This window comes from Lates calcarifer, linkage group LG15 (assembly GCF_001640805.2).
Source record: "Lates calcarifer isolate ASB-BC8 linkage group LG15, TLL_Latcal_v3, whole genome shotgun sequence".
NCBI lineage: Eukaryota > Metazoa > Chordata > Actinopteri > Centropomidae > Lates > Lates calcarifer.
Genome location: NC_066847.1, coordinates 14,532,838 through 14,604,926, shown reverse-complemented (window position 1 = coordinate 14,604,926; position 72,089 = coordinate 14,532,838). Strand labels below are relative to the sequence as shown.

Below are 72,089 nucleotides of genomic sequence, written 5' to 3'. Positions count from 1 at the left end.
ACCAATTGTTGATGATCTGTCTGGGCCCCATACTGTGTATCGACATGAATCTGTGAATTATAGTGTGTGTTTTCTCTCTTTAAACAGAGGGTAGAGTGAATCCCATCCTCACCTTCAGCATTGGTCCTCAGCATTCCATAAATATTTAGCTTCCACTTCATATCCCCGCTCTCTTTCTTCCTCTTAATGACTGTGCCTGTAACTCAAGGTCTTTGTGGTATTGCAGCAGAAATTCTCTTTACATAAGTCAAAGCAGCAATGTGTGGCATAAGTGTAGCCTTATGCGCATAGGCAATGAAACAGCTTGTGTTTTATGTGAGCTCTCCTGGCTCAGACAGCTGGGTGGTTGCTGGGGCTGTGTTAACCTACAGTGTCGAGGGTCCTGGTGTGCACTGTAGTGGTGTAAGTCAACCTAAGCAATCCCAGCCCAGAACAAAACAATGAACAAAATCTGGATATTCCGATACCGTAGCCTCTTAGGACATTTGCATTATTCTGCTGGGAATCACAGCTTAAAAACTGCTGTTTGGTTTGCATTTCTCTGCAAACCCCATCTTTCTGTTAACTCCTACAAATGATGTCACATATACGTACAAACCAGACCACTGGAATACTGAAGCAAGCATTTATGCCTCTCTGGTCATTTTTCTGATGAGACCTCTGCTGTCCTGCTGCATTGCTTCGTCTCTTGGTTCAAGTGTACTTGTATGGTTCCCTGGCTTGGACTTTTATTGGCTTTTCCCGTGCCTCAAAGAACTTGGCCCAGCCTGGTTCTCCCCGGCACTTTCCCACTAATGAAGTGCACATTCTGCTGGAGCGCTTGGCCGAGTTCAGCTCCTTGGCCACCCCTTAATGGGAATTTCCCCTTCTTCCATGCATCCCTGCCTGCCTCGCTCACTGACATTGCCACTCTGGTGTGTGTGACTCATGTCCCGAACAGCCAGCCATCAGCCAGGGGACGTTTGATTCATAAACCTTCTTACACTTGTTTGCCACTGTTGGACTGGTTGGCTGACTGTCTGGGCAACTGGCTGCCTGACTTGTTAAAGGGCTGACTTATTGCAGAAGTAGGTGGCTCAAAATGGGATAAAGGCTTAGATGCTGAGACACTGACTGACGTTGAGCAGTAAACTGTGAGAAAAAAGTGTTTATGCGGTCAACTTACAGTGAGTTGGTTTAAGTCAAGAAAATACTCATCTATACCGACACATTCGGGGGGTGGGGTGGGGGTGGGGGTGTATACTTTCAGGTACTGACGCTGAAGCTGCAGACAAGCTGCCATTTAATTTTTCCAAACTGGATCTCTGAATTCTGAAAATAAAACAGGCTTTGATGGATGAAGTGATTTCAAACATGACTGCTTGCTTCCACATGTTTTACAGCTTCTAAAATTAAGACAGACCACCAGTGACAGCACCTGCTGCTCCATAACTGCAAACAAAATTAAACTGCACCAATTGCTTTTTTATTCCTCGAGCCTCTCAGCATCTGATATTTTGGAGTATCTTAATCACTGGAAAAACAAACCTTGTATGTTTTTGTTGCACAGCTCAATGAGGATGAGATAGTCTACATCCTCAAATCAACCTTGAAGGCCCTGCGCTATCTGAATTTTATGAGGAAAATCCACCGGGAGATGAAAGCTGGGAATATACTCTGTGACAGGGAAGGTCATGCGAAACTGGCTGATTCTGGCCTGGCTGAACATTTGACGGTGAGCCTTGATTCCACTGGGCCTTCCACTCTCTAAAAGTCAACATAATAAAATCAGGTCTCCCTTGGAGAATATGGCATATGATAATCATTTCTGTCTACAGTGGTTTCACCAATATTAAATTAACCTTTGTGATGCAAAACGGCTCAGAGCAGTAGATTTTGGAAGTGTTTATTTCCTCACAGTCCTTGCTTACATTTTTATGTCCAAAGAATGCTGTTGGGCAGGCAGCTCTTGCAAAACTTTTACAGCCCCTTATGAGCTTTAATCTTGTCAGAATCTAGGTCTACCTTAAGAAAGTGCTCCACAGCTGCCAGAGACATATGCTGGGGATAGAGGACAAGAAGCTAGAGTCATCAGACTTTGCATTTAATTCCCATCATGAGTGGCTGTCATGTTTCCAACAGAAATTTGTGGTTTGGGTGCTTGCTGCTTACTGAGGACATTTTACTTTTCCCACACTGGCATATCTTCATTGCACTCATCTTATTCCTCTTGTATCTCCACAGAGATTGAGTTCTTCTGAGGAGGGTCAGAGAGCAAGTCTCAACTCCCTGTGGGTGGTTAGCCATTGGAGAACTCTTTGTGGGCGATGAACTGTGCTGTGCTTAGGGCAGCAAATATACAGTCCCATGACACAACAAGTTTAATGAGGAAACTTGCAAAATATGGAAATGATAGATACACAAAACAATACACATACACACACACGGACACAAAGCTGTGTGTACCAGTCCAAGGTAAATGCACTCAGAGTGGAGAGTGGTGTAGAGGTTAGCAATGCTTCAAGCCCCACACTGGCAGGTTTCCACCCCGCTTAAGTGGCCTCGTGCAAGACACTGAATTCCTACCATTGCCAGGAGTAGTGATCTGAGGTTGATTCTGCCCTGTTACCTCCCTGTGGGTGAGGCCAGGTGATAACAGAATTTCTACTTAGGGAGCAGTAAGAATGGCAACAGCATTGCTATTTTTAGAGATAAAAAATAATGAGAGAGAAAGAGACAGAGGGAGAAAGCACAAATTAATTAATCTTCATCAGCTCTCCTTTCATTGACTTAAAGGGCTCTGTATCCTCTAAAGACTTTCCAACCAGAGCTGATGACCAGTGCTTGGAGGTCTGTCCTCTTGTTTAGAACTGCACAGCTGCAAACAGGCCGGGCCTGCCGTTGCTGCCAGCTGGGTGGTCTGTGGTCTATAGCGTATAAACGCCCCATTACTTACCTGACTGCATTGTTTTACATTTTGGACTCTAAGCCATTTTTGCTAAGCGCTTGATGATTTAAAGAGATCCATAAAAACTGTAGGACCGTGACCCTCAAGAACCTGTATTGGCTGGGACTAAGCTGGAACAAGTTGGAGCAATAGGGAGGGTGTTAGGGTTCAATTTAGTATGACTGGAATATATATATTCAGAAATACATATATATACAGAAATAATTTGAAAAGAAAAAGAGCAATGGGTGACAGGCAGCTTGAAATATTTTTTTGGTTTGATTTACAGCCAACGGATCTGTAAAGTTCATCATGCATTTGAGGGGAGAGAAAAGGAGTGGTTAGCAGCGTGTAATAGTGATGCGTTTTACAGGGTCATCCTTGTCCTTGTCCAAGCTCCACTGACCTATTTGGAGGCTTTCGTCTCACCCTGAAACACTGAAAGTCCTGTTTGATCCTGTTCCCTGTCCTTCCTAAGATGTCATGTCTCTGCTTCTTTTAGCTGACAAGAGATGTCATCCAAGAGCTTGAGCAATGGCAGATATATGTTTTCTGGACACAACTGTAGAGAAATGAAGGGAGCCCCATTAATGTGTCCCAAGGTGTGTGTTTTATGTCTTTACTTTTTACTCTTTGGTGGCGGGGAAAGGCAAATGAAACAGCACTTTTTTTCCCCTTAAAACCAGCTCATATGATCTTTCAGGAGGATTACCAAGTGGCGGGTGGAGGAGAATGCTGCTGTACTAACCATAAGTCAACAAACAGCATGGCTCTATAAAACCTTCACTTGGAAAAAAAAAAAAAAAAAAACATGTGCCAGTGCTTGGCCTTCAATAGAGTATGACATTTTTCATTCATGTGTGAGGTTTTGAGTTTTAAATGGTCAGTGACGATATGACCTACAGATTTTATAAGCCTGGTTATCCTTAAAGAATGCAGCAATGAGCGTGAGCAATCACATCCCCATCAGGAAAGCCAGCATGGGAAAAACTGTCTCACAAAGATACCATGAATAAGTTGAAGTGATAAACAAATGACGGTGATGGAGTTTAAATGTGGCCCTTCTTCATGTGGTCTGGGCAGTTGTACTTGGGGCTTACTGTTCTCTTATATCCATATGCAATCACTGAAACACTCTCAGCATGAGCTTTTTTTTATTAGATCACATAAAGTAAACAGTCCCAGTGAGTGTTTTTGATAAATGCAATTTGCTGCTATGCTCCTTTCCAGGCTGCATCTTGTGTTCAGCCTGTTGTAAGTTAATTTGCCAGATCAACTGAAAAAACAGAGAAATCTAATGGAAAACACTGCCCTGGCATCCACACTGCATACCGGTGGTTGTCTTAAGAATGGGAGCCCTTTAATGTGGTGATTGCATGGTTTCAGTTTGAAACTTAGTTTCCGTAAAAAGAATGCGCTTTTCCGTTGTGTTTTTTTCCTTATTTTACCCTTATTTCCTTTCATTTGTTGCTCATGTTATCAGCTTTGTGTTTTTTTCCCAAGGCACTTACACAAAATCATCACTTATGTGATATGAACTCTTCCTCAACTCACCTTTTTTTAAAAACCACATTTTGATAGTTTCTTTTCAAACCCTGGACAAGGGTGAGAGTAGTAACTCTAGTGGCTGCAGCTGGTTTCATTGCATAGTCGAACGTAATGTTTTTTTTTTTTTGTTTGTTTTTTTTAATCCATCTGTACACATGTGCATGTACTGTGTGTGTGTGCCTTCATTGGGAAAGTGCTGCTAGGGTACCAGACCTTTCATAAATCCAGCAAACTTCCATGAAAAGAGGGAGGGGAGCTTTGGGATTCTGGGCAAAAGTAAGCAGTTCTGGAAAAATCAAAGGCATGTGGCACCTGAGGGAGGTGTACTCCCAGCCATAGTTTTCATTTATGGTTAGCTACGGCTGGTTAGGAACTGGACTTGACACTATTGCAGCAGTGGCGTGCTTCCTCTGTGTTCTTCCCCACTGTGCTGTGGGCATTTCAAACCACTGGCTCGTTCCTACAATGAAATGTTAGGTTTTTCTTTCAAAAGACTTCTCTATGTTCTGAACTGCTTCTCACCTTTTTAGGAAGTTTCAATTGTTTCATTCCAGAGCACACCAGAGGGCTGTGATGGCTGCAGTTTTGGCTGCTGGTTTCCTGTAGGCCTCCATTTCTGGCAGAGCTTTCTCCTCTGATACAGCCGACATCTGCTACGGAGGGAAAAAAAAAAACACATCCAGCAGTCAGCCAAACAAAAAGCTAGCCTTTCCAAGAAAAAAACAAAACCCAAAAAACAAAACAAAATTAGAATGGCACTCAGCGGATACCTCCACTAAGGCCAAAATGTCAACCAAAAAAAAACAAAAAACAAAAAACAAAAAACAAAACTCCTGTCTTGCAATATGGAGGGAAGTCATAAAAAAATTCCTGGATCTGTCACTTTGACCAGATCCCCATCAAAATTTAGTGGGTTCTTCGTTAGTCCATGTCCCATTCATTCGCCAAGTTTGCCACCAAATTGGTGTAATCCTCCTGACAAACAGACAAACAAATAAACAAACAGGAGGTAACAAATCAAAACAAAAGAAACACACATTTACAAGGCTTCAGGCTAAGCCATTCTGATAAACAGAAAAAGGAAGTTGCATTGACCCACTGTTGATTTACAAAAAGCATAACCTGCTATGTCTAATTCAGTTTAACCACCGCAGTCTTTCTTAATATAACCCTCAGGCACCCCGATACCAAAATCACAAGTTGTATTATGATGGATCTGCTGAATATCCAGTTTGCACTGTGCAATGTGAAACGATCTTGTTATTATATTTTCTTTACCTAGTATTAAGATACACATGCTGACATTCACAGGCATATGCACACCTAAGTGCACACAAACAAATGTTACATCTCATCATATTAACCAACCTCCTACAATTGACATGGACACAGAAAGTAGGCTCCCTTATTTTCTCTGGAGCGGGTCGGGGACTTGTGGTGTAGGTCTAAATGTGGGTTATTGTTACTCGAGAGTATGTGCTGGAATATTGGGCATATCGATTGCTTTTTGCTGCAGGCTCTCTTGGCCAGGCCGCAAAAAACTCTCACTGCATGCTGCCAGTAGGCCCATTTCTGCTACACTTATTTTTAATACAAGTATTACATGACTTTGCTCTCTCAAGGTTTCAGAGGGGAGGAAATAGCAGATTGAATGTAAACAAGATTAGCTTCCCTCTTGCGCGGCACAGCCAGCTGCTGCTTCCACGCTTGGCCGTAAATCTACTGAGCGGCCTGCACTATGTGCTGGAAAGAGAGATGTCAACCCTTATTCTGTCACTGTCTGGCTGGAGGTTGGGATGAGCTGCTCATCATTCAGCAACAATATGGATGACAGATCTGGAATCTTCAACACTCTGAAACTCAGATTTAATGTTGAAACTTTTAACTGGTGCAACATAATAATTCATTGTTAAGATAATGTTAGCTGCTATCTGTGTTGGCACTGCTACATGTATCTCCTGTATCATCTCTGTCATGTTGTACCTTGTCCTTCTCTCCTTTGGTCCTGGGGTTTACTGACACGGGCCTTGGTTCCCTCTGCTCCCTCCACCATCAAAAAACTAAATATAGCAGATTTGTTGCTCTTTCAGAATATATTCCACCTGCCAAAATACACAGGCCCTGCTTTCTTAACCTTGTGCAGTGATCTGTGTATTTGGAGTGGAAATGCAGTGAAAGGAGAAGCCGTGGCGCTCAACATGGCTGGCTTAAAGGCAAGGTAATGACACTGTCTACTTATGTTTTTGGAAGCTGTGAAACCACAGCAGGGAACTCCCCATAACTGCTTCACTGTAACTCCATGCAATTTCTCACATCACAGAGATACTGATATTGATTGCTGCTGGAATGCTTACCCTTCATTCTATGCTGTACTTACATAAGCAGTCCTCACACAGGCTCCTTGCTCATGCTGCAGGCTCTCGACTGTGATGGAAGCTTCTGGCTTCGCTCAACTGAAGGAGAATTACAGCAAAAATATTTTCTTTTAGAAAGTTGACATCAATAACATGGAAGTGGTACAGTTCATTGAGCTCATGCCCATTTACCCTCATTTTTCTTTACAAGACCCCTGTACATGATCCATTTATTATAATATGCATTATGAAGTCATCTCTACATCAAGAGGGGTAATGGTTTATTTAATATTTTTTGGATTTGCTGGTATTTCGGGTGAGGAACTACAGCAACATATCACTCTGCTTATATAAATGAACAATGGTAAATTCTTATTAGATGCTTGTTTTAGAGCCATTTCAAATATATCCAAACTCAAACGTACACTGAACACTTTATGCATGTTTTTTTGGTGAACAGTGTCTTGAAGCAAATGAAAAGTAATCAGCCAGATATTACTGTAAGAACTGCTTTTTCTCCCTTACATGATACCCTAGCAGCACTGAGTAATATAGTACATGACTGTAAGCAGAAATCAAACAACATCTCTTGCTTGGAGTACAATCAAATGAAAACGTCTAACAGAATCTGGTTGATATTTTTAAGAAATGACTGCACTGCTCCTTTCCAGATGCAACAACTTGTTCTGAGAACTGTAATCAGCTATCAGACTGTTTGTGCTCTGTGTCTTTACAGCATGCAAGCAGACTCTGGTGGGATTCATCAATGTAAGAATGTGACTGACTTCACAAAGCTTTCAGAAATGAACACGTCATATTTTACTTCAACACTTTAATGTTACGCACACAAATAATGTCATCATAGCATCTGTTGTTGATTCTTTGCCTATCTGCCTTATTTTGTTCACATTAGAACACTGCTGTTAGGTAACCTATGCAGGGATGCAAACACACTGAATTGTGCTGAATTATCATATTATCATTCTGACTTTATAATAATTACTTTAAAGTTATAAGAGTCCCAGCCTACTCCATGTCTCTCTCCCCTACCATGTGTTTCTTTCTCTTTCCTAGATATCTGAATGGTGTTTTGCCTCTTGTGTTTTTGCGTAGTTTGTACTCTTTTGAGGTCTTCATGGTGGAGAGAAGGTCATGCGGTTCAGGTCCTGTCTTTGGACCTGAGAGTTGCCTGACATCCATAAGATTCAACATTCTTCATTAATGTTTACAATCTATGATACTGTCATCGTGATTATGGACTGTTCTGAAAGAGAGATCCCTCCACTTCCATCTTTCATTTTTTTCCCTAATAAAGGGAATATTGGTTAGTATATATAAATAAAATTTGACTTAACTAAAACATGCAGAAACCACAGCTGAGCTGTTTAAGCCAAGCAAGGAACATGGCTTTAAAAATGGCAACATTGGTTTGTCAGTTCACCACAGACCACCACAGACCATCATTTGATCGACATTTGTGGTTTTTAGCTAAACGTCTTCACAGCTACTTTATGGCTGATCCTGAAATTTGATTTAGACATTCAAGATCCCCTTAGGTTGAACTGTAGTAATGATCCTCCGACTATTCATTTAGCGCCACAATTAATTTAAAATTTAAAATTTTCAGTTTTTCAATATCTTAGTTTAGCATGCTAACATGCTAAGCTAACATAGTGAGTATGGTAGATATTGTACCTGCTTAACTTTGATATGTTAACATTTCATTTCAGTCATTGTGAGCATGTTAGCATGCTTCTGTTCACATAAAGCTCAAAGCAAAGCAAAGTTGTTGTTACAGTTTTTTATATTTCTGTATGTGTCAGTAAATTAGTGAGAATATATATGGCCATAGATTCGTGTAGATTTACAGTGCAGCAGCCTGATATACTGGTCATGTGGATTTGTACTTTGTTCTGTTTTCACCTGAGTTGGGTTGCAGTTTGATTGCAGCTCTTAAAACACAGCACATGAACAGCATCTGCTCAGTTAAAGTCTGGGTGACTGCATAGAAAGTGCCCTCACTGACTTTATTGAAACTCTGGCATCTGCGCACCACAAATTGTCTGTCTAGTTTGCCCTTCTCTGCACGTCACATAACATGAAAAGCAGTAAAGTGGTTGTTAAGAAAATCAGCAGATGGACACACAACAAGACATTCATGCATTTATAGTTAGATGTACTTGTGTTCCACTGCAACAACCACATGAATAGTAATACATTACTAGTCACCAGAAGATGTAGAACATTTTTAAATCCTGCTTCACACTCTATGATCAAGTGCCACTAAGTCTGCAAGTGCGCTGGTTTTCATTCAGACCAGCTGATTTCAATGATTAGTTTCTCTTCTTTCCTCCTCTCTAATCAGTGAAATCAGCTGATAAAGCCTTTGGTTGAAACGAAATCCCGCATGACAACCTCTATGCACATGTTTGCCTTTCCTGCACTGTAGTTACGTAAACAAATGGTGTGTGTAAAAAATGTTCTTTCTCAAGGGAACATTGATTGCAATTGTTGCTGATTATTGGGGCATTTTCACATTTATTTGTGAGTTTAGGCAGCTGAGGCAGACATGCAAACACAGAGGTATGACGGGGTATCAGATGGCTTTAATGTGTGCCTACTGTGTAGTGGATTTAAATTTGGATGAAAATATTATACATTCGTAACTGAATACTAAAATGAACACAAACGCAATCAAAGTAAGTACCCAGAAAGAATTTGCGTAATAGAATTAATCATAGCAAGGGCAGTGGCAGTACCCAGCACTCAGCCCCCCCCCGGAAAGACTCCGGTCACCCTCTTTCATTCCCAGGCTCTGGATCTGGGTGTCCCGCCGGGAATTCAAGTAGCACATCGGGTCGGCCACTCAATACCCCCTGTTTAAAGGGATTCATTGCAGACTAATTGGGATAACATGGCTGGAAATGTTGACCTTGGTATTTCTAAACAAGGTTTCAATTAACTTGTAATAAGGCCAAGCAGCCAGGCCCTAGACGGATCCTCCACCAGCAGGAGGAAATGCGAAACATGCCCCAGTTGATGGTTGGATTTTCTTAACTTTGATTAATCACTCGGAGAGTAAGCAAGTGGGACTGGTAAAATAATTAGACGGGAAAACACCCCACTCTTGCCGCAGTAGCATTTAGAACAAAGGTTGAGTTACTGGAAGATATGTCAGAATGTCTTCTGTTCCTCCTTTTAAGTGCTTGCTTCAGAAAATTTAAATAAATAATGAAAAGCGATACCTCCCTACCTTCCAAACACAGAGACGTTGTTAGACGGCCTAATTAACAAGACTTCAGTTTTTCATTTCTCTTATTTGCATAATGAAATTATGTTCATTTGAAGTGGGTGACTAAAGAATTTGTATTTTTATTTGTCTTTTTATGTCTAAACCATGTTTCTCCCACTGAGGATAACTTTATTTAAACCACAATTATGTTTCTTTGAATACAAGACTATAGTGTTTCACCATTCCTGTGTAACACAATCAGAGAAAATACAGCTGGTGCCCTCTGTTGTCCAAGGTGTGACTGTAATGGAGTTCAGTCTGAATAGAACTGCAGATATGTTTGATCTGTTTTTAATAATGACGTGTCCCCAACAATCTGCCATTAATTTCTTAAACAAAAGCCTCCTTAAACCACATGCTAAACTGGCTCTGACTTACAGAACTGATACTTTGAGGAAGTTTATTATTTCACATTATATTGTGTACAGGCGCTTAGATCTCAGTGCCAGTAGGTTCCAGCAGGTCTACAAACAGGCTGCCAGAGTTTTAGATTTGGTGCAGGAACTGAACTGAGCCACCTGATGAGAGACAGAGTTCTGTTTAAAGATGGGTCTTTTCCCGCTGCTGAATCAGCACTTCTGCTCTGCGCATCAGGTCATTTGGAGCAACAGGACACTAGCTGACCTGTGTTGAATTATTGTTAATTAAAGGCAACGGAGGAGCACATATCTGTGGGCTGCTCGGGCGACAGGAAGACACAAAGATGAGGAGATGAACTCGGCAGATTAAACTGAAACCCAATGAAAGTGGACAGCAAATTCTCCTTCCCTTTTATGTTGCTGCAGTATCATCAGGTTGACAGTTTTGTGTGTTTGGCTTCCTCTTCTTCTTTTCTGCCTTCCTCCTCCTCAACTTCCTCCCTAATTCTTCTTTCCCGCTATTTCGAATGATCATGAGTCCAAAGAATGTCTTTCTGCAAGTGTTTAACACACTGGTCTTTGAAGCACGGTCCAAGTGGCTGCTTTGTCTGTGCTTTATTGTTCTAAATGCTAGCTGTATTAAATCACCTCCCAGTCCCCGGCCTGTGTGCTTCATCTTCTCCAAAACTCCATCTACATTCTCCAGGAGGAAGTCCTGTTCTGCACTGCTGAGGCTGTCAAGGGACTTGGCATATTTACATAGGTTTTTAATGCAATTCTAATAGCACCGTGACACTTAAAATACTGATTTTTGTTGCTTTTGGAGCAGTTTCCCGCAGCATATATCATCACACTGGAGACAGGAGCTGACTGAAAGAGAGTGGGTTGCTTCTTTGTCACTTCTAATAACTGGTAACATACTTTCTCCTTCTTTTCTCCTGTTTAATCTAAGCCCAAACACATGTTGCCAAGTGGGAGATGATGGAAAAGAGCTGTAGATGACCTGCTGAAAGATACAAACTACACTGACAGAAAGAAATTCTAACTTTAAACAAGAATCTGGAGTTGAATCTTTGAGTTTCAAGAGTTAAAAACAAGAACTGATTTAGATCCAACTCGCAAAACAAAACCATGTTTAAGGGAATTCACGCCGGGTCAAATAGGATAATGTCTCTTGCATGAAACACACTCATACCTCTGTTTAACAGTGCAATTAACTTTACATTCGTGGAAAGCACAGTGGCTCATGTTTGCTTTTTATTCCCAAACATTTGCGTTTAATTCTTTTTACAGACAGTCTTATTAAAGACTGTGAAATGATGGAAGGACTACAGAGGACATGCAGTAAACTGGGCAGAGGAAACACACCTTTCTTTTACAGCCGGGGCATAAACAGTAGTTTATGGTTGGAGTTTTACTGTCATATTGCATAAGCAGGCCCCCTTTAGAAAGAAGGTTAAGCTCTGGCTGAGGGAGATACTTTTTTGAAAGATTTGGATCTTACTTGGATCTAACTCCTACACATAAATGAATTAGATGTAGGGTAAAGTTGCTTGAAGGCACTGATCAACAAGGATTAGCCCACTCCACACTCCCTTATTCCTTTGATTTTATATAGCAGAGATAAAACTGAAGATTAGTCCACTCCACTTCCCCTAATTCTTTTATTTTTTCATTGCATGAATTTAACTCTCACTACATTTTGTTTATTATGGATGGAAAACAATAAAGCTGCCATCCACCGCTATCTAGTCTGTAAAAAGAGCTCCCCTCCAACTGCCAGTGGCCTGAGGAAAGATGAGCTGCTCTTATCAGCTCCCTCTGTGTGCAGCCTTCACCTCTGCCTTATAAAGACAGGTATCTGCCTTTTGTCAAATAGCTACCCTAATTTTATGGCTTTACCACCCTTTGTGTGCGTCTCCTCACCTGTGATAGCGTTCAAAGGTGCATCCACCCAAAGATAACAGTTTACAGTAGTTAATTGGTGATTAAACGAGTAGATGTCCTTGTAAAATGTCGCTACCTGTGTTGTAGTGTTTTAGATTTTTAAAAGATGTTAAGAGTTTCATTGGGTTTTAAAGAGAACATTTGTTTGTTTTAAAGGCATTTACAGGCTTGTTGGCTATGACACAAAAACCTGTAAAAGTAAATGGCATGATATGATATATTGAGCCTCTTCAGAGTGCACAGCATCAATAAACATGTGGATATTACTGTATTTAAAACCTCTATGGATATCTTCAAGAAACTGTTGACTGCCTAACATTTAGGGGACTTAGATGAAAAGGACTGATATCACTTAAGTATCTGTCCATTAACGGCAGTAGATGGTTAGCTTAGCACCATGAGTGAAAACATCAGGAAACAGCTAGCCTGGCTCTGTCCACCGGTAACAAAATCTGTTTACCAGCCTCTTTAAAGCTCACTAATTAGCATGTTATAGCTTGTTGTTTAATTGTCACTTTGGCATTTTATGGAGACTTATGTGCAGAGAAGTTACTGCTCTCAACCACACAACCCCCTGTAAAACAATGAACTGTAGTTTTTAGACTTTGGCTTTTTTATGGATTAAACAAATGAGATATAACCTGTAAATTAGTGAATTTTAGTGGTGCTGGTTGTTACTGTCTGACTGAGCCAGGATAGCTGTTTCCCTGTTTCCAGCTAAGCTTCTGGCTCAATATTCAATGGAGAGAAATGAAAGCGGTATCAACATTAATATTCTCATCCAGACAGCAAATTAGTGAATTTCCCCAAATGTCAAACCGTTCCTTTAAAACTCTTTCTCCATTGTGAAGAATGAGTTTCTAGGTTAAGGTCAGAGAGCCTTGACTTCTGTTCCACTTTCTCTCAAGCGGTCAGCAGTGACATGATACTAATCTCCTCAACCACACTAGGTCCCTGTCATGCTGTCATTTTCAGAAGCAGTCAGATTTTACACCAGGAACATGTCTGCCAATGTGAGATTTGCAGTCACCCCAGCCTCAGCCAGAGCTCTAAACCCATGTAATTACATTTTAAGTAGCATTGGCTGGTTGAAATACCTCGAGTAATTAGTTTTGTTTTTCCACTCTTCCTATAATCTTCTCCTTTTGTGTGAGGGTTTGGACCATGAGCTGGAGAGGGAAACAGAACAAGTCAGTAGGTAATATGGAATGAATTAAAAACAATCTGACGTAGCTGGATGTAAGAATAGAGTGACCCCCTCCGTCCCTGCTCATTCACACACACACACACACGCACACACACAGACCACCTGAAATGTGTTTTGGTGGTTGTTTCCTTTGATTAGGAGTGTTATGGGAGTGCTGTACAAATATAAAAGCTGTCCAGACGGTTTTATGGTGTTTATTTGTGGTACCACCTGTGTTTCCATACAGAAGAATGAGCTCGTGATGGTGATGAGGAACATAGGCTGTAAAGGAAGTACAGTCTGTGCTTTGCTGCAAGTTGTTCTGGCTAGCTAAGAGCCAAGAACATGCCTATAAAGTGAATCTTAATCTGTTCCTGCTTCGAAGAGACGGGCAAAACTTCAGCTTGGCCTCACTTTTAATTTGTTAAAAATCCCCAAGGCACAGTTGTCACTGTGTTTTCAAAAGGTCCCTGGGACACCCCTGCCACCCCACTGCCCCTGCCTGTGTTCCTTTTTGCCTCTTTCTCACTCCTCATCTCTCCCTCTCTCCCTTCTTTGTCAAATATTTATAGCTGATGGCAGATAAGATTATTTCAGTGTCGGACCTCTCAGTGCCAGCTGCTGCAGACCTTTGCTCACAATAAAGCCTAAGATGCGTTCCAGGCAGGGGGAAGATTGTTTTATTTGGAGCTCATCCTAGGCCTCTATTGATAGGAGGGTTAGGTGCAGAAAAGCAGGACACCATTTGCTTTCTTGGCTCAGTGCATCATCACAGACTCTTATCTTGAAATGTTGAAATGTTTCATACTCAAGGTTTTTTAGTTTTGAGCGCAGATAGGGGCAGTGACAGTGGGCCTCTATGCAAAGTTGATGATGTTTTCAGGGTGAAAAACACAAAGTTACGTCATGAGGAAGTGCTGTCAGCACTTGCCTGTTTGCCAGTTCACAGGTCTTACACATTGTAACCATGTACGTGTTTGACTTTTTTCTTCACTCCTAGATATTTAGACTTATGTGTGATGATTTGTAGAGTGTATGTACAGGCTGACCACAGTATATTAAAGAACATTCAAAGAAAGGCATGAATCATATTTGAACTTGGATGCCTCACATTTTTTGCTATTTGTTATAAATTATTTACTGTGACTGTAAACATCATTAAATGGGCGGACAGTTGTCTATTTTGAAGTTTCATGAAACAGGAAATCTTATTATGGGTTTAGACATGAAGCTGGACACTTTTTGAATATTTTCATTTTATACATGTACATTTGTCAGAATGAATCCATGTCAGTGTCTCTTTATGTAAGACATAAATCAGCATGATGAAATGCCAGGGCTAATCCAGCTGAACACACTACAACCTGTCATAGCTGGACCGAGAGTGGCCTCCTAGCCAGTCAGCTCATGAGTGGAAAATTAATCTTGTTTAATAGAATAGAACGCCATCTGGGCTTTGCAGTCAAAATTGTTACAATATGTGAAAAATCATCCCAAAAAAGTTTTATTAACCTCAAGCAACCCCGGAATTTCTGTGGCTGCACGAACAGTTTGGAAGCACATACTGCGGCAGATGCACAGAAAAGAAAATGATAGTGGTATTTTATCAAGATGTCTTTCAGCTGTGAGCAAATGCAATAAAACTTGAGCATTAAAAAACCTTGTGCATCTTCACTGTGTACAGCACAGTCAGCACAGTCAGTTAGCTTCTAATCATATCTCATAATTTTATCGCACATCATCTTTAGTTGTCCTTAACCAGAGTTCATTCAGATAATAACTGTATGTATCTGCAAGTTCAGAAGCAATATGAAGCAATACTCGGGTGTTGGTGTTGTCAGTCTTATCATCTGTACAGGACTGTCTGCCCGATGAGATGGCATATGGATGTACACAAAGGAGTTCAAGACAGAGTTCATTTTGTTTTACCAACGACAGAAAATCCACTGGACAGACTTTGTCCCATGTTCTCAATATTATCTGCTGCACATCAGTCTCTCATGTTGACATGTTTAAAGGGGAAACAGCACCAGCGGTGCCCTCTAATGGTGAATATGCATAAAAACAAATAAACATGAGGCGTTATCAGAGCTACTGTCTTTATATTTCTTGGAATGACTTTGAACCTCTTTTTCACTCTGGCTTCCTGATTAAATGTCTCTTGTGCTGTCTATCTCTTCAAAATAAAGTCTTTATCTGTTTCCTCTCAGTCTATTGCTTTACCAGCTTTATCATTAGGGCTAATCATTAGATTAGACTAATGAAAGAAGGATCGTAATACACCCAGCTGCACCTGCAACACTTCATTGGTACCCATAAATACTGTATGTTGTGCCTGTTATATATAATACTATTAGGAAATTTCTAATTGTATCAATCAAAAATCATCTTAAATATACTTACATATAGTTTAATTGTTGTTTTAAGGACTAGAAGAATTTATACAGTTATTTATTTACGTTTATTTTATGTATTATTTATTCTCATATTTATTTTTTTTCTATTCATTGTTCTTGCACTGTGAGAAAGATTTGAAAGAAATTAACTGATTAAGTAGTTTTTGGTAAAAAGCAACAATTATATTTTGGATTTATTCATTCTAAAATTTTTAACAACCAAAAAGAAAAACAAGAAATTTCAAGATTTGAGAAGATGTGTTGATTTTGTCCAAGGAGGTGCCAAAAGGGTGCCATAAGGGGAAAAATAATCCTTTGTATTAAATGAGTCATCTCATCTCTATCCAAAAGTCTTGTTAAATATAAATCCATAAAATATGCCTGTATCTACATAGACAACACAGATCTTTCAGTTATTGTACTGTGTCAATAGCAACACAATGTATATGTCTCCTTTCTGCCTGAGAATTGCTCTGTGTGTATACTTTTATGTTGGTGGAGTTTATAACATCCAAACAGCTTCTCTTCCAGACTGGAGCCAACCGTTTACTCTCACTGTCTGCAGTCTGTTGACTCTACCTATACTTCTCCAGGCATATGAGTGTGAAGGGAGCTTTATATGTGTACATCTGCCTGCTTATGTGCACACGTACATGTGGGTAGGTGATATGTATTTGTGTTGTATTTGTGTGTGTGTATATATATATATATGTGTGACAGTGACGGATATGTGCATTTCCTTAGACAAATGAGTGATGACTTCATTGGCTTATGGTATGATGGCTGTCATTATGACCTTTCAAAGAGCGCCGCGGCAGAGCAGTGCAGCAGATCCTCTGAGTGAGCAGATGCCTGTGATAAGATAATGATAAGGCTGGTATCTGGCCTCTACATCAATGTGTTGACGATGGCATATCACAGTCACCATCTAGTATGTGTCCTTTGTGGCCAATGGTCCAATGCTGATGACAGAACAGCTAACAGGTCAATTAAAGCAATGAGGCCTGCAGGCAAAGTGAGTGGTGGACAAAGAGGATTCAGAATATAAAGTGCACCTGTTTAACTACTCTGTGATGTAGCTGAAGCTATATAACATTGATTGTGATGCGATAAGGACAGGTTGTTGTGTCAATAAATTGCTCCCTAATCCTTTGTGTGGTAATGACTGTTGCACCAAAAGAGGTTTTTCACTTTTTGCCGTGCACGTTCACATCCATCCATTATTTATTATTCCAAAATCAGTCCTTTATATAAATTATACTCTCAAAAAGAGTCTTATGCCACTTTGTTTACCTTATGGCTCTATGTAAATATGTACTGCTACTCTGTGTCATATGTTCTTCTTATGCTGCTCTCATTTCTGCCTGTGCCATCAGCGACACTCATAGTGACTACCCAGTACAAAGGTAAAGTTTATTGGTGCCATTCTCCATCTTCTGGAAGCCACAGGCTGCTACATAATGAAGGCATTACTTATGATTTTTTTAATCAATCGCAGGGTCCTGATAGCTGGCTACCAACCCTCTTTGGAAATCTCTTATTATCTTTATTATTTTTTAAGATAAGGAGAAGAGTGCTGCTGGGCTCAAAGGGTAGGAGCAGAGCTCTGACTGTCACTCAAAAAATTACCATTGTCTTATTAGCTGTATTGCAAGACAGCTTTATCTAATAACTGACACAATGTTTTTTGTTGTTTATTAATGATATGTTTTAATTTAAAAAGCAGAGAATGATATGCCCCTACAAAATCTTTGTTTAACCTGATGTTCAAGACATTAGTTCTTACTGCCAGGCCCCTTTATGTCCATGTGGTCTTGTTGCAACAGTTTTGTTGTTTCATATGAAACGCCCAACATTATCTCAGCAGCCATATTAGCAGATCTAGAAGGGTTTGCTTAGACACGGTGGGGCATTATGAACTAAATGCTAACGTCAGTATGCTAACATATGCACAATGACAACACTAACATGCTTGTATTTGGCAAGTAATACTGATCATATTCATCATTTTAGTTTAGCATGCTAGTATGCTAACAATTAGACACAAAGTACAACTGAGATTGATTTGGATGTCATTAGTTTTACACATATTTGGTCAAGTATTAGAGTGGAGTTCATATTAATATTTTCATGTTGCCATGACATTTTAAGGGACTAAATTCACTTGTAATAGTATGGGGCAAGTTCATTCAGCATCATACAGTATTAGTAATAGCCACCATTTCATTTTTTACATGGTGAAGCTTGAGCCCAGCTTGTCCCTGTTCAGCTAACAACTTCAGTTGCTCAGTTGTCGCAGTGTCAGTTCACCCTGAGCCTTCATTGAGCCTCTGTTTGTGTTCTGGCTAGACATCGTCTATAATGAGCGCTGATTAGTTAACTTGTTTAAATGCCTCTGCTATTTCAGTCTCCGCTGCTCAGCCATCCATCCATCCAGGCCAAGCCCCGCCACCCTCACCCACATGAGTGACATTCTTCAGAGGTGTCTGAGCCAGAGTTAGATGCTACTACTGGGCCAAATGAAGCAGTCATGGAGTTCAGGTTTAACATGTAGCACGCATTTTATGTAGCAAATGAAAATGTGTATTTGATGCAGCAATTGCATTTTTTTCTAAATCTTAATGCTTGTTTGGTTTGTCTTGTAATCTGAAAACCATCTACATGTATTTCATGAATGCTCAATTTGTCTTGTCTTCTCTCTGTCTCTCCTTGTCCTCCCAATTCCCTCTCTATTCTAACAGTCTACAGATGTGAGGAGGTGATGCTGGGGCTCTACAGTCACCATGCTGCCTAACCCTCCTGAGCCACCTACACCGAGTGGACCTCACCCTCTCCCTGTTTTTCTTTCCACTGGGGAGGTGAATAAATGTTAGAAGGGCAGGGAGGGGGGCCTGTCTTGGCCTCTTCAGTCTGGGTCTGTTATGCTGAGTGGTGTTTATTTGTCAATGTTCACCCCGTCTTTCCTTTCCACCCAGCGGAACCAAAAATGTTAGCTACAGAGTGGGCAGAGAATGGTCTCAGGTCCCTGTGATGAAAATCTATTTTTGAAATGAGTGAACTGCTGTTCACCCAGAACTTGAGAAATGGGTCATGTGCAGGCTGTCTGGACTGAAGTTGAGGTTGTGACCTTCCAGCAGACTTTTTGAAAACATTTCCAATCTACAGATGCTTTTCTAGCCCTTGCAGAGTGTGTTATAGCATCCTAAAGGTGTCTAATATCCACTGACAACAACACTAAATCAGATGATTCCAATATGCAGCAATCTGAGGTCAAGTTTGCAACATTACAAGTAGCAGACAAACCTTATCTTCTGTGTTTCTCCCAGATCCAGCTTTTCTTGTCTTTTGAGCGGGGCAAGTTTCTGAACTCCGAGTGTGTGTATATGTGTGTGCACTCTTTCTTGAGTGTTTGCCTATGTGCATGCTCTCAGATACACAGAACTCTGCTGTAAGCACTGTAGCTTTGGTGTTTGTATGCAGAATAAATAGGTTTTTATCTGATGGATGGAGGTACGTGTTGGCTAGTGCAGTGAGGTGAGGGGGTGGGGGGTAGGGAGTGGGGGCGCCTCCAGAGAGGCTTTAAGCAGGCCAAAGATAAAGACTCAGAAGTGATGGGCTCTCTGTGATGCCCTTTTGTGGGAGGAAATTTAATGGAAGTGGCTACATTGGTAGCAGATGGAGCAGTTTCCTGGATCTCAGTCACGGTAGAAATACTAGACTGCCCCACATGCACACAAACACTTTAACGTGCACACACCCCACCTCTTAAAATTTGTTCACTAGATTTACAGTATGATAGAGACAGGGGGATCGAACGGTGAAGTGTTTATTTGCGTTAGACTTCAGGCACCGAGGGTGCATGTTTTTCTGCACTTTTTTCTGTCTTCTCCTTGTCTCTTTCTCTGTTTCATTTATGCACGTGTCTCTCATACCCTCCTGTTTCTTCTCTGTTTTTTCTTTTTGGCAGCCTGTCTTCAGGATTCTTACAGTCCTCTGGACGCTAGAGATTCATGCTGATAAATTTGGTGACTTGTTGAAGAAAGGTTATGGTGAAGCATGGACTCCTGTGTGTGCGTGTACTACCTGACCATGCTTGTGTGTGCACATGGATATGTGTGCATTGAAGGGGGGCACAAGTGTCAATCTGTATGGGGGTGTGTGGTTATGTAGGAGAGTAAGAGAGAGTTGTAATTTGTCTTCTTGTGTGTGGATGTGTGGGAGGATGTGTATGGGTATGTGCATGGGGGCCGGCTGTGTGTGGTTCAACTGAGGGCTGAGAGGTTGAGTGAGATGACAGTAATAAATTCATTCACTTTAGAGTCTGCTGATTGCATCGTCAATCAAGTTTATTGATGACGTGTTTGAGTGAAAAACCTCCTTCTTGTTGCTCTGTTCCAACCTGACACATCCTACACAACAACGGTTAACAGAGCAATGAACATCTGTCATCTTGTGATGTATTTGGCCACAAAAGAACAACTGATACCACATTGAGATATCTACTACCCCCATGGGCTCCTCTCTCTCAATCTGAATTAACTCTGAGGTCTCAAGTTGAAGGTTAACATACAGCAGAGCTTACTCTGCCAAATGCCAGGACCTGAAAATAAAGTCAGTGTTGTCACTGGAAAAAGTTTTTTTCTTTTCTAATAAAATCACATGCAAATTTGATGTGCTAAAGGCAACAACCATGGGGTTTGTGTAAGTCACGGTAGTGATAAGTGCAATGCAGTTTCCCCCCACTGTAATGCCTTTGTTTATACAACGGGAACAGTCTCTGCAACGGAATCCAGCTCTGAGTATTTTCTGATGAAGGTGATTAAGCTGAAGAAATTAATTGTGGTGTTTTTGATTGATATGAAATAACGGAACAAACCAAAACAAAGAGTGAGCAGGGAAGCTGATTTGGCCTGACAGTTTGTGTGGTGTTGTGTTGATATTTGCCCTGATGTGGAATGTGAATTCCACCATGTTCAGCACAGAAATGCAGTCTAGCCCCAGTTGATTTTGGCTAATTAAGCCAGACTCCTGAATGTTTTGATGTAAGTCAGTGATTAGAGGACTGTGAGAGGGTTTTGAAATGAAAGCCAAACAGTGCCCCTGTTCCCCCCGTGGTTATGTGTAGGTTAAGTTTGGGTTAAGCATTAGAAAAAAGCGCATTTCACAGATAAATGGCACAACTTGTTGCTCTGAAATTAAGCATGTCAATAAGCCACTAATGAATCAGAGTCTTAATAAAATTGGAGGATCCTGTTATTTGTATTAAATTCTTGTTTTTCACTACATCACATTTCTCTCTCAACAAAAGTGAGTCAGACCGAGTTTATTCTTCAGTGGTTAGAGTGATATGAGATCCTTAGTTGCAGGACCAGAATAGTAACCACATTTTTGGGAATGAAATTAAATTAGCAAATTAACTGAAGAGCACCTGCCATGTGTGTGGAAAAGTCCCATCAATGATCAAAACATGGTAGTTAGAGCAGGATTAGTGTTGTGATATATAGTACACACTTAAGGCAATTTCTTATCACATTTTTGAGGTGGGGCTCCATTTTATTGACTCCTGCTTTCAGGCATTTGACCTGCAGCCATGAACACTTCTCTCTCAGTTGTTATCTCTCCTTCTCCCTCCTGCTCCCTCATTCTTCCTCACTCCCTTAACTTGCTATCCACTTCTTTTCTTTCCCTTTACTATCCCCCGCCATTCCTTCTACTTCATCACTGGTGGGAATGTCAGACGTGTAACCCTGTTGATGACCTCTGAGGGAGGTCATAAATTTAGTGATGAGAGATAGTAGGAGCAGCACAGATAAAGAAATGAAAAGATGGTAGCTCGGTGATCTATCAAACCTTGCTCTTGTAAACACTTGCAACTGCTAATACTATGACCACTTCATTGACACATCTGAAATGGTGAAGAATTTAATTTAATTAAAAGATGAAAGGTCTCACATGATTTTAGATATTTTCTTCAGATTTTACTCTGCTCTTGTATTAATAGAGTTAAGTATTAATATACCAAATTAAACAAAGTTGGCAGTGTTTTACCTGTCTGTGAATTGCAAGGAAGGGCACCTTCAAACCTAATTAAGTCCTCTTGCTTATGTCCTTTCCACTGATCCACATGGATCTATTGCTCCACTCAGCTCAACTCAGCAGATGAACTCGCTGGGCCAAGCTTCTATTATGAATGATTTGACTGCCTGCTGTGTATTTGAGAGTGTGGATATCTTTAGAAAGTGTAAGAGTCTGAAAATGCAGACAGGCTTGTACGTAACACAGTGGCTGGACCACTCCACACCAAAGTCCAACCTTTCCAACCCCTATACATCACAACCCAGCACATTCCCTGTTTACTCCCAGATAATGCTATCAGAGCTGATAACTGCCCCTGCCCCCCCCCCCTCACTTCAACCCCTGATTTTTGAACATTAGCTGGGATTTAGAGGAGTGAAGGAAAGAGAGATACCTCCCCCACTCTCAACTGATCCCCATCCATCCCATCCTTTAACCCCTATGTCTGTCTGAGCTGGCCAGACTACAGCACAGATAGACTCCAACATTAAAGCTCATCGCCACCACACCCTGACCCAATCAGTCACTGTTGGCCAGAGAGAATCCCCAGGACACCCTCCATTTTCCCCTCCCCCGCGCTTTCTTGTTTTGATAGCTGCTGATGTCATTCCACACATTTTTTCACAAATTAGGGGGCTGAAATTATGGGGCCGCCTCGCTTCGCTTCGCTTTGCCATGTTGTGCCAGCCTGACGGGAGCTTAATCTCTAATATCAAAGTTTGGCTGTTAGCTTGAGTATTATGGGATACAGTGGCCTCTGTCCGAACCCATCCGCCTGCCTGGCTGGTATTTGAAGTGACAGAAAGTTGAGTTGAGCTGGGACTGTAGGGTTGTTGAACAGTTTTGGGGGGGGGCGAGTTAAGGGCAAGGAAGTCTCAGAGATGTCAGTTCTGGTCAGCTGCTTTTTTTTGGGGGGAAAGGGTATAATGATAGGAGATGATATGATTACCAGGGTTTAGTGGTAGCTGCAGTGATGGGGGTTAAAAGAAGCAAGGATGGGTAATGGGGGGGGGGGGTCATCTGGAAGCTTGACATTCACCATAGGGGAAAGCCCTTGGTTGCCTGGAAACCACTGGGAAACATTTGTAAATATAGTCATCCTGCATTCTAGAATGAATGAATGGGAAGCACAAACTTTAACTGTGTGGATGCAGGATAATGAGACAGAGAGCAATAAAATGTGCTGAAAAGTGACACTGGACATTTCATTTAGATATGTTCTGATTAAAAGTACTTTTGGTAACTTTTTAATTCAAGCACAAAGTATGGGTTGACCCTCTAATAAAACACATGATAAAGAGAAGTTCACTGCACATATGCAGACACGCTTCTCAGGAAGACCAATGACTCCTTGGTCCCCTGAAAGCCTGTAATTGCAGTCATCTTCGATATTGACTTTGTCATTTTTACAGCTCCTCTAGATGGTTCTCATGAGCACCCTGCCAACAGAGCCTCATTGGAGGCCATGCAGTTAATGATTTCAGACATTTACTCTCTGTGCCCTGCTACAATGTCGGTGCCAGAACTGTCTGTGTGTATTGTGAGTCTGTCCATGTGTGCGCGTGTGTATATTGGAAATGGCTGCCGCAGTTATTATCAGGGTAATCCTGAAACTGGAGACAGTATTAGAGTTGGGCATGTCATTCAAGGGTGGGATCCTGCCTGTGTATTGACTACCGTCACTTCCAATTAGACAAAACATTTCCTCAAAGCCTTGCAGATCGAGGGGACTAACACACTCCTTTTTGGATGATCACCGCAGACAAACAGGCTGTTATGAGCTAAATGAGATCTCTAGGTAATTCCGAGAATATAGCTTTGTCCTCCCTAACCTCCACTCTCCTCCCCGTTTTCCTCTTTTCCCTCCTTTCTCATCCTCACCTTTGGCCCCAGCTGTTGTTTTCCCATGAATCCTTGTGTAATAGGTGTGGATATTAGCCTGGTCGGCCCAGTGTCAGGTGACAGTGTGCTCAGCTCTGTGCTGTGCAAGACTGCAGGCCTGTCACTGCGGCCTCTCTAGACGCTGCTGATGGAGTAATTTGTTTTTGCACATTAATTCAATTCTGTCCCCAGACCAGGGTCGGACACCTGCTTTCCATTGCGGTGGAGCGGTGGGAGGAAGGCAGAGGGGATGGGGAGGGGTGGGTAAAGGGCTAGTTGGGCCACCTGCCGATGTTATTACAGTGGAGCGGTACCCAGAAGAACACACATATGCACACACCCACACACACTCCTGACAACTTTGGATAGTTATTCATATTCTTGTCTTCATGTTTCTAATAAATTAACAAAAACTGCCTTAGATGACCTTGTGTGTTCATGTTGTGCACATGTGTAATTACATAATTAATATTTGACATATTCATTAAGTTCTGTGTGATGTGTGACATCTCTAAACAGGCTGTCCAGGCTCACACATGTTTGGTTAACCTTTTAATTCTTCATACAGAGTTGTAACTCTGAGAAGTGGATGGATTTTACTGTTACGGCACGCTGAGGCTGCCTCACTCAACGTTCTGCCAGTTGTAGAAATTCCGTCTGGTGGAGGTGAGGAGAGCTCTGGCTCTAACACTGTAACAGTCAGTCTATTGTTAGACCTGCTCACCCATGTGGAGTGTGATGGACTGTGTGGGCTGGTTCAGCCCTACAGTACACTGCCCCCCAGTGCTCAACATGTCCCTGTGCCAGTAAAATATGACTGAAATCAGATCCATGGTCGCCTACCGTTCACTGATTCACTGACTGTTTGACAATCATCACTGAAACCTCGCATTTCCCTGGAGTCGCTAACACACACACCAAACCGACACCTGAGCACACAGACACATACACATGAACATTCAAAGAAATGCAGGCCGCTGTGCTTGCAAACTCACAGAAGAGACACACACACACACACACACACACATCACACACACACACACACACACACACACACACACACACACTTAGGAGTCACACAGGACTTACACATTAGCATCTATTAGATATGGATCTGCTCATCACCAGTAACCTGCAGCTAGAAATCCAATAGCCAGTTATATGATTGGAAATCTGGCAGGGTAAGCTGCCCAGCAGAGATGTGTGTGAACATGTGCATACTTTGTGCTGCAGTGGATATATCTGTGTTAAATATTATTACATTTTAAGGCCCCTGTGCATGAAATGTCCCCAGGCAAGGCAGAACAAAAGGTGTGAAATAGAAAGCTATGTTTTTAATCAGGCCCTCCAGAAGTGTAAAATGAAGACATTTATGGATCAAGTTCAAGGTTAAACTTCCACACTCATGCTGCAGTGTGTGGATTAAGTATTTCCAGGCATTTGTATGTATGAGGGAAGGCACAGATCTTTTGTATACCTGTTGTATGTGCTTGCAATCAACAGACAGTTATACAGGCAAGTAAACTGCGGTAAGCCGAGAATTATACAGACTTTTTCCCATTACAAAATACTCCACTATGTAGTGCTATTCAGTTCAGACTTTACATTAAGGGGCCCTAGCCCTATAATCAGTAGCATCAGCAAATTGTGTAGTTTCACAGTCAAGGACGCTGTGATTGAAATGTATTCAGCCTGTCTGCTTCCCCATTCACTTTGAAGCCCCTACAGTATATACCTTTCTCTTCTGAAATAAGGTAAATAGGAAACTAAAAGCTGATGTAATGTGTTGCCTACCCTGCAATCAGCCCACTTACTACTGGGACAAACCCAATCAAAGCCTGCCTGTCGGCCTGCCTGCCTGCCGCCCAGATGTAGCCTCTGTCTTAAGCCCCCGCTTGTTTAAGAAAGCCCTGTCCTGGAAGTAGGTTTTGCAAACCAAGGCTTCCCCTGGAAATGACCAATTAGGGGGTAATATGGACCTGGTTTCCTCCATGCCAGTTTGAATCGGTGTGCTGGCGCTATAATGTGATACGATCTGAGAGATACATGGATGGAAGTGGTTTGGAGTAGCATGAAATGCCCCCCTACCCCATCCTCCCTCTTTCCCCTCTCCCTCTCCACCCTCCAGGAGTAAATTGGAGTACATAATTACTGCAATACCATGTGAGCCTAATTGATTACTTTTCCCCCTCGGCCATTGGCAGCGGATTGTGTGTCTGAACAAATCTTTAGTGACCACACATCCAGTTTGGGCTGCACAGATCTGCCTAAGATGTAATTTCAGTACCTCTTTCTTTTTCAAGAACAGTCTTCCTTCACTTTAGCTACAGTGAGGCAGATGCTATATCCTGTCATCCAAATAAAGTTGAGGTCAATATGCACCATATTAAATTTGTGACCCAATTTAAGGCAATTTTTAAAGGAGAGTACATTGCGATATAATAAATCCATGAAAGATTCAAAACCAAAAGTGCAGCAGATTGAGTTACATTTCTAAGAATCAATTTAAAAGAGTGAAATGATGGTTTCTGTAACAAATCTTGTTATTAAAAACATTCATAGTCTGTTCTATCATATATCAAGGTGTACTGTGGCACATCTGCCTTTGCTCAACTTTGTATTTACTTACAAGGATGCATGTATCTGTGTATGTGAGGGAACATGAGGGGCAGAAGAAATATGGTTTTATCTCCTGCCACCAGTCCTACATGAATCCATGAATGTGTCAGGCATCTGTTCAGGCAGCTGTCTGGTCAGAACCCTGGCCACCAGGCCCCCAGCACCTGGCCTTGAGCCTAGCGCTGGGGGAATCTGGCTGGTGGCGAAGGTAATGAGGCAAATCTCCTACTTCCATCTCTCTTACACATACAGTCATGACACGAACACTGATGCATGCATGATTTCACACAAGCACAAGTCTGTGCATACTGTATATAAATATCTATATACACACACACGCATGCGCGCGCACACACCACACACCACACACACACACACACACACACACCACACACACACAAAGGCACATCAGAGACCTGTGGAGTAGCCTTAGCCCTTTTAATGGGGGGATGAACGTATAGGAGGTGTAGGATTTTATCATCCCCTAAGGTATTATAAGAAAGAATTGAAAGTTTTGATGGATTGCTGCAGCTTCTTGTAACCAGTGCAGGGTCTGAATCTGTAGCCTCAAACAGTGACTGTTGTTACCATGACAATGACATCATCAGGCTTGTGTTCTCATCCCTGAAGAAGAGGTGAAAAGAGCTCCACTTTGTGAATCTCATCAGCCCAGCTGTATGCAGTCCAACCAGCATTACCCACTCTATCCCAGACCAGAGAGGCTTTAGCTCATACCAGTTTAGCTCAACTCAGCGGTTTTCAGTCAGGCCCGTTCTTCCCAAGTCAGCACAGCCACAGCCAGATTATCTCAGCTCAAGCACAGCTCTGTCCAAAATAAACGTAGTCAGCTTAACTCTGCCTCCCAATCAAGAAATACCTGCTCATTAACTCCAGGCTGCCTGTTTTAGTTTAATGCATTCTAGTCCATCTTAACTCATCCATAAACCCAGATTATTTATCACATTTCAGGTCAGGGTTTACAGTCTTGAACCTGGCACAGCAAATGCAACCACAAACAAACATCTTCCACCCTGGTTCTCGACAACAAATTATGTTTATAAGGGTGATCCTCACAACTTGACTGCCTTTAACTGCCTGTCACTCTCAAATAGAACCAGACTCCAAGAAACAGCAAATAGTGCGAGCTGCTGCACAGTCAGAGTATTTTCACACCCTGATTGAGTTTCCATTTGAAGTCGGATCCAAGCCGCCTAATGTCCTTTAAATGTTTTTTCCTAAACACGGCAGCAGTAGTCCTCGCCTTGGAGCAACTTCAAACAGCTGTCGGCAGAACCTTGCTGTTGCACGTAGTCAGGAGAGTAAAAATCCCCCCCCGCCCCCGCCCAAAGAAGACATTGTGAGGCTTGTGGCTGCTGCAGGAGATAGGAGAGAAATTGAAGCCCAGCGTTGATGTCATTGTTCTTCCTTCATCATCTACTTAGCACAGAGTACGATGCTCTTGTCTGACCACTGCCGTTTGGATGAGGATAGGCTTTAAATCTGTGCTAAATTAAATTCTTTTGTCAGTAAAATTGTGGACAGAAAGAGGAAAGAGAAAGGCAAGAATAACAAAACACCATGAGAGATGTATAATGGCTGGTGGTAAAGGGACAAAAGGAACTTGTATTGAATTATGGGTGAGACAAATTGCGCCACTGTGTCAGGATCAGAGTAACTTTCTGGCAGTATTTTGTATGTGAGAAATTAAGTTGGAATCCTGATTCTTCTGTAGGAGACACTCACAAAAACATACACAGTAAAAAAAAGAACAAACTCAGAAATCCAGATTGTGCAGAGTTGGATTAAACGCAACAGAGACAGAATGGAGAAGGAGTTGTTATGCGGGTGAAATGGAGTTTGGCGACAGTGGTTAAAGATGATGACTTAGAGAAAAATGGACCTTGAAAGACTTTACGAGCCAGCTCAGATACGTAGACGGAACGGCCTTATTATGAACTTGTTTTGGAACATCCCACTGTAAGACAGCCAGGGGTCAGGACAGGCAGACATAGTTATATTACAGAGTCAAGGAAGAGTCACTGCTTCCTTTTCCATGGCCAATTGGACTTATGATTAATTAAGTGATTCTAAATAGCTCCCTCATCCCTGTGAATGCCATCAATGTATTATAGAGAGATGGGTGCTTATGCTCAGACAGTGCAGGCACAACTGGGAAGGTTGGTTGTTTCTTGCTCATGGTTCCACAATGCGTGCATGGGATTGATTGAGTGGACTTTTCAGTTGCAATTTAAGTGTCCTCCACTAGATGTAAGTGTTGTCCCAGCTGTTTCCAATTTCCCCTCTCTTGCTTTCCCTCTGCCCTTGGAATTTGAGGTGGAGTGAGTTATAACTTTTCAAATTGACTGTGATTGGCCTCTCTAACTGTGTTGTCCAGACGCACGGTGTCTGAGACACAGCAGATTGTCAAGTGGGTGCTGTGATTAAAAAACAATACTGCTGGAAAACAGAGGGAACAAGCAGAGATGTTGGAGTGGGGAGAAAACAGGGAATGATTGAGGGAGAAGGTGGGCCACACTTGGTGAATGATCACAAAGGAAGAGAGGACGAGTGCATAAGAAACAATGAAACAGACTAAGGGTGGGAAACATTTCATCTGTCTTCAAATCATTGTTACTTTTCCTTTGTTCTTGTCTGTTGGCCCCCAGCTGCTGGCACTGTAGGGCGTTTCCTGACAGCTATGTGTCAAGAGTTTCTATTAAATGTTAAATGTGAAGTAGAGCGTGTTTGTTTGCACCAGGTGTAAATGACCCATTTAGGCAATCAGTGTATCCCTGTAAGTATTGGATAACCGTGAGAACATTACTTCACCCACTAAGCTTCTCATTTAAGAAAACAAAAGTTACCTAATTTTTCAAAAATGCCACCCACACGCGTGCTGTCAAGTACACTGGCTCACATAGTGAAACTGTATGGTTTGGAGCACAATGACTTAATTGTTCTCTTTGTTTGGGGAACGAATTAATCGTAGACGATGAGCGACAGCGTGACAAGCAATAGAAGAAGATGGTCTTTTACTTTTGAGAGACTTGGGTGAAAGCTTTCGGTGTCTTAAGGCTTGTTAGAAAGAGCTGGAAGTCTTATTTTCCAGCAGAGCTCTGGTCTCTGATAACAAGGTGCCCTCTGGATGGCAGATTTATCAGTTTCCGGGAAATGGACAGTGACAAACTGCCCAGGGTTGACAGTGTGATTGGGTTTTGTTTGGAATTGTTGACTTTTGTAGTTTTCACAGGTGCAGTCAGTAGTTTATATCTTTACAATAGCTATTTATCTGGGTTAACCAGGGACAGAGAGACAGATTACACAATAAAGATGGACCCTCACTTTGTATCTATGGAACCATGCAAATATCAAATGTGTGATTATATGCTTAAGGAAAAGAAAATTTCCTAAGTCTGTAATGGAGGAGAGATTCTACATGCATGACAGGCTCTGTGGCAATCAGTGAGAATGCCTCCTGCAGACTCATGAACCATGTGGAGGAGTATGATGCCAAGTGGGACAGATATATTAGTCATCACAGGCTTTCCCCCTATCTGATTATTTTGGTTTGTATCATCATGCTGTAATTTTGACTGAATCTTCTGTGTGTATTGCAGGTCTTACAAAATACAATGAAACACTGATTGCAGTGAAACAAGACTACAAGTCTACAGCCATGCTATGGGGCTGATTTAAGCCAAATACTACTTTCAACATGTTCTCAATGACAATAAAACATGCTGATATTTGTCATTTTAGTTTAGCTTGTTAGCATACAAACTTTTGCTAATTAGCACACAAAGTACAGCTGAGGCTGAAGGGAATGTCATCAGTTTTGAAGTATTTGGTCATAAACCAAGGTACTGGACAGATTACATTTTGGCCAAGATGGTGGTAATATGAAAAGAAAAGTGATCACCACATTATTAGAATTAATAATTACGGTTAAATAAATGTGTGTACTAGATTTCATGACAATCAGTCCCATAGTTGTTGACTATCAAAATAACAAATGTCAAACTTGGTTTTGGTAGTGTTGGTGGTGTTGGTAGAAGACAGTCTGAGAATCACAAAAGTCTTTAGGATACATAAGTTGGGAACCACAGATGTCCATACAAAATATCTCCCTGTCCATCTAGTAGATGTTGAGATATTTGACTGGATTAATGAAAATTGTAACCTGCTGTTTATACTATGTTATACAAAGAAAGGTCAAGCAATCACCAAAGTCATTATAATTCATCTTCTGGGAACCATGGATATTTTTTAACAAATTTAATCTTTACCAGATTTCCTGGTAATCCATCCAGTAGTTGTTATGTCAGAGAGACTGAAAGACCGACATTATCAGTGTCATGATAAGTGTCAAACAATACAGTTTGAACAAAAACATGCGTTTTATCATCAGTCCACTTTCATTTAAAATAGCCTTTGAGAGAGAGGATGAATCATTCATGAGTAACATCACAGGAGACCAGTGTACCTACTGTGTTCTTCAGTCACTTAAGTCAGGTACATCTGCCCCGCACATGTCAGCTTGAATCTGCCTGCTCCGTTTTTGTGTCAGAGTCCATCCTTGGGGAGGGGGAGGGAGTTTCAGGGGTCTTGGGCTGCTTACATCAAGGTGATGGACTTTCAGACCTTCATAAGCAACACAGGACTTGTTAAAGCCACTCAGCTCTGCACTATGCTGATACTTACTAAAGCTGCGGGGCCTCTGAATGGATTACCAGCTGCACTGTTTACAGTTATGGGTTTTTCACACACAGGCGGCCACAAGAATGAAGATCCTGTTTAACGGCAGATAGTTTGGCTTATGGCAGAGCTGTTTCATTTGTATTGTACTCCTTTGTTTTATTTTGGGTTTGTGTGTTTATGTTCCAACAGTGCAAAGTGCATTTTGAGTGTGTGGCTTGCTAGTTACTGGAAGAAAAGGTTTATTTAGAGAGAGTAAAATTAGATTACATCCAACTGAGGACACTGCGGTCATGTTGCTGACTGTGCCACAAATAAAAACAGCATTAAGTTTGGGATATTTAACACTTTCATGATTCCCTAAGTTGTGTTAAGCTACAAGCATCCCTGAGGAGATATATACTGAGTGGCTGAGGGTGAATGAGACAGCAATCTGTGGATTGACACCTTGTGTGTAAGTGAATAAGTCTTTATGTGTTTATACACGCATGGTGCAAATTTTCCTGGCTTTATGTGTGTGAATGCAGCTGTGTGTTCATTTGTGCTCATTCTGAAGCATCATCAGCCCTGTGGTGCTTGTGCTCCTTGGGGTCTGAGTCACCCTTTGAGGAGCTTATGCCAAGCTGCTGAGGAAATAATGTTGATGTTCCTCCCAGAGTGATTTGGTGGCCTGCTGAACTAACACCTTCTGTACGAAGCTGATCTACAGCCTCTGGCAACTCCCACACTGTCAAGCTGCCACCATTACACAGCAATCAGCAGAGCTTTACCTCAAAGTCACGTTACCTTCATCAGGTTGGCATGAGTACAGAAACATGACTCAGAGAAACAGAGATGCATAGATAGATGCTTGGGGATGGGGATAGGATAAAAAAGAGAAAGGGGCTGTGAGAGAGGTCTAGCTTATTAGTCTAATAAATCGATGCATATATGTAAATCTCATAAAAATAAATGGATATGCACATTTTTCTCACAGACATTCAGGTGCGGTCTAGGTTGAATATTATAAAATTGCACCATTACTTTAAGTTTCTGATTCACCAGCTGTACAAATTCATTTTGAAGAGCAATGAGCTGCCACAACTCAATGAAGTAAAGTCAAAGTTAAAAATAGTAAGAAGTGACTTTTATACACATAGACCATCTCTTTTTCAAAGGATATGATGTCAACAAAAGTGCCAAATGAGCCTAGGGACCAGCACTTTATGTGTTGCTTTCCAGCACTGATATAAAAGCCAAGGTCAGAGGCATTCTGTGTGAAGAATGGCTCTTTATGCTGCTGTGCATGAAAGAGAAAAATGACGACTGACTTATTGTGGACCACAGATTTACTCTGGCATCAGGAAATATCTTCAAAAGCAGATACTTTGAAAAGAAGAGTGTCTTTACCCTTTCTTTGTTACTTTGTCCTGTTATCTTTTTTACTGTGTTATTACTCTTTCATGCATTTGATGTCAAATGGAGATTTTTTGTAATCAAGTAAGTGCATTTTAAGAGCAGAGTTTATATGTAGCATTGCAGTCCTTGCATATCCAAAACGTTGCACACTTGCCCTGATCGAAATCTGTTAGCTCTGGCCAGTTTAGATGATGCTCAAAACATGAATTCTGGTATGAAATGGTAGGTACTTGAAGTAAAACCGCTTACAACAACAAAAGCACTATAACATGAAAAAGTAACATTAGCATATAAAATTTCTGCTACACGAGTTAAGAGCATACAGGCAATCCCATATGGGATATGAGTACAGTGAGCATGTATGAAGTTTCTGCTGTTAATACCACACACTGGATACATGCCAGATGTCTTAGGTCAGCACACAACATAATCTATTTCACTCATAAGAAACTGTGTTACTGTGTGTATGGTAAGTATTGTTTATCAACCATCTGTCTCTCACCAAGTCACACACTGAAACTCTATACATCAACTCTGTACATCAACTTGATAGTAGCAATTAGCTTTGCTAAATTTTGCACTATTCAAAAATAGCCAAAAATATATAGTTACAGTGAAGTCTTTGAAATTGGCTTCCTCATCAGTTTCTGTGCAAAACTGTCCACCACCTTATTAAAATACAGGGTTCTTAACAGACTGACAGATGCTACTAGCACTCAGGAGCTGAAATAGTTCTTTCCCTCTTAGGATATCTCCTCGGAAACCCTCAGTCACTCTGGTTTGTCCTCTATCTCAGTGTGTACACACATTTCACAATGGCATCACTCAGAAACCTGCCTATAACCATTGCATTTAGCTTTCCTTGACCTTAGATGGTCATCGATAAGGAACAGTGGCTGTGGCTTTAGCCTTTTGCAGAGCTGCGTTTGTGTTAGAATAAAAGAAGAAACCCTCCCTGTCGAGTATGCACAGTATAATACACCTAAATAATGGCTGTCATGGTCTGGAGGATTTTTAGAAAGTGTGACATTCAAATTCATTTTTCTTCCTCAGTGACACACTGACATCGCTGAGTGAAAACACTATGCATCACCAAAATGTCAGCTTTCCAGGAAGAGAAATAGCTCTGTTTAAAAGTTGACAACCATCCATTTTGGGGTTTGTATAAAGTTTGGAGGGTGTTCACAGGTCCAGGGAGTCGTAACATTTTCTCAGTCTTCGTAAACAAAATGGTTACAAGATTTTTGCCTGACAGTACTGAACAGATATTTCTATATCCTGTTGACACACACACACACACTGACTTCACTATTCACTTCAATCAACATCCTCTGTTAAGGTCCCTCAGGAGGCTTTGTGGGAGGTGAAACTAAGAGTTTTTGACTGGTCAAAAACAAGACTCCAGATAAATCAAGTCAAATATAGAGAGAGAAGTGGAGATTTGGGAGGGAGAGTGAGGTTCAGAGAGGGAGAAGAGGCACAATAAGAGGGAGCAATAGAGGGAAGGAATCAAGTAAGGAGAGGGAGAGAGCGAGTAGAGGAACTGGAACGGATATCGAAAGAGGCATCTGAGGTGAAGAAAGGGAAATAAAATAGGCTAGGGTGGTGGACGGATTAAGGTAGAAACAGGTGAGTCACAACATCCCTCCTCTGACCTCCTCTGCTGAAAAAGGTTCACTGTTGCCTCTGATACAGAAACCAGCTCACTGCACACCAACTTATTCCACACAAAAAACAACGAGACTTTAAAATCAGGTCAGAACAGTAGGCAGGATGTGGGAGGGGAGTAGAAGACTATTATATACTGCATATTCCTTTGAATGGATATTAAACTGCTCCTTGATTTGCAGTCATGCTCTGAAGCATTCTGAGGTCATTTTATAATTGGACAGATACAAATTAGCCAAACAGCTCTTTCCACTGACTACAAGTTATTAGCACAACAGTCATTATACTTTTGTGTTTAAGATACACCTACCATCTACTTCTACTAGGATTCTCTTTTGTATTTAGAACAACCTAAATTCCCCGCAGCATGGATTTAACATAGCGTCAGAAAACATCCACAGGTTTTTGGTTAATTCCTGCAGATTTACACTGTTGCAGACATTCCACTTTTATTATTATTATATTTATTTTACATTTTATTTATTAGGTACAGATTTAAGGACTGAATATGTTTTTGGGGACAGTTATGTATGTATCCAGGTTATGGATACTGGAAGCAGCGTACCCCTAGAAGCTAACAGCCCATAGGACAGAAGACAAAGCACAGTTACAAGAATAAGTGTTCAGGGCACAGAGTAGGAATGACACAGACACCATTCTCCCTATTACAAATCAGTGTACTATCAAAATCTCTATGAAGCTGATTCTAAGGTAAAATAGTTGCATAATGTTGCTTTACAGCCAATCTGTTAGAATTAACAAGTCTTGCCATTTTCTCCTGACCTCTCTCTGACCTCTCTTTTGAGGTGCTTAAACCAGTGGGGAACTGATAAATATCAGCCAAGTTCAAATTTGCTTTTATAAAACACTTTCCCACTGTAATTGTTTAGTCAAACAGAACCTGAACCTCTTAACCCTGTCTGCATGCCTTGTACTTGTTAAAAGCTTTATTAATATGTGACTCATTTTCAACAGGGACAAGTATTTGTATATACACTGAGGCAAAACTGTAGCCTCTGCCACGAGTGTGCTGCTGCATCTGACCCAACACCCTTCCTCTCCTCCATTGTGTTACATCACTTCATTAGCTGGGCTATTCTCAAGATAATTTACTGCAAAGACCAAAGACTTCAGGTGTCAACTAGTATCTACTGAAGCACATTTGTTACTTTCTTTGGTCTGAAAAAATATTGTATCCACTGAGAGCTAATTAAGGCCAACATCTGCAAACAGAGTGGTCTGGATCTATAGAAAGCTGTTTATTTTTGTACGTGAGTGTTGATGAAAACCCATTATTCCTGAGCTGAAGGTATGCTCACACTTCTTTCCTTATCATAAAACTGACACATTGTACAGCCTTAAAACTTCAGTGTGATGTATATTTCCTACAGAATTCTGATGCAAAAACGATGGCAAGGGGCCAGAGAGCAGATGAATGCATCAGTGCAGTAAGTAACTAATTTATAGTATGCAGTCTGTTATTGCTGAGGAGAACAGCAACATTAGCACTTAAAACTGCTGACCAGCCATCCTACTCCTGCTGTTATATTTTATCACTGCTTTAACTTACTTTTGTTAGGCAGTTAAATTGTTTATTCATTCAATAACTCAGTGTGCAAATTGGCAACAGTATTACAATCAATGTCACATGGACATTTAACTAACTAAACAACAAGTGGTATTATTTGTCATTCTGCCTGTAAATGTTCCTGCCAGTTGAAGGATAAGTGATGTTTTTACCTCTGGTCAGAAAGTTACACTGTGCACAATTATGACATGGAAAATTACCCAGGGATATACCTGAAAATGAATGAAATAAATACTCAGTTCAAAATTCAGATTTGTGCAGATAAAAAATAAATAAATACATTTTGTTAGATAAATGAAACTATATGCTTGAAATAAGACATTCTGATTATAGCATACACTCTTCATCTAGTGTATTCAGGTTTTTTGTTTGCAACCTTGTTACTGTCTGTAGAAAAGTAGTCATACTTGCACTGGGCATGTGTATAGGGATTGAGTAATTGATTGTATTGTACTTTAACTATAGTATATTGCACTGTGAGAATAAATGCAAAATACAGTCAGGCACTGAAAAACACTGTTGTTTTTATGATGTGTACATTACAGTAAAATTACTATTCTTTGTTTCTGTTACAGTAAAACATTCCTTCATTTACAGTTTACTGTAAATTTACCACAAATTATGTAGATGAAAATTAGAGGATAAGGAAACAAATAATATACAGTATGTATATTGCAATGGTCTAAGTTATTTGTGTTTTGTCATGCACAGTCAAACAATCAATCATCCTTTTTTCTGAAATAAGTGCAGCAATAAATCAGTTGTTGAAATGTAATAAGTTGTGTTTTCATGAACCTTTCATTGAATGATTCTTCAGTGATTGATGTACACATTTGCAGTGGTGAACTGCTGACACTCATGAATTCCTTCCAGAGGCTATAAATCATATTTCATGTCAGAGAGTCTATTCAGAAATAGCCTTTTAATGAGCGTCTCATACAGTATATGAAAGTTTCGATATATACATGAATGGTTCTCATAACATTGTAGTTACACAAGATCATGTGTGGTTGCATGTTTTCATAAAGTTCTATGTGATATTCAAACAAATCAGATGTCTAAAACTAATAAATACATTTTAATTTACATGCTGATTTTAGCATAAAGGAATTACAATAATATTTCTTTATGGTGCCTAGAACAGTTTCTCGTCTTTGGCTCCTGTGTCCTGAATGCTCACTGTCTCTATCCTGTTGTTTTGTAGTGAGTGGGCACTGTGCAGCAGGGAGTGTGAGTGGGTTTTGGTGGGCAGCAGCACTGGTGATGCTACTGTATATGAAGGCAGACTGGAGGACTAATAAAACAACCTCCAGCATTGGTATTGTTGAGCATGATTGCTTCTCATCATGATCTGTTTATAATAATACCTTCTTGATGGAATTTTATCTCAGAAGATTTTACTGTATACTGTTTTAAAAACGTCATTGAATTGCTTACTTGGGCAGTAAGGAAACATTTAGTTTCAGCACTATCCACTTATCCCTTGTAATGAATGATTACCCAGCATACAGTGCTGTAAACAACATGATACTAGGAAACATTCACTGCAATATTTTGATAATTATACTCCAAGGGAAACTCTTCTATCTCAGACAGGGAATGTTTTTTTATGTAGCACACACAATGTATTTTTGTCTAAAAGAACATGTCCTCTTGTGTCATAGCATCTTATGTCAGTGTGGGATTCAAGTAGTGCCAAACATACACAGAACAGCTTCAGCAACTGCAAACACTGCATCATGTAGGAATTTTCAAGGGTGTTTGCTGGACGATATTTGTCCAGTGGGTGTTTGCCATGGACAATATGACACAATACAATGCTCACCCACCTGTGTGTGTGTGTGTATATATGTATGTGTTGCCCGCTGCCCTTTCTACTCCCCACTGAGAAGACTGAAATTGATGGAAAAGGTCCAACTCTACTGTGATGGCCTTCAGTCATGCCCCTCATTCTTTGTGTATGTGTGAGTGTGTGTATATGTATGTACAAGATAAACTGACAGAGATACATAGGGATAGAGAGAGAGTGTGTGTGGAAGAGTTAATGCTGTTTCATGACACTGGACTATACCTCAGTGGCTCATGCAGCCTCAGTGGTGAATATGTAAGAAAACAGTGGAGTGGTGAGAAATATTACCGTACCTGAAACTGGTCAAAAATTGGAGGTGAAATATTTAATTAGGGGTTAAATCTTTTCATTTGTTGTATTTAAAGTGAAATTCTTGTTTTACCCCCTGTCAGGCAAATACAGGCAAATTACATTTAAAGTCTCATGTGTCACGTGTCCAAACAAGTGACATTACCATGCCGTTGGTATAGATACTAAATCCAGTTTCCTCTCCTTCATGTGAACATTTAGCTGAGCAGAGACATCATTGCAGCAGTGAGTCATTAATCACCCACCTGATGCTATTGAAAGTATTCATTGAAACAAACCTCATAAATTGCGAAAGACAGTTACTGATCCTCTGATCTATGCAAAGTTTCCCTGGTAACAGAGCGAAAAAGATGAATTAATTATACGGTATCTATAATTTAACAGACTCTTCTAATTGTTTGCGAATAACAATCAGTAGCCTAATTAAACATCAAAGCCAAGTGATAATGAATTCATCTGCAACACTTTAGCCAGTTCTGCTCCAGCGGAGATGTGCAGGTACAGTAGACATGCAGTTAGGCACAGTGGCTATTGACTGGCTTATCCCATTTTCTCCTTGTCTGTGTGTGCCTGTGTGTCTCTGTCTATATATGCATGTATGCAGTATGTGTGTGTTTTTCTTCATGTATTACTATACTGTACATAATAGCATGAATTATCAACACATGACAAAGATGAGGAAAATCCTGAGGGGACATTTATTTCAGCCTTGTGTTTATTAGGGATTGAGTCTTGGGTTTAGGTTAAGATTTGAATTAGAGTCAGAAATATGTTCAGTGACAGTGACTTCTCTGAAAGTTCTCTACAAAATCTGCTCTCCAACAACATTATAGTTAATGTTAGGTTTAAAAAAAATGGAATGGTAAATAAACTATGGTTAAAGTCAGGGTTAGGCAACTCAAACATCAGGCTAAGGTTAAGGAAAACTTACTGTTGTGATTAAAATAAAAGGCTAAACATTACCTGCAGATCTATGACAGGACATAAATGAAACTTCTGCAGAAAAATCTGACTTGCTAAACACATATGTACCAGCCAGACCTTCACACCCTCACTCTCCACCCAGCTACATAATGGTACCCTTCTCTGTGTATTGGCATTGAATATAAATTGTGAGATGTAGACTTGCCACTGTGGATTTATTCCTGGGTACTGGGTTGTTCATTACAACTATGTCTTTAGGTGAAGGTACTTTGTGGAGTAAACAAGGCGGTGGTGCTGGGAGGAGATGTAGCTGATGATATTGCCACAAACAAAGTGATCTTCAGTGTATTGGGATGGAGGCAGACTACACCAGGACAGGTATCTCAAAATCTGAGCGAATAAAACAAAAACCATCTGAATGGTTAGATACTCTTACTTAAGCAATGCATGATTACCTGAAATTCACATCTCTGCTCTACATAATAGATGAGCCTGAAATATGAAATCTAACTGTAGACCTTACCACCTCAGTATCTCTCTGTATCTTTTGTGCTCTCTCCCAGTGACTGAGTTTGTCCTCAGAGCTGAAGTTCTTCATGAAACGAGTTAAATCTGTTGTCTGATCAGTGAAAGCAATGGTAAGACTGAAAATTAGGAGATGATTCTTTTCTTCAGGGTCATTCCTCTCTTCATATTTCTCTCTCTCTAGTAGCTGAGATTTCATAGTGCATTTCACAAAATTATGATCAAACAGTCAAAGGGAACAAATGAACAAAAGAGCACGTGTGACTTTTTTTTTTAGTGTGCTGTGGTTGGAAGCTACTCGATTACTTGGCAAATGAGAAGGAACCGTGTGTGTGTGTGTGTGTGTGAACTGTGTGTGTAGAGGGACATCTCAGTCTGTAGACAAGTATGTGCTGGCAGGTAATTGGTTTCTTTTTAAAGGATGTCCCTAATCTCCACTCCTCTCTTCAGCAGGTCACCCACTCCATCCCCACAGTTTTTCCAGTGAGTTCAGAGGACTAGCATCCAGGGCTCTCACCCCAGATCTCTTCATTATCTCTGGCCTGTCGTCAAGCACTCTCATTCCTTCAACCTAGAGCCTCTCGTACCTCTCACAAGCTAATTACCAGTACTATCATCTCATCTTCAAGAACGAGGCAGAGAGAAACGACGGAGATGGAGAGGATGAGATGAGGGGCAGAGAACAGGATTCACTTGTCAAAGTAGAGAAAATGAGTGAAAAGATGGTTGAGAAATGAGGAAGGGTGTGATGATGTGGAATGGAACAAAAGAGACAAAGGAATTCTATGAAAGGAACTGTAAATGAAAGGGAACGTCAGCCACGAAAGACAACTTGTGAGACAGCTGACAATTGATGCCGTCATTTATTTGTTTTGCCACCCACCATCCTATCTGCTTGGGTGTTTCAAGATACCGTGGCTTTACTGTACCTCTCTGATTTACACTACAGAGACAAGACACTGTACTCACATACACACACTCATAAAATGAATTCATTACAGCACTTGACAGCTTTTCATGCCAAACTGATAGTCATAAAGGGTGCATTCTCTCTTGCAATCAGTGGACAAGGAGTCCCAGCAGCCATCATGGCTAAAAGCCCACACTAAGGCTATCGAGGGGCCACTCATTATCAGTTACAGCTGCTGAGCACAATACACCCTCACCTCTAAGCCCCTAAATGATGACAAAGAAATAGAAGAGGCGGAAAATATTGTGAAAATTATCTGTTCGTGCTGAATTGAATGAATTGTGATCTGTAAAGGAGAGGTGCTATTGTGTAAGCGCTGGTGTTTGTATGGAAGAGCTAAGCTTGCATTTAACCTCAAGCCAAAATAATATGTCCTATACTGGCATCTTAGTCTTGGGGGTTAAGTTTTCAAAACATTGATGCATCGTGTAAGAGTTAACGTACACTTCTAATCTTAGTTGAGACCATATCCAGTATGTATAAGCATGGATATGTCATTTAGTTATCAAGTGCGTACTTCTCATAATGGTTGTTTTGTTGAATTCGGCCTATGACACGTGCTGGACTCTCAACTGCAGATTCCTGTCATCCACTCTTTGTGCAGCCGCTCTCTGCACTCACCTAAGAGGATCTTAACACTGTGATCTTTCTCATTCTGTGCAACACACAGAGGACATTGTAGCTAGTTTCAAATGTTTTTGAGAAGTGTGAGACTGCGATGTGGGTGACCCACAGTTCACTCTCAGGTGTTATAAAACAGCTCTGTGGGTGGACAGGCAAGGCCAGGCTGCCCAGGCTCTATAGCAGACCTGCCTTATGGTGTTACAGGGATTTTACTTGGAGAAATCCTCTTCTACAAAGCTCAACCCCAAAGGTGTCCCCAGCCTTAGTTGGCAAGACACTTCAAATGCGGATAATCTGCACCAGCCTGAGGAAATTAATTGGGTCTTAGCAATTCACAAAGTCAAATATCTGATGAAATTTGAGGAAATTGATTAATTGATTGATTAATTATGAAATCATTACAGATGCATTGTTGATTTGAAAGACTTCATTACCCAGCAGGAGTATAAATAACTAGTTAGGAGTCATAATCACATTTGTACCTCCCCCACTTTCGCTTTGTTTCTCTATTCCCTAATATTCTTATATTTCTTTTAAACTACATTGGTTCTAAGTGGAGTAGCCAGCATTACTGTTGCATGTGACATCTGTGACATTTAAAAAAAATTCTGTCAAAATTCTGTTGTATCCTTCTGTCTTATAAAACATAAGTTGTACTCATGAAATATGTAACATGTTAAACTACATTGACTGCTGTAGTAATTTGATGTTTTACAGTATTTTTCTTATGTGTTACTAAAATAAACATTACATAATAAGAACAATCAAACTGAGTATCCCATCCTCAATACACACCAAGAAAGAGGCTTCTATTGTGCGCTAGTGTTTTTTTTTGTTTTGTTTTGTTTTTTTTTTGCACAGGATAGAAATGTATATAATCAGATGGCTGTATACTTTGAGAAACAGTTCATATGGAACACGGACCAAAACACCAGTAAAAAGTGAACATTGCACACACTGCCAGCTGATGTTCAGAAGACAGAGGTCTGTGTTGTTCAGTGTTCCTGAGCCTAATTCTGAGATAATTAATTCAATAATAAACATCACTATTAACAATATTATATTATATTATATAATACCAAGCATCATATCATACTTTGAAATATTGACTCTGATTATACTGTAAACAACAAATACTTGCCTCTAGACCCACTTGACCATCAAAGAAGTTCACTCACATGTTTCAGCTTAGGACACTTTCGTAAAACTAAACTTACTTTTATAAATAGCTGAGTCAAACTTAACTTCACACAAATTTCTCCTAAACAATACTGAGTGTGTAAGTCAGTGTATGCATTCGCTGAAGCATGCCTAGTTCAACCTAATTCATAGCCTATTTGTTGATAGGAAACTGACAGAGGGCAACTGGTGGATGAGAGAGTTGCTTTTTAAAAGCAGCAAATTTATGCAGCAGCATGGATGTACCTTTGTGTCAATACTGAATGTTCATTATGTTCCCTTCCCTGTCAGTTGACTAAGACGGCACTTCTGAGAACCATATGAATCCTAAACAGGCACCAAATGGCCCCGATTTGTACAATAAAGTGAAAGATCACAGTGTCTCCACACAACTGTGGTTTATGTGATGTACCAGTCTCCAAGGCTGCAGTTAGACTTGATTCATCAAAAATAATTTTCTTAATTGTTACTGAAGGTGATTTGCAGGGCAGTTTGATCATTTTGTGCTTACCATCTTCTGTGTGAGTGAAGAAGAGTTGTCCACCACACACAACTGTTTCCAGCTCACTGATCAAAAATAAGGCCTGTGTGAGCTGTGTGAAGCAACAGGCACAGCTCAATAGTCATCTGACGTCATGGCTGAAAGGCTGGTGAATATTTTGACAGGTTTGAAATATAACAGCTGACCACTCACCTTAGATATAGGTTGGCTCCTTATCGTGCTGAGTAACAGAGAAATCAACAACATGTACATTAATCATTCTGCACATACTGTTATTGCATCGCAATCAATCCATTCTATTCATCTTGTATAATGCCAGTATATGTACAGTACACTAAGTAACTAAGGTATTACGAGCTGACAGGCAGCACAATGACCCGGCTATATTGTATGTTTTATTCTAGGAATATACAATAACATGTCATATTCACACTGGTGATATCAATCTAATGAGCTGTCTTGTCCACAGTGTTCTCCTGCTTTCTCTAGAATCTCCTAACATCCTTTCATGTGGCATAAAACCAAAGCTATACTTGCCATCCTTCATTTGAGTGTTGAATCATTCTAAATTGGAAGCCAACCAACCGAGAGTTCACCAAAGGGAGATGAATGCTCTAGAGAAATGTGATTTAAATCATTTTGGATATGGTCTGCATGCCTTTGAAACATGGAAAATCTCTCATTTTCTCCCTGTCTCAGTTTCTGACACTATGTCTCTGTTCCTATCTCCTCTAAACATTATATATTTTATGTTGTGAAGCATACAGCACAATAGAAGATGATGGACATGATCTTTATTCCTTTTATATAAGAAAAGAAAAGATAAAGCCAAAAAAAAAAAAAAAAATCATCCCAGCCAGCACTGGAGTGGGAAGCTGTTTCCTAGGGAACGTATCAGATTGTAATGACTTCTCTTCCTGTGTATTGTGGGATGGGTGAATGTGTAATATATGCAGCTACACTGATGAACTTACTTTGTGTTATGAATGGAAAGAGGCCTTTCTAAGTTTTGATGTATAGAACGACTGCTGAGATTTAATCCCTCTGGTGGACAGTCATAGATTAATGTTTCTGTACCTCCATCTGCCAATGGATAATTCCTGATGAAGGATAGAGCTGTATATTGTTTTAGGAATTGATTTGATTATCATGATCTCATGTTGTTGACATGTGAAACTTCTTAAGCCTTCATAAGTTCCCATGTGTTATAAAACATTCAAAGCTGTGGTCTTATCTCTGTATTCAACTACTGTTTTTTTCCTCTGCTGAAGGCCTCAGTATCTGGGTCATTGTATAACCTATGTTCTAAACTCCAAATTCAAGGTTGAGGCTTTTTTTAAGCTATAAAAGTCAAGCCAAAAGTCTTTGAGAGGAGATGAGACAACTGTCATCATGAAAGAGAGTTTTCACATCTTTATGCATAGAAGACAGTTCACCTTCATGTATTTCTTTTTTTTTTCTCAGGCCAGCTGAACATAGTGAATACAGAGGAGACCTCTACCTCAGCACAAGGACTTATACATCTGATTTTCTTTTTTTTTCTTTTTTTTTTAAGTGCGGACACAAAGATCAGCAGCTTGCACAAAATACAGTATATCTTAACTGTTGTGACTGGGGAAACACAGAAGAAAAAGAAAAAGACAAGAATACGTTTTAGGAAATCTAATAATGCATGCACACTCACACTCACACACACACACACACACACACACACACACAAAAACAATCAAAAAGGTCAACCCAAACAGGTGTTTTCACTTAATCTGCCTCATTAAGTTCTGCATATAAGCTGTGGTCAGTTGACATCTCCTGTTGGTTTTCTTGGACATCTATATTATAAAAGACCTTTTTTACAGCAGACATTTAGACAAGTAATTGCTGTAAAACCGCAGGTGTATCATTGATAATGACTGCATTTTATTTAGGCTGACCCTATTATGAGGCTCTTGTGCTTCCTGGGGCACTGAAATGGAACAAAGCCATAGTTAATCTTATTGATTACTCCTGTGCTTTACCTGCTCCAAGAAGTAACACAGTGCGTTGTTACAAAAGCTTTATTATTTGCAGATGGGTCCACCTGCAACCTGGCTTAATATATTGATTCAACAGTTTCAGGTTTAAAGTTTGTGAAAACTGATAATGTGTTACATCTTTTCTGTCTTTGTCAAATTATGACACAACTAGGTAGAAGCGAAGTATTGAACTATTGACATGTTTTCCTCACCTGCTCTTACATTTTTGTTAAACCACTTTTTAATGGCTAATGACCCCTAAAGAAAAAACACAGAAAAGCCAAATCAATCATTAAGAAAATGGCATTGCCAATAAGGTGGTGATAAGGCGATACACTTAAAGTAACAGAGCAATCGTCAATGGTATTAACATTACCTGTGTTTTCCTGCGTGAGACAAGTCTGCATTTTCCTGACTATTTTGAAGGCATCAATTTTAGTTTGGGGGTGAAACTGTCAAATCAGTGCTGCTGTAATATGGTCACTATTGCAGCAGATTCACAGAGAGTGAGAGAGAGAGAGAGAGACAAAGGCAGAGACAGGGAAAGAGAGAGAGAGAGCTGGAGATTGTCAGGAGAGCTCTGCCAGAGTCAGATAAGACATGCATGTATAATCCTGCTGCTGTTAACGCAGCAGCCAGTTTGTCTGCATGCCAGACAGTCAAAGTGCACAGAGCAGCCAGTCAGTGAATTGACCTGCTATACACTGCTGTTGTGTTAAAACCTTGTAACAGCAGTGAGCCTGTGTAAGTCTAATTCATGTGCAAATGGATGCAAGGCAGTGCAGACTATAACTGGGTATGAATTGTAAATGTCTCTGTATGTCTGAGCAACCACTCCAGGGTGTTTCCTTTCCTTTCATCCAGTTTATACTGTTTTAAACTTCAGCCATGACCTAGACAATGCATTGGTCCTGAAAAAGAAAATGAGGAAACATCTTGTAATATTGTATTTTGTTTGTGCCATGATCTACAAAATAATTTTTAAAAAATGTCATTACAAACAAATTTCTCTAACAGCAGCAGATGCCAGCCTGCAAGCAAACTGGCCTGATGTAGTACATGTAAGTGTGCCAGACAACCACACATACAGCCACAGCAAGGTTCTGCCAGCCCCTCGGTGAGCCAGAGCTGGCCGGGAAACAGCAAGTTGTACCAGTCAGTGTTAAGTCGAGCAAGGGGGCACAGATGGGAAGAGGCGGGCAAAGACAGGTTTTAATAGCATATTGATTCCACAGACTTCATCAAACTGCTCTCCTCCAGTGCTTGTTTTCACTCTAATTTGTTTGGAAATGAGGGATCAGAGAGTGACTCATCCAGACAGGCAGCCTTTACCATCTGGGTGCAGAGAGTTTCCGGCCTTGCGGTCCCGCCACCCTGCGTCATTTTCCATTTCCAATCCAGCCATGCCCTCCGTCCTCTAAAGGCTGAAACTCTGCACTGTGTTCATGTTGTTAGATCAATAGTCAGAGTTCTATAATTTTTGCACCTCCATCCTTCCGTTCACTTTCAACCACACAACCCACACTATAAGATTATTGTCAGTATTTATAACTTTACTCACCCCAATTCATACATTTTCCTATTTACAAAATTTGAGGAGTCTTTTATTTATGAGTAAATTAAGTTACATTTTCTGATAGAGCTGTCCATCTGTGATTGTCTGCTCATCTGCTTTATTCATTTCAGTATTATGTGAGCTCAATCAAAAGCAACCCTCTTTAAAAACTCGGTCAATAATTAGGCCCATGTCCTTTGTGCCTGAAAATTGGCCTTTCATGCTCATATTCCTGTTATCTGCATGCTTCTCTTACCCTCAGGGAAAGAGGTTTCTCTACCTGGCAATATTAAATCTTCTCAATTATATGGTTGGGTTGCTGCCGGCTGCTAGTCTTGGAGAGAGCCTATTGTTTTGATGAAAAATGTAATCAAGATAGTGTCTCTCACTCTCTGCGGTTGCCTCTTGGCACATCCCTTTGGAGGAACTGTGAGAAGAGAGCGGTGGCTGATTAATTGCCTCTCTGCCCCCACTGACAGTTCAGCACACACAAACACACATGACTTGTATGTGCTGTGTTTGTATTTGTATTATTATTATATTATTATCAAATTTAAGTATAACCCCAGAGGTAAGTATACACTATATGGCACATTTAAACCTAGAAATGAGTCGCTTGTTGAGAAAATGTTTTTTTCTTTCTTGTTTTAAACAATTTCAAACTTGTCTCTTTATCATTTCTATCCAAGGTTATGATGAAATTAGTCCCCTCTCAGCTAGTTGTTTCAATTAAGGCAGCAGCAACAGCTCTCTCAAAAGATGTGTCAGCCACATTATTTTTACTCAGCCTCTCTGAAAAATTGTTTCCCTCACTTGCATTATCAAATCCTAATCATATCTAAATTGCAGGTCTTCTTTAGCATTTTTGATTAGCACATATTCCACCTCTTGCGTCAAGTGTTCCTCAAGGTTTGAGGCGGTGTTTCCAATAAAAAATGTAAGCAGTAAAAGAAACCTTTCTGCATGGAAAATGTATGTTAAATCAGAAAGCAGGCCATTAGTAGGTGTTCTTTTTGATTTGTGGTTCCTCAAAGTCCTGAACTTTTATAGTGCAGTTTTGATTGGCCAGTATACTTCAAGAGAATTGCTTGTCAGAGGGTTGAATAGTTTCTGAACCATCTGGTTTTCACCTTGTTCTTTCCTGCACCTTACCAATGCATCTCTTGCTGAAAGAGATACAGTATATTTATCATACACTCTAGATACCATAGTATTATGATGAAATTTGCCTACGGTCATGAGCTGTGTTTCAACTGTGATTTTATTTTCTTTAATAGTACTATTTTTTTAGTTCTCTGCTTTTTGATAGCTTTGGTTGTTTCACTGTGTTGCATGTTCTGTGAAGCACTTTGTATTCTCAAGCGTTCTATAGACAAAGCTTTATTGTGATACACTCACTGAAGCAAGCATACATACAAAGGTACTGTGCATTGACACCCACAAATGCACACACAAATGTGTTTGTAACACTTTGTTTTTCTTATACTAATCATGTTGCTTTATTCCCCTCAGGACTGAGAAAGGACTTTCTGAGCAGTACCCCCCCTAGCTCCCCTCCACCTACTGTTTCTCCTCTCATACAAATGACTCTGTCAGCAACTTTTGATAGCAAATCATACTTCACTGCAGTGACTGTGCTATTTTTTGGTAGCCCATAGAGCTCTAAGTCATCGGGTGCATGGTTTTACCATCTGTAATGAGGTGGAAATGACAATAAATTGATGTTTTTCCTGTTTTTGGTTGCAAAGCTCAAAACAAATATGAGAGGGTATAAATGCGAATGGGAAATAATTATTTACTGTCATGTCCCTATAACTGCTACCGTTTGATGTATTGCATTGTGGCATTGGTAATTCTGATGCATCAGTGCTTAAGCAGTTAGGTGTTTTAGTCCAGTGGCTCCCAACCTAAGAGTCTGGGTTCCCACCTAAGACTCACAAGATAAATATGAAGGCTTGTGAGATGATTAATGGGGTAGGAAAGAACAGGAAAACACAAAGCTCTGCCACACACATTTGTATTCATGTTCTGTACTAGCTCAACATCTGAAACGTTACATATGGCCAGAAGTAGACACTGCATGCTCATGGGCGGTAACAAGTCAGAAAGGTTGAGATCCACTAGGATGCCTTTTATAAGTTTATCATGTCAAGTACAATATTTCCTTCTGAAATGTAATAGAAATGAACTATAGATGTAAAAACTTAAGTAAAGTGGAAGTATCTCAGAATTGTACTTAATGACAGTACATCATGAAGTGGCAGCATCACAGATGAATGATCATTGCATATTACATGTCTGAAACAAAGATATTACTGTTAAATAGAAAAAAAAGTTTTTGTGTTTTTATGATCATTATTAGTTCCACAAATAAACATGTGAAGTTAGTTTTAGGTCAGCTAAAAATAAAACTACAACAGATGGGACTTAATCCCACTCAGAGCAGAGGAAAAGTCTGTGTGGAGAAGATGTTGGGCAATAAGTGACTGATCGTGTGACTTCCTGTGTGATTCATTTGTAAGCAGTGAATGGCTGACCAGGGAGACAGCTGAAACCACTAGTCAATCTCCAAAAGCCTTTTCTCTGGATATCAGAGCAGCTCATTAAAGTCACAGAGCAGACATCCATCCAGCTGCAGACAGCGTGTCAATAGCCAAGGCAGAGCAGTGACAGACTGTGCCATTTTCACATCGATAATGCCTTAGATCTGTATAGACTCCCTGTGATCAACTGCCCCACATCTCGTCCTTAATGAGCCTCTGTGTGTTGTGTGTGTGTGTGTGTGGGGGGGGTCTGTCTCTGTGTGAGGGTATGTGATGTCTGTCTGTCTGACTGTGTGCATGTGGTGTGTGATCCCACATACAGTATGTGTGCTTTCAGTGTTCTGCTGATGTAAATTCTTGTACACATTCTGAATCCTTTAGAGACTAGTTAATAACCTTTTCTGGCCCATGACCCCCATTACTAAGTTCAAAATATTCTCATGACTGCAGCAATTAACGAGACTCCGAGCTGTCATGTGAATTTTAATATGGCATACTTTTGTATCCTACTTCCAAAGGCATGAAGGAAGCTTGAAAACTATCTCAAATGCTTATAAACCACGTCATCAGTTTTAGACATCTCCAGTGACCTTGTCTGCATCCAGGGACCCCAAGTAGGGTCTTGACCTCAAAGTTAAGAAAATTACAGAATAATTTCTGCTGTTAGTTCATGAAATATCAAATAGGTCTTACATTAAATAGGTTTTGTTTTTCACCTAATTGCTTGACAAAGAAGTGAGTAATTAGTCTGAGCAATGATAAGTCTGAGAAAAGCCAAAGTAGAAGACAAAAGAAAAAAAATACTCCACAGGGTTGGCTACAGTGGTTGTCAAGTGATTTTTATTAAGGGCAGAACAGACAGTCACAGCAATGACTAAGTAACAAAAATGTGCCCCCAATGTGGATTATATGATTCATAGCTTCACTGATGTGAATGCTGAGTCCATATAGTAGATTTCACCATAGCATGCTGTTTGTGTTGAGCTTTGGTGTCACTGGTATGAGTCCTACAAACCTAAAAGTAACCTCACTCTGCAGCTGAAGTCTGGGAAGCCCATGATGGCAATCTGTTCTGTCAGCCTCACTGGTACAGTGGAACTCCAGGTGGCATCATTATTATACATGCCATGGTTTAGTGGTTTGACCCCTTTGACCCCGGCTGACCTAGTTCTATTCTTAGCTCTTTCTTACCTCCATCTGAAGAGAATCTGGGGTAGTTTGTAATTGTCTGTATTGATTACAAAGAGTGGATGCTGTCTGTGTCTTGCATGATAGGAATCCAATTATTCTCAATGCCCTTCAGCTGAAAATTAGCATTGACAGTGTGACTCACTACAACCTGATTTAATGACTCTATTGTCTAGAGGGACTATACAGGCTGTTTTTTATTTATTCATCTATTTATTCTGCCAGACTGACATGACTGATAAATGCTTCTTTCAATAAGTCCCTGCTTCATACTCCTTCAGTAATCAGAAAGTAATGATCTCCAAAGAAAGTAGAGCATGTTTCCAAACCTGTGTTGGGACTCTGGGGCAGATTTTTTGAGCATCCAAGTTGGTTAACAGTTAATTTCCTCTTTAATAACTGATTGAAGACAAATAGTTTCATAGCAAGAACTACTATGCTCCAAATAAGGTAGATTGTAATAAAGTCCTTGACACTTAATAATATTTAAAGGTGTAATTACTGCAGAGGCATTTAAGCATTTATATCTGCAGAAAGCAACAGGAGCTGATATGACCACCCTGATGACAACCACACTATGAGATTAATATCAAACATTAATAAGACATTTACCAAGAACCTTGACAGCTTCCATGGCACAGAATTTCAATAGAGCCATCCTTTATTGGTACAATCAGAATTAAAGTTTGTAGAGTTTAAAGCTTAGGTGGTGGAAGGAAATAAAAGCTGACAGAGTAATCACCTCAGATACAATTAGCCTCTTCTCTAAAGCCCTGAAGCAACATCTTCTTTGTCACAAGAAGCAGTAGGATTTAAGGGAAACATGACCTTATAGTAATTTAAAGAAAACCCAGCACTAATGATACCAACAGTGGGAGAGAGGTTGACAGTCTTCTCAGCCATGGTCTTTGTTTGTGTAATTATTCTATAGCAAAGCTATTGCCATTAATTTGACAGTGATATAGTAATGGTTAAAAATGCTGTGTGCAACCTTTAAAATTTCCAGAACCTCTACTTCTTAATTACAACTCTTTTTCTGAGCTAGCTAAATTAGGCAGATCTGGGTGACTATATATATATATATTTATTATGTGTTTCACAAAGGCAACTGGACTTTCTCAGAACTGCGGAAGCTTTTGGAAGAGATGTGAAACATCTTCAAGAGCATCAAACAAGTCCAGTCACCTTCATATAGAGCTTAGAAATTACTATTACTATTACACTTCTTGTTGTGTCATCCAAACTTCTGCCACCTTTAAAGGGTGATAGAATAAACCTGACAGATTTTTTATTTGATTACAGCTGCAATGTTCAGTCTTGTTTTTTCATCAATTAGAACATGAGCGCAGACACTGCACACCATTGATTTAAAACCAGAATAGATTACATTTTAAACTCTGACATCAAGCTTTCATGAGTAATTTCACAGCTATGTAATGAAAAATGGCACAGACATTAAATTTCAAGTTGCAAATGAAAGGCAAGCATGGTTCTGCTTTAAAATTAAAACAGTTTCTTCATGCATGAAAAGTGATAGAGATGGGTTTGTCATCCATAACAAAAGAGACATGACTTGATGAAGAGAACACAGTGTTCACACTGCTGTGTACTGCAGAACTAGCCATATACTCACACTCTAAAGTCCAAAACTGACAAAATATTTTGACTTCTCTTGCTTATGTGTGATATCTGATGTTTCATTTCATTAAACACTGTGGTAGGCGACTGATTTACACACAGCCTCATTCAGGACCACAAACCCACAGAAACCCAGAAGATAGATAACAGGCATAGAAAATCATAATTATCTTTGCTAAACAAGCAGTAAGGAGACAAACAAAAACCTTGATAATGTGCAAAGGAATCCGTTTTGCAGAAGACCTAACACCAGAGTACTGACTGTCCAGACAGACAAGGAATGAAGGCAGGGCAATGAGCTTTAGGGGATCATACAACTTTATTAACAGCAAGTGCATCATGAAAGTGTCTGCAGGTTTAAGCAGAACATTAAACTTGAACTGAGTTTTCTATAATTATTTCTGTTTTTCTACATCAGCTCTTTACAACGTTTCTTAAAAGGAATTTTGTCCCGTATGTGTTCTGTGTTCCAAATGTTCCATTTTTTTCTCTTCTTTCAGTACAAGGGAACGCACAGGCTCTAATAAATATAAAGTTGTTTTCTCATTTTGTAAGTTTTCCTAATCAAAAAGTGAAATCAAGGACTAATTACTGGTTAGCAACAAGCTCAAGCTTTGGATTTGGCAACAGGTTTTTAGGCATGATCCTGATGTTAGATACAGACTTCTGTGTTTCCCTCCCAGAAGGTACATGACCCAGATTCAATGGAATAGGGAATCATAAGCCAAGGACAAAATCTAACAATGAGGGATTAAACATTAACGGTCAACAATTAATTATAAGGGCCGCGGTGGTGGTGCAGTAGTTAGCACTGTCCCCTCGCAGGAAGCAGCATAGATAATGAGTGGATGGAATTCATTATAAGTCAGTTAGCTGATAATTCAAGGCAACCATCATCCCAGCCAGAGTTCACTGTACTTTATACAGTGAATAAGAATTAGTGCTGAATATTTGAGCACTGTATTCACCTAAAACATGATGGCTGAAGCAGCATAGGTGTACATCAGCTTAATTAACAAAAGAAAAGCTTCCAATGTAAGCTAACATGATTAAGGATAGTAATCCTTTAAAATCATAAATATTTAAAATGATGAATGTGTATGACTTTTTTCCAGGTATAATATTATACAACAATCATTGTAATTGCAACTTTATCAAAAGCAGTTCTATTCCGTTAGAAATGAATGGGAAAAGATCATGGCATGTCTCCCACTCTGCCTGAAAAACAGTTGCATGGTACTGTTGTATTAAAAATGATGTAATACAGTGCTGCTCAACGTGATGTGACTGATAGATTTTTGGAAAAATGAGACATAAAACAAACCTGTAGAGGAGCAGACAGTGGTCTGTTATGTGTTATTTTCTATTTGGGTCAATAACATAGAGTCACAGTTTATTGATTTATTTAATTTGTTCACAAGAGGGTTTTTAGTGAAGGCTGATAGAAACAGTGTTTGAAAAAAAGAGGTTAAATCAGAATTACAGTGACAGAGGAATATACCTTATATTCTTACCATCCTTGACTCTCCCCTATCAAGTCTGAAGGAGGAGATAAGTCCTTGGCGGACTCTGCACCATATCAACAGTGACAGAATGTCATTAACTCCACACCCACTCAGACTCCATTCTCTTTGTTGTCTTAAGAGTGCAGTGGCACCACCAGACTGAAGCACATAGATTCATACATCTGGATAAGAGAAAATCTGATTCCTGGCTGACTGATGGAGTAAAGCACTTTCCTGGCATCCACAACACAGTGTGCATTCTGGGAAAATATTAACAATCCATCACCATCTCCGCAACTGTGAGAAGCTTAATTAATGGTGACCTTCTGAGTGAATGTGTGAGAGTCCTCTCTTGCACTGGGAAAATGTGTGTTTGTGTGTGTGTCCATGTTGAGTGCTGTGAACTGTCCATGAAAGAGTAATGAGCTCCTCCAAATGATTCATCAGTCCCCAGTGGCTCTAAGAGATACAGGGGAAACCAATCTTTTACGCAAGGAATATTGCTGTGACATTTCACCAGAAAGCAATCGCCACCATCTGCTTCACAGAGGTGTTGCTTCCTCTCGTGGTCCCAAGAGCATAGACAAAAGCATCGTGGATTTCCCCCTGAAGGTGGGCTGCTTAAAGGAGCACAAAGGTCCTGTTGTTGTGTCTTCACTCCACTGCATTCTCCATAAGCCTCAGCAGAGCCCGTGGTAAAGGTACCTGTTCAGTGCACGGCTGCGCACACATACTGTATGTGTCTTGAATCCAGATTTGTTGTTAGGGGAGACACCTCATTGAAAAGCAGAGCATGCATATTCAGATGTGTACACACGGACGCACCGGCTGAGCAGTGCCAGCCTCCATGGGATTCAATGGAGTCTTGCTTAGGTGTGTTTGCTCAATTGGACTTGACACGTAGCCCAGACTAATAGATTAGAAGCATCTAGGGTGAGCAAATTTCTCTGCCTCTTTCCCTCCATTGCTCTTTCTCTTCCTCACCAGAGATTCTGATTGATGTGACAGAGCTTGGAAATTGGGATTTTAAACTTAGATGTGACCACGTCTTCACTGCCAGGGACACTATTTTACAGCTAAATAATACGATTGTTACTCCCATGATCAACTGCATATGCACAGTGACACATCAGCCTGATGATAATGATTTGTGGAATAGGTTTATGTTGACATTAAACAGACATAATGCTTATGAACAACCACATAAAGCCATGTAAACAACTTTCAAACTGTTACAACCCATAAAAAAATAATAAGCACAATAAAAAATACACAGCACTCTTCCACACTCACATTAGCAGATATTTGGCCCACAGGGAGCTATAATGAACCATAATGGGAAGACATCCATCTGTAAACTTAAGTTGTTCTCTCAGATTCACACCCTTGTTGCCTCCAGTGGAATAATGATGAACAAGAGGCAGCATCTCCCAGCTGGTCCCTCTTTCATCTTTCATTGCTGGATCGCTGACATTCCCTTAAAGATTGTTCACAGTGAATGAATCCCATCACTTGAATTGAGAATGGCTTTTCATCTTTAATTACTATCCACATAATCATGCTCTTATTCTTTCTGTATCATTGGCTTTTGCTCTCTCTGTCCATCCTCCACTTCTTTTACATAAGCCTGCTTTGCACTTGCCTAGTTATCTGTCTTCCTCTAAAATAAACAATACATCCCTCTAAGGGAATAGCACCTGCACATGCTTGGTATTTGGTCATTCATTCCTTTAAAACAGAAGCTGGTAGCATACAGGACTGAGCTCCAATAGTTGAGTAATAACAGGAAAAACAGATGTCATAAAGATTATACTGATGATACTTAATAAACCGTATTAACAAAGTAAAAACACATTCATCCTTCCCTTGATTCTGACCCTGCAGCTGAGAGCTACCTCCACTGCATGATGCTGCCACCACCATTCTTCACTGCAAGGATGGGTTTAATCAGGTGATGAGCAGTGCCCAGTGTTTGTCAGATATAGTGTTTGGAAATCTGCCCAAAGGGTTCACTTATTCTCATCAGACCACAGAATATTTTTCCTCAAGGTCTTAGACTCCTTTAAATGTCACTTGGCAGACTTCGAGCTTTCATATGCCTTTTACTCCAAGTAGCTTCTGTCTGGTGACTTTACCATAAAGGCCCGATTGATGGAGTGCTGCCCTTCTTTTCATCTCTGCAGAGGACTTCTGAAGCTCTGTCAGAGTAAGCATTGGGTTCTTGGTCACCTCTTTGACCTAGGCCCTATTTGCCCGGTCACTCAGTTTTGCTAGAAGTCAGCTCTGGTGGTTCAAGACTTTTTCCATTTCACAATTACTGAGAACATGCAATGTGAATTGTGGGACCTTATATACACAGATATGTACAATTAAACCACGTCCAGTCACTTCAATTTGCTACATGTGGACTCCAGTCAAGACACATCTTATGAAAACTTAAAGCGAACAGTGTGCAGCTGACCATAATTTGGAGTGGCACAGCAAAGAGTCTGAATACTTTTGAATTTTCAGCTTTTGATTATTAAAAAATATGCAATTTTTTTTTTTCATTTTTAAACTTTGCCACTATGTGCTCTTAAATGTGGATTAATGGGTATAAATTGCAAATTTTATCATTTTAAAATAAAGCTGGAATCTATTTGCAGACAAAGTTAGAAATTAGCTGGTGAACATAATGTGGCAAAAGTTGCAGCTGAATATTTGCCTTACATTCAACAGGTGGCCAGAAAGATGTCTCCAAATGACTGCTAATTTCATTCTAGGTCTGATGAATGTGTAAAGTGGTAAGTGTCTGCTAATATATTTACTGTACAACTTATTGCTTGCTGCTGATAAAAATGATGTATATATCAATTACTTTGTAATCACCTATAAGTTATTACCAGTTACTCATGAGAACTTTTACACTTGGACTCGAATAGCTTACTCTCTAACTGCAAGATATTATGCTCTACCATTCATTCCAGTTCCATAACTTCATTATAGCTAATTTACTTGGTAATCACACTTATTTTCAGCCATCCCTGTGTAGTTACTGGCATTCAGTTTAGAGATACCAAATGACTACAGCACATCTATCTGTTAATGTCCATTTATTTAATTAGCACATCAGGATAAAGAGGAAAATATAAACTATTAATAAATAAATCAAGTGGACTATTTTGTTGGAGTTACTTCTCAGATGAGTGTTACAATTTCACAGCAATTGCAGCTTTCAGAATAAAATTGAAAAATACTGCAACTGACTAGTGCTGCTCAAGAGGCTGTTGGATTTTTACACCACCAGACAAACACACAGACTGTCAATTATCTGTAGTGACCAACATACATCTATCAGAGGGAACAGCAGGCACTCCACCTTGACCGCAGCACACAAACCGCCTCCACCAGAAGCTAACCTGAGATTAACTAAAATGAAAAACACAGGGCCAACTCACTGAGCACAGAGAGTCAAGCTGAAGCTCAGTTTGTTTCCATAATCAGTTTCATTTAGACAGTGTGGTCCCCCTGGAGCGGCTGCAGCATTTTGCACAGTATAATTCTAACACCAGGTGGATTTCAAAGACAATTAACCATACCAGACAAGGTACAGCACTGCAATTATAACAAATTAGGCAATTATCACCATTCCCCAATACTGTAGGGGGGGGTGGGGGTGGGGGGTGGCGTGGGGGGGGTTAAATGCAACCCTTAGTATTTAGCCAGCTGATGATCCAGGAAGATCAATGGACTAAAAGGGAGTGAGAAAAAAGGGAGTGTGGGGCTGCAGCTCTAAGAAACAGAAATAGACTCATTGTGCTATTATATTCACATCATGTCTAACGATATGTTATCACAGCCCCTGCTAGTTTTAGAACATTTTTACCACATGATGTTCTCACATGATGTGTGTGTTGTCTCCTGACAGCTGCACAGATCGCATGTTCCACCGACAGCTGAATTTTTCTTTTGATCCAGAATCTTTATTCTTGTCTTTTCTCTGCTTAGTCTCCACTTGAATAGAATCAAAACATGTATTTCCTCCTAGTCTGTGGCCCTGACTGACATAAATTATTTCACCATTTTTTGTCTTTACTTAAAGTGCAAGAATATCATTATTGCCTCTGTGCAAGTTTTTCATCACTCTTAGCAGTGTCATGAGCCTTGAGGTTGAAGGCAGCTCGATAGTCCTCCACCCACACTCGTATTTCTTGTATTATTGCTGCAGAACACATAATAGTGTTTGTTTTTTTTTTCTAAAAGTACACGCCATGAGATATCAGGGTTTTTCAAGATATTATTGACGTCATCCCATTGGGCTCAGGTGGACTTCCACTGAGGCTCTCAGATACACTCCTGTTCAAGCTTTATAAATCAGACTGTCTGCAAAGCTGATGCTGGCACATCCTCGAGGAAATTGATTCCAGAGAGAAATAATGACACACACATGCACACGCACAAGCACACACAAACTGCATATACATGCAAATACATAGCCACCCAAACACATCACACACATAGACTGACTGACAAGTGATCTGTTTCCATCTCCCAACCATTTCTCCTCTAACTCTGAAGTTAGGAAAAGTCTGATTGCGTCTGTTCTCTTGACTAAACCACCCATCCAAGCGTAATAATGGATCCAATCTGAGTCTGCCTGACTCTCTGTGTCACCTGTGGGAACAGCAGTGAAGTTAGAAATACTGATTACCTTAATCTGTGTGGTCATGTGTGTTGGCTTGTTTGTTCCTTTCACAAGGTGATTCTGGACTTTTGGAGACTTTCCCTTAATTGACATGGGGGCTCCTGGCCTTGTCCTTGAGAATACCAATATCTTCCCTCTCCTCTGAGTAGCCAGTCAGAGCTACAGGGTGGATACATTTAGAGATGCTGTCTCCTTCTCACCCTTCAAAAATTGCCTCATTATGTTTCCACCAGGACCAGTGATTTAGCTGCACTGCTATGAACATGTAATGAGTCACGCTCCAGGTACAGAGTAAAGTCTGGCACGATGTAAATTATGAGTAGAAACAGCTCAGTAAAGAAATATTCTCTCTCTCTCTCTCTGTCTCTGTGTGTGTGTCTTTCCTAGACAGACCTGGATGATTTCATGCATCACATAATAAGCTTATCTTGGTGTTTATGTGCTAGCCTTGTACTGTGGTTCTTTAGGGGCTTTGATGAAATTATACATGCTCATCTCAGATGATCTGTAGTAAAATTACTCTCAGTATAGTTTTGCTCCAGCAACTAATTTCTCCTCTCCTATACACCATGCGCTGAGTTGCCTTACACACTATGCAGTCCATAGAGGTTGATGAGTTAGATTCTGGAGATGTGTGATATGAAATTGTTTGAGAATTCCTTTGCCTGATTGCTGGGAAAGCATGGTTCAGGGGGGATGGTCACTTAATCCCTAGCGGTCGAGAACATCCAGGCAGAGGAAATGAAAAACACAAAACAAAACCTTCTTTTCCCAGAATTGTCAAACTACCCTTGAGTAAGGCACCATAACCTGAAAATGTTACTGAAACTCTGGCAAACACTGCGAGACTGTCTTTTTTTTCTGGGCCAGCTCCTATAGTTAAAGTATAAAACTCAAAAGGCGAGGAAAGAGTTAACAAAACCTTCCTAGATGTAAAGTTAAGTGAAATCACTGAGGCGTCAGAGATGCATGTAGTTTCAGCTCAGCTCCTCTGCTTGCACTTAGAATGTCCTGCAATACAGGCTGGAATAATTAAAGTGTTTTGCTCTTACTGCTGCCTGTGTGCCATCCAAACAAAACTGCCAATGTCCATCATTACTCTTCTTGGCTGTTGAGAACAAAAATGCATTTCCAGCCTTTTAAGCCATTTAAACAGGAGTAGATGTGGAGTTTCAATATAAATCTGGGAAATGATTTTCATAAAAGTCATTGGTAAAAAGTAGAATCGAGCTCACTGAGTGCTGGATTGGGTCATTTTGTGCCATCCATTAAATTCTGTGGGAACACTATTGTGATTTAGATTCAAAAACATCTGTCTCTGTGGATGAGTCACTTAATGGTAGTGGACCTTAATGGTCTGATCAAGTGCCTGTGGATGTTTTGTTGTGGAGGGCCCACAGCATCTTGACAGGCCAGAGGCTTCTTGCAGGGTGGCAGGTTTTATTCTGTGGTTTCAGGCTGAGCTAGTATTTGATATGATATTTGATTAAGTGAATGTTGGCAACTATTGGATGCATTGTCAAAAAACTTGTACATTCATGTTGCCTTTAGGATGCATTATCACTTTGGTGATTTGTTAACTTTTCATACCATCATCAGGTCAAAATGATCGTCTGTCCAGTACATTGGTTTATGACCAAATGGCTTTTAAATATTCCCAGGGGCCTGAGCTGAACTTTGTGCATGAAGCAAATTTGCAAACATTATCATGCTAACTAAAATGGTGAACAGTATACCTGCTAAGCACTGGTATGTTAGTATTGTCAGTGTAAGCAAGTTAATATGCTGACAGTGACATGTAGCTCACAGCACCACTGTGCCTAAGTACAGTCTCTCAAAGCTGTTGTAGACTTTGTTCTTTCAACATAATATTCCTTGCAATTTAGCTGTGGAATGTCAGCACAAAAGTGTTAATTCAAAATAAATATGGCAGAATGGTAAAAAAAAAAAAAAAATGTAAAAAACAAACAAACAAAAAAACAGAAACAATTGTACCCTGGTCGTGTTCCACTAAATAGAAAACTCCAACATGACTTTGATTTAGATTTTCTAATGGTGGTGTGAAGCTGCCTGATCAGCCATCCTTGTTCAGCATTACCTGCATTTGCATCAGATCTGTAGGTGATAATTAGCTATGCCGCGATCCATGTAATGAGAGATTATTTTCGGAGATGTTCACAGATCAGACATGGTGGGAAGAGGCAGAAAGTGGGGGGAGAGAAAGAAACAAGCACATTGAAAAGATCAAATCTTCCCACACTGTTTAAGGCAGAGGGATAGTAGCAGATGGTAATGTGCAACAACACGGAACGCCTGCTTAGTAACAGAGTTTTATATCACCAATACAGAGCAGACTGGAGATGACGCTTGTGCTGCCAGCCTCAATAAGTTCCCCATTAGACACGCTGTCTGGTATGTTTGTGTACAGTACGTTTGCACACACACAACAATACACACATGGAAGCACATACACCATTTAGTTCTTATTCCCTGTAGGCTCTGCACTAATCAGCTTGGGATTTTTCCCACATTTTCAGCACATTTTCACGTCCTTCCTCTCTTGTCTTTGTTCACTGTTCTGCTCTTTTAACTTTACAGGAAGCCCATTTTACATGAGAAAACATTTGATCAAAGGGCATTCTTTTGATTTACTAATTAATCATTCAAATAAAATCATTAAACCAACCCTGATTATAAAGTAGACTTCTAAAAACTTTGATTATTACATGCGAGACATTAACAAAAAAAGTGTACCTCTTACTTTCCAGATGATGACTCACAGATTTAAGTCTTGATGATTAAAAGAAATGGTTGGACTGTGTTGAAGCTCTGCTGGTCACTGGTGAGGGTGAAAGCATACTTTTGCCATAGTCTTCCTCTAATGATCTGAGCTGCCATCTGTACTCAGCTGTGTGCCAGGCAGGCCCTGAGCCCTTCTTACATCTATCACCACAGTCAGAGGGTAATGATACAAGCGAGCCAAAGGGAGGCAGTGGAGGGGCCAGACATCTCTGTCTTCTTCCTCAGGAGTCACAGTGACCTACACGCACACAGAAAGCCCTGACTTTTACATTTGGAAAACACTGGCCAAATCCTACTAATCTCGTTCCTGTTTCTCCAGCGTCTATAGTCCTAAAGTACATTTTGATCTTTTCCCAGATTCTGTAATTACTCTCCTCTCCCTGAGATGGAAAAGACTGACTACTGTTCTGTTTTTGGTCTGCCTCTGTTGATATGTTAAAATGTCACCCGTTGTCACTGTGAACTCATTTACTGATTTTTCCACGCTAGTTTGTCACAGGCGTGGTGTTTTGGATTTGCTCCTGAGGGAAAATCCTTTAAAGGTTTAGGAGTAAACAAAAGGAGACTGATATAATTGGCCTCTAAGGGTAAATATTATTTCAAATGAGCTCATTAGAAATACCTGGAAAACAACTGGCAATTGGTGGATTTCTCGTTAGGATTTTTCAAGTGAGCATGACCTTGTTGCTGAGGTGCATTTAAATTACCTCTGTGCCACTCAGTCATTCTCCTCTCATCCCTAGAATGAATCAAAACTCAGAGTTCTCATATTGTTATGATGTTATATGTACATTCAAGGACTCTTTGGTGTTCACAGAGAATTTTAGATTTTTTAAGCCTATATAATAATTCTTTTTCTGGTAATAATAATAATAATAATAATAATAATAATAATAATAAAAACATGAGTAATTTTATTTTTGTCTCTGGAATTCCTCTGGGAGTTCCTGCACTGCAGGTGACAGACAGCCAGTCACCCTCTGTGGTTTTCTTAATGTTCACTCTAATGACTTGTGAGTAACAATATGTACGACACTCCTGCCTGTCTACGCATATCAAACTGGAGAACAATGAATTTCAAATTATCCCTTGACCACTGGAGCAGATTAGTTTGATTGTTCAAGTCGTTGAAATGTGCATAAATGTATGAGTTATCAGCTACTCGAGGACAATAAAGTACTGATGAAGATGCTGCTGTGCTGTTTTTCCAAACCGATCTTGAAGATTCAACTCAAAATAATAACGGTCATTTCTCCTTTTAAGAGCTGGCCTCAAAAATAAAATGCTTTTTAAGTTAAAAAGTGAAATCAATGTAGCTAACTGTACCAAAATATGACATGACAAAAGCATTGGCTTTTTTTTAGAGTCGAATCCTAGTTGTATCAAATGGCTCTTCATCCTTTAAACTGAAATCAATGGCACTAAGTGAGCGTTCTCTATTGAATTCTAGCAACTGCTACTGCCTCCACTGACAGAGCTGTTTATTGCGATGGTGACTAGAAGCAGGGAGAGGGGTACAACAACAAATTCACTCCGTCCCAGTGGAATAACAAAGCTTGTTTTATCCAGACACCTTGACACTTGGTAGAAAAAGGACACCTATGAAGGTCTCTGCCATTTATCTTGTAAGTTCACAGAAAGGAGACAAGGAGACAAATTGTTTGCAGAGAGGAAGAATTAAATGAAAGATAATATTGAGACATATCAAGAAATCAGAAAATGTGTAAGTGTGAGTTCTGAGTGTGATATCTACAGTGTGTTTTTGCTACCAATATAATACCATGTCTGTGGCTGTCAATTAACAGTGAAATAGCTGACAGTTTATTGGTGAAGTGTATTGATTAATGAATGACAACTGTTTTGTTTGTTGTTTTTTTTTTGTTTTTTTTTGTTTTTTTGTGGTTGCAAACTGAAATGGTGAAGTAGCCAGAAAATAAAATCCTCTGCAAAAAGATTTATTCAACATGTCATCTCTGAATGGTTGTTGCTATGCCTGTCAAACTGTTTTAGATATTGTGTCAGTCATTCGTGTAGTCCCCTCTTTCCCCCTTCAGGCTTATAAATGTTTTATCTCAATCAGTGAGTCGCACTTTGGAAGACTAAGAGACCCTCACTCTGCACATTAAAAAACAAGAAAGTGTGTCATGTATTTCTTGTTTAATACAGTTTGCTTTAACCACACATCTGAAGTAATCTTGTTGCAACACCACAATTACACGTCAACACTCTTTCAAAAAGGGATACAGCTGGAGTTACATTCAGACTTTTATCACGACAAGTATAGCTGGAGGGTGGACAACAGTGTGACACCTTCTAGGACTGTAAACACCTACAGCATTCTCTGTCTTTTAAATCTGCTGTGGTCAAATTTAGTTCAGCCTATTTGGCGACGGGCCATGACAATGCACAGTGAGATATTATAATCAGGCTGTCCTGTACATTTGCGTACTTTCTCATTGTCACTGACACATAGACTAACACATTATTGCACTGAGCTACAGAGAGGCAAACGGTCGGACATCTGTGGAAGGAAGCAGGCTTTCGGTCCAGAGGTTTCAGCACCCTGGACAGCTCCCCATGCAACCACACTGAGTGAACAGTGTCACCCAAACTGACCGGGTGTCCTTGATGAAACTGTTTCAGTGTATTGATTCATTCAGACTGTGTTCACTGGGTGAACTCCGACTCATGTTTGATAAGCTCGCCATGAGGGATTTGACTTTGTGTGCGTAATAGTTCCTCAGGTTGACCGAGGGTACCTCTTTTATCCCCTCGTCGAAATCACAGCTTCTCATTGCGATCTCCAGCTGTTTTTGTCTCTTGTAGAAGAGGGAGAACTTTATTGAAAATAAGCGTAATCGGAAGCACAACTACTAAGATCCCAGCCAGGATACACGCCGAGGCGGTCAGCTTGCCCGCTATGGACACCGGCACCACGTCTCCGTACCCAACGGTGGTCATGCTGACGGTGGCCCACCACCAGCACGCCGGGATGGTTGAGAGATCCTCGCTGTCCTCTTTCTCCACCGTGTAGGCCATGACGGAGAAAAACGACACCCCGACGGCCAGGTAGAGGAGAAGCAGGCCCACCTCTTTGTAGCTGTTCCTGAGGGTGGCCCCCAGGGAGCGCAGCCCTGTGGAGTGCCGGGCCAGTTTCAGGATGCGGAAAATCCTCATCAGCCTCAGCACTTGCGCAACGCGTCCCAGGTTGGCCAGCGCCGGGCTGCTCTCCACTACCAGGTTTATAAGGAGTGTCAGGTAAAACGGGAGAATGGACACCAGGTCTATAACGTTTAACGGGTGCTCGAAGAAATGCAGAAGATCTGGCGCCACAACGAACCTGGCGACCAGTTCTAGGGTGAACCAGCCGATGCCAAAGTGCTCCACAGTCTCGAAACGGGGGTCCTCTGTGGGTTGCCCCTCGCTGTCCAACAGGCTGAACTCGCTCATGCTGTTCATGCACATAGTAGCGATGGAACCAAGCACCACGAGGATAGAGAGGATGCTGATGATGCGGCTGGCCACGGAGTAGCCGGGGTTATCCAGCATCAACCAGATGCGCCTCCGTGCGCTGCCCAGCAGCTGTTTGTCGAACTTGGAGGCGTCGTTATAAAACTCCAAAAGCTCATCAAAAGATGAAGTGGTGCTCCCTTCATCGCTCCGGTCTTCCCAATCCTCTCGGTCCTGGTCCATTTTTCTACAGTGGTAGGCGCTGCTGCAGCAGGAGTCAATGAAGAACTCGTTGATGCCCCAGTACTCGATCTCTTGGCTGAAGGAGAAGATGCACAGCTCGGCCATGACATGCAGTCGCCCCGTGTTGTAGAAATTCAGCACGTAGGGGAAGAGAGCCGGGTTTCTATCGAAGTAAAACTCCTTCTCCGTGTCGTCGTAGTCGTCGCACAGCTCCAGTATGGACTCTTTGGACTGACAGTGGAGTAGACGCGCAAGCCTCGTCTCGGGGAACCGGGAGAGAGTGTCGGACTGGAGACGTTTCTTGAAGCCGCCCACGTTGATGCGGATGGCGGCCTTGTCATCCATGTGAGCCCCGGCTCCCGGTTCCCCCAGGACGTGACCTGTCATGACTGCAGAGAGGGACACACATAGACGCACGGCACGCAGAGAGAAAGAAAGACAGACCAACTCACACTGACACGAAGGGAAAGACAGATATGAAGAGACAGTCCGAACAAAGAGAGAGAAGAGAGAAAGAGAAGAGGGAAGGGATTTATTTTAAATTGAAGCAAAAAGACAGGTTTTATCCTTTGAGTTAATGGTTCAAATGATTTTAAAAAGTGAAAGAAAAAATGATTCCCGTTTGTTACATCATATGTTCTTTCTGAAATTACAAACAGTAAGACGAGGAGCAGTTATTTTCAGCCTTGGCCTCACTGAAATAAAGACACATGTTAGAACTTACTTGAAAGCGCCTCCAGTTCACTGAATCCTCCTACAAGAAGACTCCGCATTTCAATTCCAGCGATGGCATATGACAGTTTGAAGGGGAGGCAAGTTGTGGCCTTATAATAAAGGCAGAGACCCCTGTACCCAGGAGTCCAGACAGGCGCGTCTCTGTCAGGTTGATTCTCTCCGCTTGAGCAGAGGAGAAGGAAGCTTTTTGGACTCGGCGCGATATCAAATATGCTGTTTCCCCCCCAGAAAGAAAGAAATTGGCGTCCCTTCCTCAAAGAAATCTGAAGGCTTCTTCTTGAAGCTGGTAGTCCTTACATCATGCATCCACCGGGTTTTACACCTCATTCAGCCACAGGTATCGTGGATTATGGGAGCCATAGGAACTGATACACGCCCTGGCAATCGCTTTTGTTTGTGCGAGGGAATTCCTCTCTCTCTCTCTCTCTCTCTCTCTCTCTCTCTCTCTCTCTCTCTCTCTCCATTTTTTCTATCTGTTGCTGCGCAGCAACACGTAGCTCTCCCTCCGCACCGCCCTCCCGAAGTGATCTCAGCATCATGATGCTGAGGGGCGAGGCGCAGCTCCTGGAGGAGAGGGAGGCACCAACCCACGAACACACGGAAAGCATCCAGACAGAGGGAGAGAAGGGTTGTACTGACACCATATCAACTTAAAATAAACTATGATACATTATACGGTGTCGACGAACGAACTAAGGAAATAGTGCTAGAAACTTTAGCGTAATGATAGTATATTACAGTGATACTAGGGAGAAACATTGTATAATATAATAAGATCACAGACTAATAGCAGAGACACATCCATATAAACATATGATAAGAAAGAAGATTTACCATTAGAGATAGTTACAGCCACCCATTAGAGAAATACTTGACTTTCTGTACTATCAAAAAGACTAAATATGTACAGCATAAAGTTCGAGATATTTTGACTTTTATCCCCCAGCAGGATCAAGCTCCAAAACAGCTGGATCCTACATTTCCAATGATGTAACAGTTTAATCTTTCATTAGACCCTCTTTACCTGGTAGACACTTTGAAACTGACTCCCCCACTTTGTATTGAATAACCCTCAAAAATCTGAAGTCTCTAAGTCAAAGGTTAGATAACTCTAACTCTCATCAGGGGTTGTTAAACTTAACAAATCTCCTCAAGGGCTGCAGAAGACATTATAGTGTACATGTAGTGTCTACATTATACACATAAAACTATATTTGGTACCAGAGAAGCAGTATAATTCTCTGGTGAGAATGCCTCCAAAGTATTATAGTCAAAATAGTGTTGTTTTTTATATAAATGTGCAAAGGATTGTTACATTTGTGGAACGATGCTTTCATGTAAAGGTTACCATTGATTGCTGAGTCTTTGGTGATTGATCAAACACATTCACTCTCATGCAGTTGGATCAATAGAATCATGGCATTCAACCCATGCCAATGTCTCCTCCCCCGAAATGTTGTTTACTAATCCTCACTACAAAGTATGTGGAAAACTATGATGTTTGATCCAAAAAAAAAAAAAAAAAAAAAAGTATGAGCTTTCAACATTAACTATCCCCGCCATCTCCACCACCTGTACCTTTCTTTTATCATTTCTGTGGCGGCATCATTAACAGCCCTGTTTGGCAGAACATAAAGCTTGTATTAAAGCAGTGGCCTTACGGAGCAGCCTTGCTTTTATTGATTAAGTGCTGAAGGTTTTGTTTCACATGTCCCAATGCGTCCAATGAAGGTGGAAGCGGCTGCAGACAAAAGCTGCCTTATAGGAATTCTCCTGGGTGTGTGCTTGTTTGTATACCATCAGTCAGCTTTTTGTCAGCAGGCACGCAGAGCATCAGAAAGGTATGAAGCAGGTACATTCAGAACCTATGACACAATGCCTAATATACTGTCAATACGCTGGGAAAAAAACATGTAACATGTACTCTTGTTTGAGCAGTATGGGCCTTTGAAAAAACACAAATGTGGCCTATTTTCAGTCCCAACACACACTTTTAAAGGTTACAGCACTACCACTTCATAATGAGGAGATGTAAAGTGAAGGCTTTAATAGCAACTATTGCTCCCTCAGGCTGTACCACTGCAATCATTTCAGTCTCTCTTCTCACTGATGTCATTTACTGGCTGCCCTGTTTAAGAGAACGGCTTTAGCTGAATTTGAAAATACATTTAGGATCACTCAAAGCAATTCAATACTTGCTGTATTGCATTGCAATACTTGCTTGGAAATATAACCACCAGATACAGGCAGCACTGGAACTGTTTACTTCTAAATAGGATCACTTCCAGATTTTTACTCCCAGGCTGCCAGCACATTAATATTTCATCACATTTTTTTTCTCCCAACAATTGGAGCTAACATGAGCATGTAAGCCTATGAGATTGCCCATACAGATTGGGTCTTTAAAATTGTATTCACACACACACCATATCCTATTTCTGAATGCTTTTAGGGTTTAATACCTCTTCAGGTACTCCCAATATAACAGTATTATAGATCATCTCATAGGCCTCTGCAGATCCTCTACACCCTCACATGGCAGATTTGTAGGATTTGAGAAGCTTAACAAGAGCCTTGAAAACACACAGCCACTCTCTGCTGATTACAATACTGTGAAATTACAGACTTTTTCCTATTAATGCCCCTCACTTGTAGAATCCATCTGCGGTTGTGTGGGTATGTTGTGCTATGATTATAATCCTGTTTAGTCTATCATTATCCTCATCCAGCAGGGCCTCATTGAGTGCCTGGGTATCATCCGCTGCTCACTTTGATTCCTTGATGTTTGTGATCTGTATCATTCTGATTATTTCATGTTATATTTCCTCTCACTGTGTAGCAATGTCTTATAATCCCATGTACCCAGCAACATGCCTTTACTATGACACATTTGGATAGTGTTCAGATATTACAGCTCATAAGATTAGGTGGCAGTCAGTGTTTATCCTTCCACCTGCTGGGAATACTCATTTTCTGTGCAGGATATCTGATTCAGGTGAAAATAATGGGTGACTTCTCATTCTGCAAGCTCCATCAGTCCTGAATGATATCTCTGATGGTACACACACACACCTCCGCAGATTTCATTAGCGTGGGTGAAGAAGCTTGATGTTTGTAACGGTGAATGCCATCAGGACTTTGTTCAGGATTACTGAGGTGGTTTGTTCTAAAGTATTTGTGCTTACCAGACTATCATCTGCAGATTATTCACTTTCTGCTTTTCATTGAACAGGGTTACTTTTGATTCATTCTTCTCCCACATGGTTGAGTTTAATGTGGTGCTTTGTGGAGGAGGAAATATTGCCCATAGCTCATTCTCAACAAGTCTCCTTAGATCTGCTTCCTTATTGATGATGGGCCTTGCTTTTCAATACAGTGATGTAAAAATACTCAATCTATCCATCCACTAAGTAAAATATCAAGAAGTACACTAAATCAAAGTATTAATCTTATATATTATGAGTCTGTTTTTATACATTAATTTTTCCTTACTTAATAGGTACTAAAATAATTAATCAGAGGAAAAGATACACTAAATCAAATGTATTTATAGTCTGGAATATTTTTTTAATTTGAAATGTGACAAGACAGCTTTTTTGTAAGGGGCTCCAGGCCAAACTTTCTGGGAACTACATTAATTTAACTCTGTACCAATATATTGTATTTCAGTTTATCATGTGTTTTTACATTAAATACTCATTTTAAACCTTAGTTGTCAAAGAAAAGCAGTGAAGCAACAAGCAGAAACATTAAATAACATAAACTGCTCATACTCTCAAATTAATTTTTAAAAAACCTTTTCTATTCAACTGCTGTTCAGTCAATAACTTGAGTCAGTGATTCAGTTGGCTTTGCTTCCCCAGCTGGTTTTGAAGAGGAAAAACTGAAAAATGTGTATTCAGAATCTTTTTGGATCCTCCTGCATTTTAAATCGCTGTCGTTTGGATTCTGCACACTTTTGGCAGGCTTTCATTCACATCTCATATCTTTTGATGGAGACTTTTGCAGAACCTCAATATAAATTTTAGCATAAAATAATAGACAGTTTTATTGTTGTGCCTCAGCCCCGACAGCTGAACATTAGATAAAGGAAATAAAATGTCCTCAGTATTAAAATGATCCATGGCTTGAATATCAAGCTCTGGCTTTAAATCATAAGAAACAAACTACTGTGTTTGCCCATGGGATATACTTTTCACATCAAACAATGTAGATTTTAAACTGATTGTATGATTTGGGTCAAAAACAGGTGGGAACTGAAGATTTGGAGAGGTCTGAAGCTTATATGTTTCAGCTGAGTTGATTTCCAGAGGAACTTTTACAACAGTACATGTGGAATGTGTTGAGAATACATAGTAAAGGCTTCACAATGAGAAACTGCTCTCAGCTCTAAAGGGTCCAATCAACTGTAGAGTTTTTAATCATTCTAACAGTTTGAAGTCTTAATTTTCAAATCTCATATTCTATAATCACACCCGCATGGTCAAGAGGAGACAATCAATCAGCCCATTTGTCCCTGTCAGAATCAAGACTTTTCATAAGTGACTATGACTGAGATAGAAGAAGGGGTAGATTGGAAAGAATGGATGAAGAGGACAAAATGAGAAAGAGACAGAAAAGAGGAGAGGAAAGAGTAAGAGGAGGATGTGGATATCTAACCCTATCTCCTCTCTCCTTCAAAGCCTGAGGTACAGGCTCAAGTGAGAGTGTGTAGGAGTTTTTTGTGTTGACTAAATCTGCTGCTCCCTATCTTTTGCTCAGCTGCCTTTATCTTTCTCTCCTTCCTTCGATTAGTTTCCCACTCTGTGTTTTTCTTAACGTTGTAAATCCACTCTTTTTCCTCTCTCCTGTCATTTTAATTATTCACTCATATTTTCCAGCTTCAGTGCTCCAACGTCTTTCTCCATTTGAGGTCAAGGTTCAACATCCTCATCCTTGACTGAAAACATCAGGGTGTCATCTGAAGCATCTGCAAGAGACTCCATAACCACTCGGGGAAAAGCCATGGCCCTCTATCCATGACAAAAGCTGTCAGTCAAAGCTCTCTTCAAATGCCTGCGAGTCCCCTGAGAGATTTATAGAAATAGTAAAAAAAAAAAAAAAAAGAGAGAGAGAGAGAGAGAGAAAAAAGGGTGAATCTGTATAGTCATGTTATTCTGACATGTGAAATAAAATGTGCTTTTCATTCATCTCCACTCTTCCCCTTCACACCACAATAATCACATCAAATGGGCCCTGATTATTATGGCAGAGAACACAGGCTGACTCAGGACAAAGCACAGACACAGAAGGAGCAGAATGAATACAGATAGAGAGACGCTGATTCTCCTGCTTCCAGCTTTGAGAGTTAAAAAGTTTGAGTTTCAGTGTAGTAATTATACATCTAACATATTAACAAATTATTAACTCAGTGTCCATCTGCTTGGAGTATACATGCTTGACATAATGAGCACTAATTGGCTCTGATATCAAGAAATAATACGTAACTGTGGCAATGACCTAAATACAGCGGCAGCTCCCTGACAATAATTGGAACAAAAGGTTTTGTGCTATGTCTGCCCACACAAGGAAACAGCACAGCATTGCAAGAATACTTGCAATTTATTTCTGTGCTTCAGCTTTATCTAGTTTTGACAGTCAGTTTTGACAGCTGGACTGCTGTGTCCTTCAAATTCGTGTGTTAGTGTTAACATGCAGCACTGTGCTATGACTGACAGCCCTCTACCCTCTGAGGATAAAAGGACATCCAGTAGTGAGACACTGCTGACCTCTCTTTTCACTGTCTTCCTTTTCAGCTGAATTGATGTTGTTCATCACAGTTACCAAACTGCTGGAGCTTCAATAAGCTGCAGTTGTATACACAAGCACAGGGTGCCGCAAGACTGGAATCCGATCCCTCACCCCTGGTGAGGGGGGTGATGGGTAGTTGGTTTGTTGGTATTGGAGCAATTCTTAATGGAAAGTCAATCAAATAACCAAAAAGATGACTAGAAAAGACATGGCTTTCACAAAAAGATGCAAAACAAAACAACTACAGGCACAAAATTAATAAAAAAGAGTGGTAAAACACAACAAGGACAAGCAAAATGACCACAAGCAGAGACAAATCGACCACAAAGCAACCCACAATGACGTGTTAAACTAAAACAAATTGCAGTCAAATTCACATTTTGTCATGTGTATACTCTATCTGCAGTACACCTCAAGGCTGAGTTCATATCAGTAATGATGTACTGATCAATATTTGTAGTGCATCTGAGACTTTTAAAGTCTGATAACTGTTTTATGATTTTCTGTGCATAGATATCTCCTAATGTTATGTTGATATGCAATTATGTGGTAGTAATACAAATGTAGTCATGGCCCTCCTACCAATATGTGTTTGTTAAATGGATGTGTATCAGGAAATACTGAATATTAATATTATTCATATTTGAAAGAAAGCAGCAGCCCCATCTGCACAAGATAATTTTTTTTATGTTGAACACACCAGAACAACCAACCACTCATCATTCATCTGTTCGCAGAGAGGAAGCCGGATCAGTGAGATCCCATAAAAGACAACACCACAATGTGCCTCACTTCACATCCCTTTGACTGGGGATGTACCCACAGCTGGACCCATACTGAACAGAGATCAGATACTGTCCTCCTGATGTGGCCGGCCTTGTTTGCCATTGCTTGTTATGATGACCCATTTTCCCTCTCCCTTTCAGCTGCTGATGAGCAATGATGAGGAGTGGATGGGAATACATTTGCAAACACATGAAACACCTGTTGTCTGTATGGGTGAGAACATCATTAGTTCAACAAGTAGGACATCATGTGACACTTCAAAATCAGAGGTGTTGTTCAGCCATCTGGGAGACTGCCACCCAGATTTCTCTGCCATCATGAATGTGCCCAGCAGGTGGCCACTT

General features: G+C 40.5%; 1 protein-coding gene across 1 annotated transcript; it reads right to left on the bottom strand.

Moving 5' to 3' along the window:
* Positions 1-62,879: 62,879 nt before the first annotated feature.
* Positions 62,880-65,667, bottom strand: LOC108876244 (potassium voltage-gated channel subfamily S member 2). Its single transcript, XM_018665614.1, is given in 3 exon segments — positions 62,880-63,581; positions 63,583-64,887; positions 65,159-65,667. Coding segments are annotated over 2 exon segments (1,440 nt in total). The 5' UTR covers positions 64,822-64,887; positions 65,159-65,667; the 3' UTR covers positions 62,880-63,380.
* Positions 65,668-72,089: the final 6,422 nt, after the last annotated feature.